Source organism: Pteropus vampyrus, unplaced genomic scaffold (assembly GCF_000151845.1).
Source record: "Pteropus vampyrus isolate Shadow unplaced genomic scaffold, Pvam_2.0 Scaffold9, whole genome shotgun sequence".
NCBI classification, from domain to species: Eukaryota; Metazoa; Chordata; class Mammalia; order Chiroptera; family Pteropodidae; genus Pteropus; species Pteropus vampyrus.
In genome coordinates, this window is record NW_011888790.1 from 17,209,703 (window position 1) to 17,281,791 (window position 72,089).

A 72,089-nucleotide genomic window follows, 5' to 3' on the forward strand; every position below is an offset into this window, starting at 1 on the left:
AATAAATGTACATAGACAAAGCTAATTATATGTCACACATATTGATTTAAAAAGAAATAACAAGCATTGTGATTTTTAGCAACAATAACAAATACTGTAGATATTTTCGTGACTGACAAATGTATCAAACCTTTTTTATTTATATGTCTCTTAAATATTGGGTAAGAATAATAACTGTAAATGTCATTTAGTTGAGATTTTGAGAAACAGTTATTTTATTAATCTTTATATAAGTTACATAAAAAACTTTTAGTGACTGAAAAATCTTGAAAACAATTTCAAAAACAAGCAAAATCACCATGTTACATTTTGGAAATTCAAATATGATATAAGCAACCTGTTTATTATTTGTTTTATTTTCATTTTCAGTGTTAGGTTTTTAAATTATCTACCTGAAAGTCACTATAAATGATCACTATAATTCAAAGTTAGATATAGCAATGGCTTAAAAAGCAACTATTATTTGAACACTGTAATACCTACCTTAACTTCAAACTTGCCAAGTGTAACTCATTCATAGCACTTTAAATTGATGTAAACGCTTTGCTGCTAAAAATTTGTTCTGGTCACTTTCATTAAAATGTTAAATTTTTTTCTCCGTGCTTTACTTATGCTGTATCTGCTGTTAAGCAATACAATATGGGAAGGGCTTTGAAATGATTTCTATATCCAGACACATAGTGTTGAGTGTATCAATGAAAATCCAGTGACGTCTTACTATACATCATGAAATTTCTATTTTGACCTGTTTAACGAAGTTGGGTTTTTTTATTCATACCAGGAGAGTCATTCAAAGCATTTTACATATTGAATTACTTATCAAAACACAGCATATATAGACCTTGACATTTGTTAAAGAACCAAGGATTTAACAACAAAAAAAAAAGAATTTATAGAACCAGAACAAATCTTTAGCAGAACACAGATTATGTGGCAAAGAAGTGACTTTTTGAAAGATACAACATATTTATCAAGACATACTTTCAGCATATATGTAAGAGACAATTGGTTGATTTGTATGATAACTTGCAAATATTCAGCAGACTGTTGTTAAAGAAACATAAAATCTATAAAAAGAATGTTGCAGGAAAAAAAAAAGTCAAATGTCCTTTAGTCATAATTTTTTTATTCCAGAAACCCATCAGTAGGTCTAGCTCTAATGTCAGTTTTGTGAGGCAAGATTCACTCACTATTGTATTTCCATGTGAGTAAGTAATTTTAGAATAATTATACATTGACTGTATTAAATTGCTTTTTTTTTCATTTCTAGAGTAATCATAGGACAAAGTAATAGCTTTGCAATGAATGCCAATATGTGGCTCCTTCATAGATGTGTTGTTTTACTCCTCAATTAATTTTTTTATATATCTGGTGGTTTAAGAATTTATATGATAACAAAAAGAATCACACTAAATGCAATGAGAGAATAAGCTATATTGATTATGGCTCAAATTGTTTATACATAGTAAAACAATAAAATACAAGCTTTTAAGGACATCTAAAATATTATTTTGTTAAAAAATATGCACATAAGTGTTTATGTAATTTTAAAGACTAATTTCCTACAGTATTTTTATTTCACTGAAAATAAACTTTAAAATTGCTATAAAGCTGTCTTGTACTATCACACAATATGTTTTTCAAATTGTAATTATTATTTGCTGAAGGAATTATACTAAACAATGAAATATTTACAAACTGCCTTTTAAATGTAGGGTTGCGTTTTGGGTAAGTTAAAAAAGATTTGAAGATTCAACAGCAGCTTCAAAATAACAAAGAAAACAGAATATTAAAAAAAAAAAAAACACTTGTACCATAACGTGAATTTGTGGTAAATGGAAAAATCTTTTAGAATGCAGAAACACTGTTAAGAATTAGGACTTAGTCTTTAAAAAAAAAAAAAAAGCTATATTTTCATGTAATTCAACTTATTTCATTTTGAAATAATTATTTTAGAAGTATATGAAATTACCTATAAATATTTCAATACTTTGTACAGAAAGCGCCACCCTTCTTACACATTATTTGTCATCTTTGATAAAATGCTAATATTAAGAATAAAGCAACTTTTAAACTATTAAGATTCTTTCATCAAAAATTAATCAATAATGAACTATGTTATTGAATTATATTTTAAAATACATACTTGTTTCTACTTATTACCTTGAATAATGCTTGCCAGAAACTCGACTTAGTTTTCTCTATTGGACCAAACATTTGTGTTAACCATTTGTGGAAATTTTCTTACTCTCTTATTAATCTCTATTTTAAAAAAATATATATGTCTGAATTCTGAATGTGTCCTGTTAGCTCTTCATTTCTCAGACCTCCCTGCTTCCCTGCCCCTCCAGCCCCAACATCCTCCCTAACTAATACATTCTCATAAATATGTACTTGCTATCCAGGATATAGTTTATTCATCAAAGAATTTTTACTACTGAGGCAAAATGAGGGTTTACTGTTACTTTTTTTTTTTAATAAACAAAAGTAGACATTCTATTCTGTTATTTGGAAAAAAATATATATTTCCAACTAGTAAACAGAAAGTAGATAAGCTTCTAGCACGCCTTTTTTATGTTTTTTTAGGCTACTACTTTATCATTAAGAAATTCTTGCTTTTATATTTCTGTTGCTTGAAAGAGTTCTTACAGTTTCACAAAGGACTACTGACTGACTTACAGGGAGTAGCTTAATGCAGGCTGAGTCTGGCCGGCACATAAAAGCCAACTCCACTTGGCATCTCCTAGTTGTTCCTCTCTCTACTGAGATTGTCTTCATGAGTGCCAGCTGTGAAGGTCTCTAAACTCCTGAGCTATGTTCTGTCTCTAACTCCGTTATGGATTAGTCCCTACAGCCATAGGCACTAGCCTCTCTCCGTCTAGCATACCTTTCCTAAAACAATAGCTTTTAATTTTTTCTCTGCCTTTCAGTACTGTTCTCTTTGTAGACTAAAAGTAAAATACGTTCCCTTTATAGAGGCTCATTAACACCTTTGGATTCGTTTCCCTAATAACACTTTTAAGATTAAAAATAAAAAAAACAATAGTCTGTTTAGAAGAGATTTAAATATAAAATGGGCTTTTGAAATCAATATTCACCACCATGTTGCACCAAATTTGAAATTACAGACCGATTTCCACACAGTTTAATGTTTCTTAATCTAGTTGAACGTATATTTTTTAAATATTTAAAAATTTACTTAGAAAAGTATTAATTTCAAAAAAAATAATTAGATATTTTTTCCTCTAAACTCATTTAAAGCACAAAAGCATCACACTAGTGAGTCACGTGACTTGAACCTTTGCCTCAAGCAAGTACGGAGGGAGCTCTGGAATGCCTCACTCTGCTGCTTTCAAACCCTTTCCCCACAGACACAGACAGCCCTGTGTGCTTGCTTAATCCTCAGGAGATTTAAAGCAGATGATCATAATTCTTTAATAGTATTTTTGATACAGCATCTTGGGGTCTTGCCGAGTAAAACATTTCTAATCCACTACCCCATTCTGTCAACTGCTATTTGTAACCTCTAACAATTTTTGTTACTTTTCTCTGGAGAAATTCCAATTTGTTGAATATAAATAATAATTTATTCCATTTTATAGCACCTGTTTACAAAGCATTCTCGCATATCTTACCACCAGTGCAGTATAATCAGAAAGGCAATCTTCACAACAACCCTGTAATGCACAGGTTATTTCCCTCATTTATAAAACTTAGATTCAGAAAGGCTGTGACTTGTCCAGAGTCACAAAGCTGTGTTTTATGGAGCCCGACTAGAACCATGAATATCTTTAGATTCTAGATCTAATATGCTTTCTATTTTACCTAGAATTTTTTTTCTGAAGTTTTTAATTCAATCAGACTATTTCTAAAACTAATTTTAACATGTTCATTTTTTATGAAAATGTAAGCAATTACAAAAATTTAAACTATGAAAATATTTTTAAAAATTAGATATCTAAATATTAAGAAGATATATCACCTCATTGTCTTGAAATACTAGAGATATTTGAATTGTAGATGGAAGGAAACTGCTGTATCTATTTATTTTTTTAGTCAGTTCCTTTTATTTAACCTAAATATAATTTATACAAAACTTTGATTATATTATTTTGGAAACAAAACGGAAACTCAATATATTTTTTTAAACTCAAAGATCATATAGTTCTAAAATGCAAGTTATTGAAAAATATATTTCTTACTTTATAAGTTTACTTGGATCAAGTTAATAAATGAAAATGTACATTTAATATCACTGTCTAGGTTTTTCAATTAAAGGAATACTTGCTCCAATGATAACAAATACAGGACCTTCTAAGAAAGAACGTATATCATTCCGTGACAATCCTGTACAACTCAGTGGTGGATGGGGAAGTGGCAAAAAGAAGGCAAACACTTCAAACTAATTCCTCAAGCTTCAGCATATGGCACACGATTTCTTTTCAAGAGGTCTGTGGATATCTGGCCATGTTACCAATTGGATACAAGGTTTTAGAATTCTGTATTTCATTTGTATTATTATCCATATTTCACAATTTTGTTTTATGGTGAAATTATCTTATATCCCATTTGTAAAACACAGCATTTTGCTGTTGCTCCTGTGTTCATGTAGAAGGGCCTCTAGAAATTAATTCTTGAAATATTTGAACAGAATTTGCATATCCAATTTCTTCTTTTGTTTAAAATTTTATGACACTTGTATTAAAAATGGTTTTTGTTCTGAATAACAAATTGTAATACTATACAATAGGAGAATATAACTATATTATATTGACACTTTATAGTTTAATAATTAATATATCAATAAATTTTATTTGACCAGAACATTATAATTAGATTTCAAAGATAAATTGATACGTAAAGTAATTCAGAATAGACAATGAAAATGGCCTTTATTTATTTTACTTTAAGTCATCTTGAATAGATTAATGTTAAGAAAATACACGTTTCATTTATATTAAAATAAAATATAAATTTGAGTATCAATTTAATGAATTGGATATTTTATGTGCAATATCTCATTCAGGTATATGTTCCTTTTATCATTTATAAAAAGTAGATTCCTAATTCTTGCTCATTAACATTGTTCTACTGACTCAAAATTATTCTCATTTAAAAATTATTCTCATTTTGTTAAGGTGCATTAAAATTATCATTTAAAAATATTTTCAAAGTTCAACCTTATAATTTTGTAATGTTAGCATAATGTCTAAAATGACAGACAAGTTTTATTAATCTCTTACTCTTGTGGAATTACTGTTCTGTATATTGTAGTAAATACAATGTGTGAAATGCTACATTTACCTTTAATATTCCTTAGGATCTTTTACTCTCCTGAGTCTGGAGGTTTTATTCACAAATCTAAATTCTCCAGTGACTTTGCAGTGTGTTGCTGTGTAATAGGATCCAGTGAGCTTTAGTGGTTTTTTTTTTTTCCCTTTGTTTTCCTACTCTTTATAGAAATATTTTATCTAAAAATGACTAAGCAGATTTAGAGATGCATTTATTTAGTTTGTGTTCTCCATCTACTTTTGGAGCTCTATTGCATTTCAAACCTGTAAATCTCTTTTAGCTTGATTGAGATAGAAATGTTAATGAGCCTTAAACTTTCAATCAATAAAGAAAACATAGATTCATATGTTGTGGCCTAGAAATTGAGCTTTGGAATGTAAGCTCCATGTGTATTTGCTTTATAAGCGTGCTGTTATGTCATCCTGTTACTAACAGCATCCACAAACCAACATAATGTAATGATGAAAAATATTTTATCTCGGCTTATTGCGAACCCTGCAGGAGAAAGCCACATTAAAGCTGATATTCATGGAGTTTTATGGTTCCTATGCTCAAATCAATGAAGCAGAAAGGCTAGTATGAGAAGTGAGATGCTTATGATTAAACTGTTTTAGTGCCTAAAAATAATTTAATCTATAGTTTCTGTATTCTGTGATGTGTATAATTGTTTCATAATATTAATTTTTAGGAAGATGATGAGTGTTGATGGTCTTTAAATTTTAGGTAATGATTGATATTTATGTCAATAAAAGTTTCCTAATTATGGTGTTATATTGGAAGTTCTTTGTAGTGTTATTTATTGTGTCCAGCCTTAAAATTATCAGTTAAAAAAATATTTTAGAGTTCAAATGTATCATTTTAATACCAGTTTATTTGTGTTTATAAAAATCAAAAAGGTAAATTTTTAAATTAAATAATTTTAAATTTTATTTAATTATTTTTAATTTTAAAAATTGAATAAAACCTAAAAGAAATCAAACCAAGAGAGAGTCTTTCTCCTGTGTCTTAGGGGAGACATTAAGACAAATACTTGTCTTTAAGATTTGAGGAGGTAAAAATATGAGCCTTAGTTGTCACTTAGTTGACTAAATTATGGATTAGCAGTGATGGACCTAACCAATGCTACTATTCAAATGAAAGGCCTGAAATGACATTAGTCCTTTCCTGCACCCTATATCCTACCTCCAACCTCTTCACCACTCAATCTTCACCTTCCTACCTGTCCTCCTCCCCCAGTGCTGTCACAAGCAATCATCATCAGTCACTTCTAATAAGAATGGTAAAGTGAATCACTAATCACAAAAAGGCTGATATAAGTGTTAGGTGTTTGGAGATTCCAGAATGTCTTAATTTGAGAGTTAACTATATTGGTTTATGGAGCTATCACCTTCCCCAGGTTTGATCTGCCAACAAGATATTTGTGCACATCGTGCATTATAAGAGATATTATTAGTGTTTTGGGAAGCTGTCCAAACCCTAATTTGTTATTGTGCTCATAAATTATTTGGAGACACAACACTCACTTTAAATAGAGGGGTGGGGGGGGGGATCAGAATAATGTAACAAAAGCCAAAGCACTATTATAGGCATTGTTCTGCCTTAAAGGCAAAAGAAAGAATACACCAAGATTCTTTGAAATTAGTTTTTGGTTTTTGTTTTTTGGAGAAAACAAGAGAGAATGCATTTAAGAATATATTAGATGAATATGTTGGAAGGCAAAGACAAGGATTAAAAGGTTTTTGAAATTAAAATTGCAAATGAACAATAAATAACAGTGTTTTAAGGGATCTTGTGTAATTTTAAATCCTCATATCATCAACATAATAAGCTTTGGTTCTTATAGTTCTTGATTATTATGTTTAGTTATGGAATCGGTCATTGACATGATTTTCTCTTATTTCATAACTTACTCTTATTTTCTCTCATTTTTCTAAAAATATGAATAGCATTGATCTAAAGTTTAGAATAGTAAAATTAAACATATAGGATATATTTTGATAATATTTCACCAGTAGTATTCTATAAACAAAGTAACTATAATAAGTTTTTTAGAAAAAAGAAACATTTTTTGCTTATTCTATTGAAAAAAAATTCATTTGTCATTCACTTAACAGAGATTAAATAAGTTGATAAGTTCTCTCCTTATTGTTATATTTTCTTTGTTATCATCTTGTCTACTGAATGCAGTCTCCATTATCTTAGAGGCGAGAAATATAGTCGCTATCTGGATTTATGGTATTCATGACTGTACTAGAGGAAAGCGAGGTATCTGGTAAATATACTTTAATTTAGGGAAGAAGACCCCTAAGCATTCTAAAGAATAATGATTGTTAAGGCTAATTTCTAGCTAATCACTAGTAGAACACCTAATTCTACTGTCTATTTCAGTATGGAATGAAATTCACTATTATCATATTTTTGCTTACCTGGGTGATATATTTTTTATCACTGATGATTGTGAGATTCAGAGAAATTCTCTTTCCAGCAGATAAATAACTACAATCTAAATCTATGCTGTCCAAAATATTAGCCACTAGCCACATGTAGCTACAAGGTACTTTTAATACAGTTAGTCTGAATTGGGATACGAAGTATAAAACAGCAGATTTCAAACATTTAGCATAAAAAAAGAAAAAATTGCCTAATTTATATTGATTGTGTTAAAACGGTAGTATTTTGGCTTAAATAAATATGAAATAATTTTATCTATTTCTTTTTTATTTTCTTAAATGTGCTAGAAAATTTTAAATTACATATATATTTAACATTGTATTTCTATTGGATAGCAGTGATCTGTAGGCTGTTCTGTGAGATAACTGAGGTGAGGTGTATTGATGCAGAAAATAATTGATAAGAAAATAGATAAAAGATAGTGACCACAGAAAACAGGACACAAAAATCCTAGTTTATAAGAAAAGGGAACTTTGATTCTGTTAAACATAGTGACTATTATCATATTAAAAGGAAAAAAGGCCCTTCATCATGGTTGAGTCTAGATTTTAAGATGGCATAATTTAATTTCACTCTGCATTAGTGAAATATATGTGTATATATATTTATTTAATTTGTTTTAAATGACCATTTTATAAAGCCAGGTTGAAATCTTTTATGTTACTAGAAGTAAGAAATAGAATTAGCACCCACCTTGTAGTCTATGTTATATCAGCCTTTACATATGAATAGCTGTTTTGAACAATGACATTGATGAGAGTCTTTTAATGGGAGCCATATTATATTTAGTATCCTATTATATTATAAATTCAATTTTAATCTAAGACATAAAACATAAAAGCCAATAACAGTTACATATACGAACATTATACAGTTGAAAATAACAAATGTGGTATGTTTATAACTTCTAAGAACATATAATTAATACATGCTTTATGAAGTGTACAGCCTGACCCCCACTCTTCCTTCACTTCCAAATATCATGTAGTTCATCTCACGTTCCTAGGAGCCAGAATTTTACCGAAATTGAGGTGAAAGTTTTCATGCGACTTTTCATTTATAACTTATATCCCTGCCTGCACTTTAGGGCAAGAGCCCTCTCTAGTGGATGTGAATTGGCCACCTGTATAAAGGGATTACGGGGGCTCTTTAGAACTCAGTAAGAAAGAATGAATGAAGCAGCATGACAGAGTTTCACAAATGGTAATAATGTCTGCTTTAGTATTGATAGGTTAGGTGAGGTTTTCTCTGGTACTTGTCATCTTTGCTTTTGGACAATAGCTAGCCAAGGTGCTACAAAAAGGCAAATCCTTTCTACGAAGCTTTTGAGAAAAGTGAACCAATTCAATTAACATTACAACAGGTAAAGTTTTCCTTTTATTTCAAGGCTTATTTTTACCATGACTGAGTATAATCTTCATAGCATCCCCACATTTTAGAAGATGTTGATATAATCACTGTTACATTGCAAGAGCAAAGGTGAGAAAACACTTCAAGCCTATGCTTTCCTTCTGGAGGCCTGACTGCATCTACCAGTGGTAACCAGGTGAGTAAAAAAATAAAACAATTTTTTAAAATAAATATTTTAAATCATTCAAATTTCTGAAAATTTTCTCCTGCAAAGACTGTAACAGAAATGTTCAAACTTCTTTTATGATCCTCAGAGAATTGGTCTAGATCAACATTGTACAATACAAATGTAATGACAGCCACATATGTAATTTAAAATTTTCTGATAGCTACATCATAAATGTAAAAAGAAATTGATAAAATTAATATATTTTATTTAACCCAATATATCCAATACTATTTTTATCAAATGGAATTATAAAGACATTATCTTATATGAGAAAACTTCACCTACACTATCCCCTAAAATTACGTCTTGAAGAAAAATAAAAAGGTATAAAAATAAGATGATTTCCGATTGATATCTATAAATGTATAACTATTAATAATAATTATGCATATTCCAAAGTGAATAAATAAATGCTAAGTTTACTGCTTTGCTCTTTGATGTAGATTTGAGGTTTTCTCTCACATTATTGAGTTCGAGATTTCTCTCCATAATTCATGTATCAACAGAAAATTACAAGAAGAGATAATAAGGGTGGTTCTGTTTCTCATCTCTCTGGCTCATTCAGATTTGTTCTAACCATGGACTTTATTTTATTTTTAGACTGCATGTGTACTTTCTATTAACTTCAAAATGAAACCAATGCTTAGAATAAGTCAATATAATGTATAGAACAAAGGGAGAAGTCAGCATAGCAATTTTGTTGTACTCAATACATATTTTGATATGAGGTATATGGAAGAAAGTGAAAAGAACATGCTTTTTGTAATCTAACTGTCCCGTGTTCTAATCTTCACTGATATATCATCTTGGACAACCAGCAGATTTTATGAACCTGTTTGCTTGCCATTAAATTAAGATCGTAACTCATAGAGTGCTATGACATCAAATGACAAAATATACGGAAAGTGCGAGGCTTAGTACCTTGGGTGTATCATAAGGACTCAATAAATGGTGACTTGACACAGAAACTCTTTTCAGACCAATCTTTCAAAATTAACCCCCAAATTGGATCAATTCTGTATACTTTATTTAAGAAATATTTCCATAAAAGGATGGAAAAATATTTGTAAAAGATCTTCAAAATAGAGTCTTTAAATTTTCCTTGAAATTACAGTGGGATTCAATGCTTCAAATGCATACATATCGAGCATCCTTCACTGAAAGTGTGCAGAATACTTTGGAAATGCAAATGGCACATTTCTAATAGCATGTTAACTTAATTTTTCACATAGAGCAGTAAAAGATATATTTCTAGAAAATAGGCTGAAATGTCAACACCAGAACTCTGTAGGCAATGCTTCATACTTTAAAATAAACCCATAAAATGTTTCCACTACCAGGTCCCAAATTAGATGCCAAGAAATTGGCTAGTCAAGCTGACATTCCCTATTTCTTTCACACTCTCCACTTCTCATCCTTTTCTCTTCAAAGAAAAATATCAGCTCATTTTCTCTCCAGGAAGACAAAAGAATATTCATCCCTTAATTTAATTTCTTAATCTTTATTCAATATTTTTTAATGATAAAAGACTGATCTTCAAATTCTTTTAAAAGATGGGAATTAACCTAGATCCATAAAGACCACTATAAGGAACTTTTATTTTAGTATCCTAAAGGAGATAAAAAAAAGTTTGGGGCATGGAAAGTATTAGTTTCAAATGAGAATGGCCAAGGAAAAGGTGTTTTCGTATCTATTTAACTGATCTTGAAGGATGAATAGATGTTGAGGAAAACATTTTAGGCAAAGAATACAGCCTAGATAAATACCTGGAGTAGATAACAGTGACATGTCCAGGGAATGGAGAATAGAACAATCAGGGAAATGGATTAATGGACAAAATGAAGACAGCTGGTGAAAGAGACCCAGAAATAGTGGGAAATGCGATTGGGAAGTAGGATTGGATAAAGTACCCTGAGACCTGTCCAGCCTGTAGATTTTTAGGTTATATGTGTGGTCTGTAAGTGTAATAATGCTATGTGATGGTTTTAAAAAATAAGAAGCAATAGTATTATCAGATAATGCTATTACAAATAATTATGGTGATAATGTGTAAATGAAAATAGACATGATCAGGGAAAATATTGATTTGATTAAAATATGAAATAACAGTAAAGTTACTTACACCAAAGTCCCTGATTAATGGGTACACTGAGTTTTCATTTGTATTTTATTTAATTATTTGTTTCATTATTATTATTATTATTATTATTATTTTAATGTTAAGTAGGAGAAAACATGAATGACTTACAGAGGCATTAGTCTTTCAGAGTCGATTGCAAGATGATTTATATATGTTGATACATCTTAAATCTGAGTGAAGCTGCTTCCATGTATAGACATTGGCAGATCTCTGTAAATGTTTTCCTCAAAAGGATAGTGATACAGTGATTTCCTAAACAAGCTGGTCCACCCCAAGAGTGGGTCCTATTAGGCTTTCAAGAAGATTATGCTAAGTCTTCTAAGTCTAGTAATGGCTGGAAAAAGCACATTTCTAATATTACTTATTTGGACTATATTAGAATAAAAAAATTGAAAGTTCTCTGTCTTTGTCTGCTTGAGATGCTCTAATAGAATACCATAGATTGGGTTACTTCAACAACAAACATCTATTTCCCACAGTTCTGGAGACTTGAATTCCAAAGTCAGGGTCCAAAATGGTCGATTTCTTGCTGAGGGCTATCTTCCTGTTTACAAATGGCCATCTTCTAGCCTTATTCTCACACGATAGGGAGAGATACCTCATTTCTCTTCATCCATTTATAAGGGCATTAATCTCATCATGAGAGCTCCACTCTCATGAGGAGCTTAATGTCACCCTAATTACCTCCCAAAGACCCCCACCTCCGAATGCCATTACATTGGGAATTAAAGTTTCAACACATGAATTTTGAGAGGACTCAAACATTCAGTCCATAGCAGCCTCCTAGAAACCACATAGTTTAATTTTAAGAATTGTATTTCTAATAACTTCAAAATAGTCTTTTTTCAATACATTGATTACAATGAGAATATTTTAACAAGAGAAATTGAGATCTTAATAGATAACTATTTATTTTAGGTTATACAGATTGATGTGTTAATAACAGAACTGGAAGTAGAACCTCAGTCTCCCAAGTCACAAAAGTCTTTAAAGAAAAAGATTAGGGGTAATATCTATGTTTACAGCCTAACAAATAGTGGTTTGGGGCAAGCACACTTTCCTTAAACTAGTACAGATACCTCAGGACATAGAATCCTTATGGAGATTTGTTCCCTGTATGTGATCCTTTCTCCTCTTTCTATCTCTTAAATAATGATAATTATCTATTTTCTTAAACAGTTGGATTTTCTATTTTTAAAGTCACTTGTCATTTTATAGCACCTTTATTTTATTTTTAGTATGTTCATACTCTTTATTAAATGCTTTCCTGTTCTGAATTTTAAAAAAATCATGATAATAGTCAATACTGTTATAGTGCTTATAATATGGCCAGGCACTGTCCTGAATGCTTTAGATATATTAATTGTTTTTATATTTACCCCCATCCTTTCAGACAGGTACTATTTCAAGCCCATTGTATAGAAGATGTTACTAAGTCATAGAATGGTTTTATACCTTTATCAGAATCATACAGCCAGTAGATGGTGGAGCTGTGAGCTTGAATCTAGTCTGTACTTTTACTACACTTTTGATGTTATGCATGAAATAGATATGTATACATAAACATTTTCATAGAATTTGTGTGTAACCGGTCAGTCAAACCTGCTATTCATGGATAATCAATAAGTTTATCTAGATAATAAAAATATAGTCAGGCCAGAATGATACTATGGTTATTTGACAGAAAGCACTTGCGTTCTAAGTGTAGCCTTTAATTTTGATTCATAAGTAAGGCAAAATATGATTTTAGAAAGTTATTTTTTCTACTTAGAGAAAATTAATCATAATTTAGAAATTAATAACACCGTAATATTTTTGTGAAGGAAATTTCAGAGATGTGATGCTGTCGGAAGCATTAAGGACATCATCTGGAAGCTTTGATTTGGAAGAGACTTGAACAACACAGATTTACCTCTGTAATATCTCTTGTCTAGGAGCATGCAGCCTCGATGATTAGCCTACTTTAGTTATAGAGAACTTTTTGTTAAAGAGATGAATTTTTACATAAACACTTGTTTTCCAACTGAAGCCAATCCACCTAGTCCCACCACTAGGGATACAATGAACAAATTTAATCACTCTTTTACGCCTTCTCTTAGCTAACAATGGCTAATTCCTTTAACCATTCTTTGTATGACATGGTTTCCAAATGCTCTTTGACTCACCCACTGCATACTAGAAAAACTAAAAGTTATTAAGTTCTGTCTGTAAAAGTAGTTTCCAAAGCACTTCTCAGTTCCCTAGACTTCTGCTACAATACACTGTATAGTGAGGATCTGATCTTTCTTGATGTGTGACTACTCCACTTTTGTTATGTAATTTAAGTTAATTTTATTTTAGCATTTTAGCAACTTAGTCATGATACACACTTAAAATATTCTCAGATTTTTAATGTGTGGAACCTTATAAGCTTTTTTCTCCTTTTCTATTTTTATTTTTTAATCTTAATTTGCAACTTTATGTTTGTCTTCATTGGTTCAACTCCATCATTCTACCTTTTCCAAAAATATTTGCCTCCCAATTTTTCTTGTATTCTAAAGCTTTAACTAGCTCTCCTAAGAATGCATACTTTGTAAAACTTTTGTAAGTTCAATATCATATTTGAATATTTGGTGAAAATGTTCAAAAGAATTAAGGTCTCCTTTAGTGACTAATACTTGAAGGACATTAAAAAAATGATTTATAGGATTCCACAGTGGTCGCATCTGGAGCTAAAAAAAATTGCATATTTTAGACAAGCTCATATCCTATAGAGTCTGCCTCGATTGTGATCAAGCAATTGGACATATTCAAAGAATCTTTTATAGCTCAAATGAGACATTGCCCATAGATCTATTTTACTTCATGAAAAATAAAAATTATGCCAATAGTTTTTTCCTTTATTTATTTTGCCAAGGTTTATATTTCTTTTAAAACTTTAAGTATTCAAACTTGCATTAACATTAGAAAAAATACAAGATCAAAGGGCATTCTTACTCAAAACAGAATAGTTTCTTAGATTTTGCTTAATTCAGTTAAATCATTGAACAATTCTTAATGTAGTAAAAGAATGACTGCAAACTCCTCCCCCCAAAGTGGCACATGTGAATCAAATACAGTGTAAAAGAAATAATTTCATTACATTAATCAAAATGATTAATGAACTTTATTGGAAATATTTTGATTCTATATAAAGAACTGAATTACAGAGATTTTCCCCCAAACAAGTTCCTTTTAAAATTAAAATCTTGCTTAACAACTGAGTTTATTATGTTTTTGATATTGCATAAGTGGTTGAAATCTCACTAAGAATCTAATATAAATAAAATACTTAAAGCCATTTTTTGTGGTAACTTACATATTTAGTAAAATAGCAGTAAATGTTCCAATTGCTTGTTATATTTGAACTTTATTAATAAATTTCGTGCGCATGAGGTTTTGTGATCTCAGAGAATGAGCCGCGAGGGAGAAAAGTGTTTAATTGTTCTGACTTTAAAAGTCCATTCGAGGCATCTGTTGGCAGCTGAAAATGACGTGATGCGCTGATACCCTGAAGATTCTTTTTAAGCAGATGTCTTAGAATGCGACGGGCCCCACCCTGCTAGTAGTAGCTTTAACAAACAAGGCATCAAAAACCGGAAAGGTTAATAAATTTTCACTGTAAAACAAGATCTTAAGAAGAGACTGGACCACTGCCTGGCATTTGTCGTATCCGCTAGGAACCTCTTGCAGTCAATCTGAAACCTAGCCTTCTTCGAAAGGTCTGGAGAATGGCTTATTAGCCCTGGAAGACAGGTCGAAGAGTGCGGTGTGAGCGGCTTCACACAGACAAACGCGCGCACGCACATACTACTGTCAGAGTTGCAAGTTTTATGGTTTATTCCCTAAATCTGCAGCAATTTGCCATATGGATCAATTCTGATTGCCAACTTGTGAAACAAAAAGGGCACTGTCCTTACCAGGTGACGGTTGGATGATCTATTTGCCAATAGCAATATTTGGATGGAAAGCTTAAAATATGTTGTTTTCCCAAGAGTTAGACTTTAAAGGAAAGCACTACTGATGAAATATTAGCAGCAAATGGGTTAACCGCTAACTTTCTGTAGTCGTCGATGCTCTTTTTAAGTTTATAGGAGAAGCGAAACTTCATTCTCTTTGCTCAGAATAGAGACTTATCCACATATGTGCCCTTAACCACAGCGTCGTCCCCAGTCGTAGGTGACTATGTCTACTGCCTTGAAGTCAAATTAGAGAGAGATTCAGCCCTCACCCCAGGGTCTCGCCAGGGCGTTCCCCTGCTGCTCCACCTAGCCAGTAGGCGGGAGGGTGGTCCTACACCTAGGTGCGCACCAGGTGGAGGCCCTCGGGTGGACGGGGGCGTTCCAACTTGCCTCCGGAAGTTTGCTCAGCTCACAGCCTTCACCCTATTTCCCGACAAGAAAGCGCTGGCGTGAGATCGAGCTGCAGACGCTTTGGGGTGATGGAGCAGGCTCTGGGGGTGTGGGACCGTGCGGCCCGTGCGCCGCTCGCGGTGCAGGGTCCAGCCTGAACCCCAAGGAGGGGCATTCCACGAGCTCGGCTTGCCTTCTGCCAACCAGAGAGCTTTTTGTTTCGAAACTCTACTTAGGATACTTTGCAAGTTAAAACTCACTTATCAAAATTCACATCAGGAATCCTTGTTGCTGGGGGCGGGCAGGACAGGTTGGAGGGGAGAAGCGAATGAGCATTAATCTTTCTCTAAAGTTCTTTATTCATTATTTTTCGAATACAGGATTTGGAGCTCTTCTTTTTTTTTTCCTTCCCCCTGAACAATCCTTAATGTAAAAAACGTGTTTACGTTTTTCCCCTTTCTGTTGAATTCATAAAGCACCGCAGCAAAGAAATTAAACTAGATTGCGAATAGTTTCCAGCTACCTCAAATGAGGTGCGTTCTAAGCGCATCGCCTCGGCCTCCAAACCCTGTCCTCTCGACTCGATGTAAAGGATACCGGTGATCGAGGGTGGAGCACAGAATGTGGAGGTCTAACCGGAGGAGAATCTGCTTCTCTCGGTTTGGACCCTCCTGGATTGTGTCTATTGGCGATACCCTGATCGGGTTTGCATAATGACCGTGGACTTTACACTTACATTGTATAATTCCAGTCCGAAGGAGAAACACCCGTCACGTTACTTTGCCTCCATCTAAACTGAGATGTTCTTTAAGGAAGTCTTTCCCGGAAATGTGAAAACTCAACGCGTGAATGTGCATGCACATCTTTTTGAAATATATGCTCTTCCCTTAAGATACATATAGTAAATCAGTAGGAAAATGTATTTTAAATATATTGAATAGAACTCTAACCAATTAATATCGCAAATAAAACAGCAGAGGACGTGTTATAGGTACAAGATTAATACTTTGCTGGTGAAATCTGGGTTTATGAATTTAATAGAGTTTAGCTTAATTATCTACTATTTAAAGGTAAATGTCAAAGAAGAGATCTAACTTTAAAGGTCTTTTACAATATTCAGAACTTCCTGGAACAATGACGACAGCCATAGCAATAAATAAAGGTGATTAGATTATTGCAGTTGAATTATGATTTTTAATATTTGTAATAAATTCATTTTTATAATAAATGAGAACGACATTAATAGTAGATGTAAATGGAGACGTATGTTAGATAAGTCAAAATATTTGCACGTGGAGAAAATAATTGTGTTAAATTTAAACATTTCAGTTGGATCCTTTAGCAGAAAATCCACTTCTCTCTTTAAAACAATGATGTGAAAAACTATGACTGAAACAAGCTGAAATTCAAAAACATTCATAGCTCTTTGAAAAATCATGAGTTTTCGAAATATCGGAGTACTTAATTTTATTATTGAAATCACAGGTAAGTTTAATCTATTATATTTGAGAGCTTTGTAACAGCACACTTGAAAAACTGACAGGATTAATTAAAATTCTGGTAATTGTTTTTAAATTAAAATTCAGAAGCTTCAAAAATGCGACAAAGATATATTTGTGGGTGCGTTTTCTGTAGTAGATGATGATGAATCGAGACATATTTAAAAGAAAAGCTTAAATATTTCTTTGTGTATGTGTATATTTTTATTTTGATGAAAACCTCTTGAACTGCTTCACTGCAAAATATATTTCTGTATGTGTTCCATCTGTAGAGCTGTGGGAAGGCTGAAGATGAAGCCAGGGAAGAAAACAGCAGCGGAGCACACACAAACATGAGGCCACCTGGCTTCTTGCCAACATACATGACATTCAATTATTTTAGTACTTTTTCATGAGAGTTTCCCCTCCACCCAGCTTCCCCTCCCTTCTCCAGACCCTTGCTTTTCTACATTTGGCATAGTTCATCTGATTCAGCATGGATTTTTCCCAGCTTTACTTACTAATATGCCTGAAACTCACCCCACAAAAAGAAAGTGCTAAGATTAAAATTCTTGCAATCCTATCTTCACATTCCTGCTATTACTTTATAAGTGTGACATTTCTTTCAATAAGTTGAGAAAGAAAGGAACTAGAGTGGTCTACACATTGCTTCAACTGCTGCTTTGATGTATGTACTCAAAATATTTTTCATTTCCCAAAATATATTCTTAAGAGAGAGGGGAACATTAAAAGCAGCTTTTACCATGAGAATTTTTTTTTTTCAATGTAAAATAGTCAAACTGACAGGCTATTTCTTATCTGAACTTGACTTATCTGAACTTACCTTTGTGTGTGTGTATGTGTGGGGGAGTCAAATAGTCATTTTAGAGGACTTTTCAACCAGTTTAACAAATTCGATTACTTTAGTTCTAGACTCTGAAGGGAACTAAATAAAGAAAACTTTATTAAACACCTCAAATCTCTGTGTTTGGAGAGTTGGCACCTAACAACAACAGCGACAATCACAAACTGTTTGCGAGAATGTTAGATGTAACTTCAAATTAGAATATCAGAGTCACTTCATGAAATAGCCTTTCTGCTATGTTAGCATTCGATGGTGCCAGAGGAATGAAGAGTATAAAAATGTTTCAAAGAGGCTGAAACTTAAACCTGCGATAGCTCTTGTTAACCCTCACCTTTTTGCTCTCTGGTCTCCGCTCATTCTTTCCTGAAGCTCTTCTCAGGTGCCGTGCTTCATCTCCATCAAGATGATGTGAGGAAGCATTCTTGGCTGCTCAGCGCCCAGAGATATGAAAGCCCTGGAATCCCAGGAAGTCCTAAATTTTGTTAGGTTGTAAAAGAAATTGATGGCTCTCTATCTCTGTCTCTCTCCTACCCCCACTCTCGCCACACTCCTACCACCTCTTACAAGTGTTGGTGCTCATCGGTAAAGTTCAGCTCTGAAGGAAGAGAAGAAGAAAAGGAGGCACAGCAGCTTTATTCCTAGATTTCTTCACAGACGTGAAAGATAGGGAGGAGAATCCTGGGTTTAGAACTCATGCTCCGGGTATGGAAAGAGAAGAACAATACTTTCAGAGTCGAAATAGAAAGGTGGAGCAAAGAAGGGAGTGGTAACCTGAGGGTGATGGGCTGAGCTCGGTGAGATCAAATCCCAGTTAGAACCTTGCTTAATAAGCTGGGTCTTACTTGCCAGCTGATGGATCCTCAGACACTGGCCCCTGGGTCCCTGGCCAAGGCAACTGTTTGGGATTGGGGAGATTTGGCATAAAGAGGATTAGGAGCAGGTTTTAAAAGCCTGTATAGGAAGAGCGAGCCATGCCAGTGTGGATAGTGTAGATAAGAGTGCTACGGTCAGGTTCCAAGAAGGTTATCCTCAAAGCATCAGGCAGAAAAAGCCCAGGTAGATCTTGGGAGAGACGAGACAGCCTCCAATCTGATTTCATCTCTCTTCTGTGACTTCTAGAAATCATTTATTATTGTTTTAATTAGTATTATTTTAAATTTATTATTAATGTCCCAGTGGCTAGAGCTGTGTCATTACTGTAAACTCCATCTCAACCTCTCAAAATCCATTTAATGCAGCTCTTGGCAACCAGCGGCCCAGCTTCTTGCCAAAAACTGCAGATTAAGCATTCGTTATGGGAGTTTGCCATTAGCTGTTATAGGCACATGTGGTTATATGTCCCCAAACACACGGGATTCCATGTAATAGATTTGTGTTTCCAGGAGGTTCCAGGGATATTAAGCGGGATTGGTGACACCTTGCACCCATCCCTCCAACCACTATCATCAAAAGTGGGTTTAAGGTATAGGGTGGAAATGGTTTACTAGGCAGCTGTCCTCCTTGGCTCCCCTCTAGTTTCCTCTAGGAGCTGAACCTTTATTGATGTACGAGTATTTTAGAGCTTGCATCATATGTCTTTCATTTAAAAGATACTGAATGCTTTTCAGGGAATTTAGGGCTCTTAAGACGCATATTTATAAACAAGCTGTTAGAGCTCTAGGACATAAGTAAGTTTATAGCTAGGAGTTGTTTGTGTATTTCCTCAAGTCTGCAAGGCGTTGTTCTCGCTGCTGTGAATTTTTAGGGGGAAAAAAAAGCTATTAAAAGGCCATTTCTTTTATCCTCCCTGTGTTTATTAGAGAAAGTCAGACTTTCAGAATATCTGAAGGTAAGAGGATAGGAGAGAATCTAAACTCTACACTCAACTTTCCGTCAGGGGCGGCCCGGGAACCCATAGAAAGTGCCCTGGACGCTCATGGCCGCTCCTCTGCCTTAAGCAAGGTCGAAATGCCCCTAGGGCACCATCTCGCCAGGGCTTTATTGGGAGACACTAGCCGAGGATTCCAGGCTTGTAGTTCCCGTGTCTTGAAGCAGTCTGTCTTTCTTCCGGGGTGCAGTCCCGGAAAACTTTTCTCTGACCGTGACTCCTTAAGATTTAACAATTCGTTGTTGGTGCCTGCTGCATGGCTCGAGATACAGTAATAATAAGAGTAAAAACTATGTAATTCCAGTAATAGTATCAACTCGCCAGAACGCGACTGCGTGCTCAAGGCCACGCTGAGCCGGCGCCACGTGAACTGAGCTTGTGCCCTGTTCAAGAGAAGCGTTTGGGGAGAAGCCAGGGTGCTGCTGCTGGCTGCCCGCTCCGCTACCACCCGCCTGATCTGAGTATTTCCGGCCGGCTCCGTTTCTGGGGTTATGCAAAGGAGCAGTTCTAAGGTTCACGGCGCTTCATGATTGTTCCTTCCCAGCTGCAGCCTGTCGTAGCCTCGAAGAGGGTCTACCAGTGAGTCTTGGGTCAGCTAAGACCCCGAAGAGGGTGGACATTCCCGAACCCATCTCGATGCCCGCCATAATTGGACTTGGCCTCGCCACCCCCAGATTTGGGGTTGCCCGACGTGCCCAAGCCCGCGGCGAGATTCCCAGGCTGAGCTGGGGAAAAACGACAGACGCTGTGCGAGAAACCCTGGAGCAGAGGCCTCCCTTGGAAGGCCAAGCCTTAGTCCTCAACTTGCGGGAGCTTTTCATCAAATTTGTCAGTTTCAGAGGTCTGTTGCAAATGGCTGTCTTTTCTTGCCCAAGACCTTGGACGCATTTCCCTCAGACGCCACGGGCTCCTGGGAAGTCAGTTAATCCCAAAGCCACACAGGAGTCTTCCAACCCCGCAGTGCCGCCCTGCCTTCAGGGAGCAGCCAGCTCCCGGCCCGCCCTACCAACCCCTCAGGTGGGAACCGAGACCCGGCCCTGCACGCGTCCAGCTCCGCGCATGCCCCTCGCTCCCCGCACGCGCCTTTTCAAAGTTAACTCCACCGCGTCACTTTAAGTGTAAAAATAATGTTTTAAAAACCAGGCTGAAGGCCGTCCTCTTTCACAAATCCCTTTGTGTAACTAGCCCCCCTCTGGCCTATTCTAAGGGCCCTTTGGAGGCACTTTTCCTATCGGGTTTTCTTAAAATAATCTGGATCTAATGATAAAATCGTGGACTAAGAGGAGGCCTGGGTAGGAGGAATGAGAAAGTATTGGTATAAGGGTTTCAGTGCCTCTTGCTCGGCTACCCTCTCCCAGCCATCGCCCCCAAGTCCACATGCCACGGCATTCGAGAAAGAAAGGAAAGGCCACGGGCTCAGAAGCGGGAGAGCGCCGGGACGCCGAGCTCCTCCGGGCTGGAAGCAGAAGCAGCCCCTCTCCTATAGCCGTCCCAGTTAATAGCTGCCAAAGTATCCCGCTTCTTGGGCTTCGGATTAATGTGGATCTTCCACATAAACGATTTACGGATGAAATAAAAGCCCTTTAGAACAATATTTCCTTTCAAGTCTTTAAGACGCCTCTAAATCTTTCGGGTAGTGACTGGCCGGCGTGGGGGCGGGGTGGGGACCGGGGGCAGGGCGCGCGGGCCGGAGGGCGCAGAGAGGGGGAGTGGAGGGTTAACTGTTTTGCGATCTCACCAAGCTCTTCCGAAACGCCAGTCCACTGTCCCGGCGACAATGTTTCTGGGTGTCGGGGCCTCGTCCTTCCTGGCATTTGTCTGAAATGGAGCTGTCTGTCTAACCTAGGCCGGAACGCGCCCTGCCCGGGGAAGTGGGGGGAAAGTGGGGGTGGGGGCGGAGGGGTACCTGGGGTGGAGTTAGTCGCCTGCTTATTTTCATATTCATTAGAACTGGGAGGTTGCCCAAGGAGCCCAGCTGAGTTTCAAGATATAAAAGCAACTTCGGGTGCCCCTTTTCCAGCAGGGACGTATTAAAGGGCTGGGAGCGGGGCTGCTCCCAGCGCCGCAGCGCACTCTTCCCCTTCCCTCCTCTGGGTCCTCCCTCCTCCCGCCCACCCGCTCCCTCCCCCAGCGCTCTCCAGTCTCCGCGCCCCGAGAGCTCCGCGACAGCCTCCAGGATTATGGAGTTTCTGAGCGAGAAGTTTGCCCTCAAGAGCCCTCCGAGTAAAAACAGTGACTTTTACATGGGCGCTGGAGGCGCGTTGGAGCACGTTATGGAGACGCTGGACAATGAGTCCTTTTACAGCAAAGCGTCAGCGGGCAAATGCGTGCAGGCCTTCGGGCCCCTGCCCCGCGCCGAGCATCACGTGCGCCTGGAGAGGACCTCGCCCTGTCAGGACAGCAGCGGTGAGTCGCAAGCCCCACTCCGTGCCGCGGCAGCCCTTCCACAGACCCGAAGTTGCAGGGGCGGGTCGGGACAGGCATGGAGGGACGAAGGAAGGAAAGCCGGAGCGAGAGAGCTGGAGGGCGGAGGAAGGCAGAGAAACGTTGAACGTTTTAGGAAGCGGTGTTTTGGCTGCTGCCGACTTTGGGTGCCAAAGGAAGGACTCGGCACCGGGTTGCCTCTGCGACTCTTTTGGCGGTCGAGTCCTGTCCCCTAAGGGTTCCGGAGTCCCTCTATCTAGGACCCAGGAGTAAACTGATAGGGCGGTAAATAAAGCGTAATTGAGTCAAGACAGCGCGCTTCCTCTGCTAGCCCGCCGCTCTGCCCCGGCAGGAGGAGCTGAAATCCATCACTGCTCGTTAGAGGACGTCACTGTCGTCACAAATAAGAAAACTTTGGGCTTCTTAGGTGAAAAATCCTTTTTTTTTTTAAATTTATTTTTATTTTTATTTTCCAAGACGTAGCGATATTTCTCTTTGTGAAATTGGAGGGTTGCTAGATTAGCTCATGTGAATTTGTGATTTCATCTTCTTCGGGTTTGCAATATACAACACAGATTTTGGTTAAACACCAATCACTTTAAATAGCTTCGGGCAAAGTATCCCCAATATAATGACTCGCTCCAGAATTCCGCGTTATCAATATTTTTCTGACTCCACGTTAAAAGTCACCTCAGAAGCCTTTCGGAATGTTTCTGAGTGAAATCTTCAACTTTGAATGGCTAAGTATCTCAAAGTCAAAATGTTATCAAAACAACCATCTATCTTTTCTATCTTGTAACCCAATACAAACCTATTTTTTTTTCAGATCGCGACAGCTAAAGCAAGTTTACAATTCCAAGAGGACTTTTCCTTATCATTGTATATATTCCACAGTGAAGCTGTAAGGAGCGGGTTGCTTTAAAATAACAAACGAATTAAGTGTGAAATATTTACAACAAGCCTCCCGCCCCCTATTTTAATTGAGGTTCAAAATCTGGCAAGGCACTGGCTCATAGAAGCTCATTTTCTAAATACTTTGTACGTAGTAAGCTTTAAAAAAAGATCTCGTAATTTTACTTGTTTTATTCAACGTTGAAAGTTACTTTTGACTTGCAATGTTAAACCAAAAATAAAGGCACACGATAGAGAAAATTAGTTAAATCGGTTCAGTCATTTATTTAGAAAGACACAAGCAATTATTTTATTTATTTATTTATTTATTTTTTTACTTTTAATGCACTAGATGTTTGACTTTCTGGCTGTATTTTATTCAGACCAAAGTACCTTTATATTTTTAGAATTCTTAGACGTATACATAAAATTATTTGAATAGACAGGATCTTTAAAAAATGATTCTGTTATGTCTTGGGTTGACTACTGGAACAGGACTCAATATTTTAAATTGTCGGGAAACCAAAGTAAGAAGAGAAATCGGTGATTTTTGATACTTTTTCAAGTTCTAAACGAACATCACACTATTAGTATGAATTTTAATAGGAAAGTATTAAGATGAATGTAGACAGCAGTCCGCTAAATTTAGGAAAGTTCCTTTCTCCTGAGATGCCCTTAGCTTCACGACTGCTTCCCCACCCCCCATTCCTAATTACCGCAGTTCCCTATTTAACTATGTCCATGGAGACAAAACCGTATTGTTAACCGGTCGTGGCTCTTTTTTTATATTTACTTTTACATCACGTCTTCTTTTGCAGAGAAGCTATTTGGCATTTAAGTTATATAGGCATTAAATTTCAATACATTTGTATAATGATTAAAGCAGTTGTAAAAATACATTATGAGATCAGTAAAAAAAACAGACAAAAGCAAAAAATAAAGTATGACAGTTCTCTGGAAATTGTTGTTCTGGTTGAGTTGACTTCACTTTTTAAAAAGATGCCTCCCATTTCATTATGTGCATCCACTGCATTTGTGTGTTGGGAGGCACCCTATGACACATTTTTGTTTTCTATCAAACCGTAAGCATGAAATCAGATCTGGAGGAAATCACTGAAATTAAAACATCTCTAAACAGAATGCCAGATAATATCCTTTGTAATCTTTTAATAGATATTTTAATTTCTGTGCTTTATTAGAGGAGAAAATTAAGTTTTATTAAAATGTGTTTCATGAGGTAAGAGTAAATGTGACATATTTAAAAAGAACTGCAAATGATTTTTTAAACTAAAAACATCCACTTAAGTCTTCTTTTTTTCTATAGGTAGCACTTTCAGAAACTGATAAGCATTTCATTTTTTAAATTTAGTAGGTTGCTTTTTGAAAAATTGAAATGTAGACAGGAATATACCATTGAAATATTTGAAAGATAGTAGAAACTACCATATTCTAACTATATGAGTTTTATGTGGAGGAGGAAGATAACTTCTGGGAAGTTTGGATTTCAGTTTACAGATATTTAAAATGGAAATATCTTCCTTGGGCCATGTAAGTAGCTTAATTTTGCCTGCTGTGAATTTGATTATGAATTATGAGGATAAACATTACATTAGTCCTGTAAAGTAAAACTGTGAATTTTGGCAAATGACAGATTTCACGTACACATTTTTAAATGATCTTAAAATTGTCCAAAGTGGATTAATAATTGTACATATGTAATATTAATGCTAATTAATACTGGCACAAGAAACCATTAGCAGACTGCTTTCCTGATGCTCTAAATTACTAAGTCTTAATTTCTTCATCGAAATGCTTCACAATCCTGAGAACTGTTGTTTTTCCTCTTTGGGTACAGTGAACTATGGGATCACTAAAGTAGAAGGACAGCCTCTTCACACCGAACTAAATAGAGCTATGGACAACTGTAACAATCTCCGGATGTCTCCTGTGAAAGGGATGCCAGAGAAGGGAGAGCTTGATGAACTTGGGGATAAATGTGACAGCAACGTATCCAGCAGTAAGAAGAGGAGACACCGAACCACCTTCACTAGTTTGCAGCTAGAGGAGCTGGAGAAGGTCTTTCAGAAAACCCATTATCCAGATGTATATGTCAGAGAACAGCTTGCTTTGAGGACAGAGCTCACGGAGGCCAGGGTCCAGGTAGGAGTCATATGAAGGCCTTGGTGGGTGGGGGTGGGGATGGGGGTGTTTGTGGGAAGATAGTGTTAAGATAATTCAATAGCTGCAATTTGCCAGAAAGGAATTATTCGAAGATGTAAAATAATGTGATGTATGTATGTAGGTCTATTAAAATTCCTTTTTACCTGTAAAGGATGTAACAACTCACAGAAAAACATAAAACAAAAGAATAAAGAACAGAATACTCTAATATATCTCTGATTTAAAAAATTAATTTTTAAAGAGTGAAAAACAGAATCATAGTTATTCATTTAATAATGCATGTATTTTATCTTTTCTATTTTATCAGCTATTGAAAGTTTTTTTAAAAAAATGTTATATACCAGGTGTTGGTAAGTTATTTGTATAATGGTCTAAAACCTATAATTTTATTGGTGTTGCAGTTATAATAAAGAAAAAATGAAACAAGCTCACAAATTCCCAATTGTTATGTGTACCAAATCTATTTTTACTATACATAATTAAAGATCATATAACTTATTTACAATTTTCTAAACCTAGTAATTGCCAGTAGTGCTATTCCATTTTAATTTTTTAAATCTAGATGACTTATATGTTTTTTGCAGAGGCAATAGGAATAATGATCTTAAAATAATTTTAAAATAGTCAATTATATTTATGTTATATTCGAATTATTGTATGATTCAATATACTAGAATTTTTAATCATTTTAAAAAGAAAAATTAGGCTAAGTAAAATCCTACCTCTTAGGCATATTTTATTTTTACTAGAGCTGATATTCTTAAGCTATATTTTATTAGGTTCCAAATAATAATAATTCGAGAGAATGACTTTTTTCCTTTGGCACGTTTTTATTACTCTAAATAGGAAAATATTGAATTTTGCAGTTTATATAAACTATGGAGAAATGAATAAAGTAGTGAAAAATTTTGTTCTGAGTGGAGTAATAGTATTTCTTCTGAAGGTTAAGCCATCGTAAGGCTTTTACATCATTAAAGACAACATCTGGTGGTGCAGGAATAATAAGCAGCAGGTTTTTTCTTTGGTTTGTGGAGGCAAATGGTTCTTTATCTTAGTTCAGGAAGTAGATATATAGGAAGTTGATGCTAATGAAGAATTTTAGAATCATCAAGTGTTAACAAGAGATCCACATGTGTTGTTTTTCTTGTCTTGTGTTCATATATTTAAATTAGTTATACTTGTAACCATAGAAAAATATGTTTGCACACAGAATGATCAGCTGTGCACAATACATGTTTTCCCCTTAACATTTCATCAAGTCCTGATTAATTTTTGTCTATGAACTTGCACAGAGAGCCAACCTGAACCTAATTTACTCAGATTGTTCTCTTTCCTCCTTTTCAAAAAACATCAGAGTGGTAATTGGCATCCATGTTAAGGAGATTATCAAGGTCTTTTTCTCAATAAAAATAAATAACTTTATTACTAAATGCCCTTAGTATGTTCTTGGTGCCTGTCTATGGAGACAGAAAGAAAATATGTTTGGTTTGGTTTGGTCATTAGTGTTGTCTTGAGCCCCGGGCATAGTGGATAATACACATTTACCAGGAGTGTTGTAAGTAACCATAATGAACAGGTAACTCTCTTCGCTTTGTTTTAATTGCTAAAAACTCTTCAAAGAGCCATCTTAAATGTGCAATACAGGCTTACATATTAATTAATATGTTTCCGTAAGTATGAGGATAAAGATATAAAAGATTAGAATTGAATATAGAAAAAGAGAAAAAAAAATTCAAGTAAATTTTAATGAAACACTTTTTATAATTTGAATTTTTATATTTGATTTCTAGCTTTTTTCCTAAATATTTTATATTTTGAACATAGTTCTACGTAGACTAAAGAACTTCCTGAAAGCTGCTCATGTGACATCTACTCAAAAATATCATTTTATACATATTGAATATCATTTTCTATATCTCCTTTTAATACATTAAACTATTAAAATGAAGATTCTGGAGAGCAATATGTATGAATTGGTGAATATTTAACCCTCTTTGGAAGATGATTGTTAATGATAAATGTTATTAGTCTGCAATTAAAGAAATTAGGACGAGAGCTTTACTGACCCTGTAGAGGCTACACTAACTCACAGGCTTTCTTCACACTTGGTTGTATCTGCTCTATTTCTTTTATTATTTATATTACCTGTAAGGCTTTTACATTAGAGAAATGATTTTCAAGATTTCTGAGTATTTTCTGTAAGAGAAGATAAAAGTTATAAGTGATATGATTTATGTAATAGGCACATTTGTATATTTTAAAACTATAATTCAACTTCAGATGGTTCCATTTTACCTTTAGTCTTTAGCATGTTCAATATAATATGTAATCTTAATATTTTCTGTTTCTAAATAATCATGATATTTCTGTCGATGCCATATGGTTTAGATGCAATCTTTATGTTTAAATCTTTCTAAGATTATCTAAGTATGGGTACAACCCAGAAGAGCCTTCACTTTATGAAACGCTTCAAAGATCATTGTTTTGACAGACTCAGATATTAATATGGTTATAAATTGGCTAGGTTAATGTTATATGCATAACCCCAAACTAAAAAGTCATGAATATCTTTCAGACTTGCAGCATTCTCTGAGAGGAGGTTTATCTATAATTATTTGGAGATATAAGAAGTCTTTAAGATCATATAATCTAATTTCTTTTTATTTTCTAAATGAGAAAATAGAGGCTCAGACATATTAAATAAATGTTTTGAAAGTGTCTTGTTTTTTTATATTAATTTATATTGCCTCATAGACATACCAATTATCATATCAGGGTAAAATAAAAAGTAAAATTCGTGGATCCTTTTCTGACAAAGAAATTCATTTATTAGTAATTTTGTTGATCTGATTTACCTTTCTGATTTGTAGTCCTTTAATAGCACATTTGCAGTATCAAATATTCCTTAACTAAAATTCTCCTTTAAAAAATTAGGTTTGGTTTCAAAATCGAAGGGCCAAGTGGAGAAAAAGAGAACGTTATGGCCAAATACAACAAGCTAAAAGCCATTTTGCTGCCACCTATGATATATCAGTTTTGCCAAGGACTGACAGCTATCCACAGGTATGGTAAACTGCACAGAATACTGATTGATAGAAATAGATGTAGTGTGTATCTTCTTAAAAGGGCTAGTATAGGCTTTATTATATCTGATATAATAAGAAGGAAAATTTTAACCTCCAAAAGACTTTTTTTTCATGTTTATTACATTTTTATTTTACTAAAATATTTATTTTGTTATTTTTTTCTTTCAGAGCCATTCATTTAAAAATATTTCAGGGTCTCTTCCTTGTTATACATTGCAACAACTGAAGTACCATCATTCAATAGTATAAGTCTTTTAATACCCTGTATTTTAATTATTCAGAATTACTTCCTTTGTTGACTTTTAAAAACAAATAAAATATTGTTTGGCATGCTATCTCTGTGGCTAATATTTTATAAATCATACCATAACCTAGTGTCAAATGTAGTATATGAATCCATTCCACTTAAAAATATCTCTTTTGCTGTGTTGATTTTTCAGCTTTGCTCATTGTTTTAAGGAAACATTTAGCCCTTTGTTACTTAAAACATATCCAGAATTAGTACTAGATATCACTTTTTAAATTTATCATGTTAAAAAACACTTTATAATGAGAGCTCTCATCTCATTTAAAGAATGTTTAGAAATTATTTTTTCTTCTATTTTTTTTTTAATTTAGAGAGTTTTCATTTTCATACTTTGCAAAGCATGTAAGTAAAATATATTTTGTTTTTCTAATTGGGTATTACTTTTTCCTAATACTGAATTATAATAGTCAGAAATGTATTTGATACATTATAAGGGACACATATTATAAGGAACAAGCCATCTCTTATTTAATTCCTTATTGTTTAATGATATGCATTGTTAACAAATATATACCATATATGCTGGTGGAATATCTTCATAGTTCAGTAACCAAATTATCGCAGCCCCAAACTTAAGGGTAATTTTCTTCAACTATAAATTCATACCCTATTAGCGTGAATTCTGTCCTTTAATTTTATACTGTCTTTGTGTTCTGACGCTCTTTTTTACCCTTAAAAACTTATTTTGAGACTTTTACTCCTCCAGATAAATTCACTGAATTTATTCATGTAATATTATATGGGAACTAGAGCCTTAGAGATTACCTCATGCAAAAAAGTTAGGCAACCAGAGCCAGATGAATTAAGTAATTAATTGGTCTTTGGTCACAGAAGTGGTTCTTTACAGGATGATCTATAAAGGGCTGCTACCACTCAGCCTTGTCACTACCAAATGCTAGAAGACCAACGTTAGGAGTACCTTTTGAATAAATGCCATATCTGCCATAAGAAGAATCTTCTTTCTCTTACTTTAAAAAATGTATCTTAAAGTAGTTCCCTTTTTCTTCTGTTTAAAAGCAAGCATATACTCCTGGTTACTTATCATCATTAGGTTAATGAAATTTTACTCACCAGATATTTATAAGTGTCCTAGTTGAGTTCTAAACAGTGCTGTGAGGGTGTTTCCCCAAGTGGCTATAAGATCCATGAGAGCAGGCACTGCAGTGTTTTCCTAAGTTGCTAATAAAACAAGAAGCCTTACTATATCAAGCACCGTTCTAAGCAGGTTACCTATACTGAATCACTTAATCTTCACAACAACCTTATGTGGTAGGCATTATTATCCCCATTTCTCATGTGAGGAAACTGAGGCACAGAGAATGAGGTATTTACTCAGTTTCATTAGTGGTGAAGCCCAAATTTGACCAGAGGCATTCTGACTTCCAAGCGCAAGATCTTAACCTCACAATAGACTGTCTCTGCTAGCGAATATGTTGGAATGATTGAATGATTAATAAATTAATACTAAAGGAACATAAAGCTTATGTTGCATCATTCAAGTCTGCAGTTTAGTTCAAGGGAGCAGAGGATGTACTCACAACCGGTGAAATAACAATAAAATATAATGGAGATATCTTATACTTTATATAACTTTGACCTACTTAACTATGATGACTGTAGTAATAATAAAGTCACAAATTATGAACTCTTTTCAAATGGACTTTTAACAGTCTGATAATTCAGTTCCATAGCACATGACTATGACATATCTTTTTAATCATTATTTTAATCTTCATTTTTTTCTCATAAACCCCATTTCTGTCTACTTTCCATTTTCCTGTTCTTTGCCTTATCTGTAACTTTCCTTTCTTCTTCAGTATAGCATAAAACATTTAGAATAGTGCCTGTCACCACTTAACATCTTTATAACAGCTTAGTATAACTTAAGATACTCTGACTAGTTGCCCTTTCTTTTTACCTAGGCTTATTTTGCCATTGTTATTGTGCTGCACAGCCTTAGATATTATCAGTTAGTGGAATGAAGTGACCTAGCAGCTCAAGCTGGAAAGGAAATGGTACAAATTGTATATCTAATAGTCTTTTTCACTCCAACAGAGGACTAATTTAAAATATCTCTTCACAACTCATGGTAATTTTGCACTAATTCTCCTTGTGGCTTCTCCATAATTTATGTACATTGGTTATACCACCTCATAATTTAAGTATGGAAAACAGAGATGATCATATGTTGAAGTTATTTTGACAGTAAAATTTGTCAACAATAATAAAAATCAATACTGTGAACCCCATAGTACTTTTCTGTATTTGTAAGTCATTTAATGTTTGGTGGCCCAAAATTCTGAAATCCCTACTGTAGGTATTGGAGAAATCCAGGGAAAAAATGTGTTTTAACTTAAAAATATGCAGTTGATTTTTTGAGTTTGTTGAAAAAAATAATTATGGTGAGATTATGTCTCCAAGCTTTAACATAAAGGAAACTTTTTAAAAACTCACACGGCTTGAAAATGGAAATTTATAACTGGGAAAATAGACACCAAAATAGAATCCAACAGCTCAATGCAATAAGCATTGCATAAGGATTTGGTTACTGTTACTAATTATGGGAAAAAAAATTATTAATTACAAAAACAATTGGAAACTAGAAAATGCAGGACAGAAATAAAGAATTAGCAATTTGGAAGAAAAGCAAAAGCATACACAGAAATACAAAAATACATGAAAAAAAGAGGTGGTTTAGAAAATGATCTCCTCAAGCCTGCTCAGTGTGGATAATAATCTTACCTCACATGAAAGTATCTATATATAACATATAACATGTTTGTTTATGAATAGCAATTAATTTATAAAATATTCTAAATATTTTTTTCCACTGATCTTCTACACTATAGTAACAACAACGGTAACAGTAAAAATAATAACTACCAGTTGAGGGCTTATTTTACAGGCTTTCTTCTTAGAGCCATTAATTCATTGAATTTGAGCTCAAGATTTCTGAGTTCAGGAATCAAGGGTTCTTTATGCAACCATATCTCTGTAATGGAATAGTTAAATTTTGACCCTAAAACATTGAATCACTTGGAAAGCAAAAATGCTTTCATTTTAAAATTTATAAAATACTGACATAAAGCATTTAAAAAATGTTGATAATTTTTAGACTATTTTCATATATTCTTTTTCTTAAGCTTGCTCATATTTGATAGCAAACAATAAGAAAGTGAGAAGTGTCATATCAGTAGTAATATACTTTAAGGTAATATATTTTTATGTTCTGAAAAATAGTATCATTTTTTTAAGAAGCCCTTTATTTTGGCTCACATATCAGTTGCCATTCAGCGACACTATGATTTATATAAACCAAACCACCAGATGTTCTCTTATAGATGACATTTAAAAAATGTCTCATCACTTGTGCTGAATCTGTTCTTTCTATCTTGAATTCCCTTCTCACCTAAACTGTATTTTCTCTATGAAATATCTTCTTAATCCTCCTTTAATTAGCACATCACTTTCTCACCAACATTGTGGTGGGCTGTATAAAATGTCTACAACCCAGTTTACAAGATAAAATATTTAAAAAAAATAATTCAAGTCACCACAGTATTAAGCCAATTACACACACACTGAATAGATGTGAAAAAAGTACTGATTCATTTCAATATTTATTCAGGAGTACATTATAAACCCAAAATTAATCCTTTTTCAGTTAAACAGCTGATATCTGAATCTCTGCTGTTAACCAACTCTGTAGTCTTAAGCAATTAAATTTTCCTCTTTGATCCTCAAATTCCTCCTCTGCTAAAAAGAATAAACTAGAAAGATTTTACAGAACTCTTTCACCTTAATTTTTTACAGAGTTATTTGCATTTTATCCAATAAATATATGCTAGGTACTGTTTTAGGCATGGGGGTTATATGAATGAAACAGACAAAATCTCCTGCTTTGTGGACAACTTACAAACTAGGTGATATTTATACCAAATTCTGCAAACACTTCTTGAAGCAAACTAGGCCCAGCAGACCAAAAAGGCCTACATAATTTTGTCCTTCAGTTGAAAAAGAAAGCAAGTAACTATCAACATTAGATTCTAATTTGTTTCTAATTTATCAAAACCAAAGCATTTTTTAAAATAATTATTTTGATGAATCAAAAATTTGTTAAGGCATAAAAGTTTCTGGACGATTATACCTAGCCTTCATTCTTACAAAGAACCCTAAAGTCATGCCCGTAGGTCTGATTTGGATTACAGGTGCATTCATTTGATCATTTACTAGCTGAATAACTTTGGATAAGTCTCTTGACTTCCTTGAGCTTCAGATTCTTTATTCGTAAAATGAAGGTATTGTTAGTGCTAGAGTTGGTGGTGTTGGAGGTATAGATGATGATGAGGAGGATTGAGTCTATTTCCAAACAGCCTACTGAGCTAAATCCTGAGATCTGAGGAGGACCAGGTGTTAATGTATGACTATGGGCTTCACAGTCAGGGAGTAGTAGTTTCAAATTATGACTATGCCACTTAATAGATTTTAAACCTTTGGCAAATGAATTAACCTCTAGGAACATTTCTCCTATTCGTAAAATGAGGATAAAGGTTTGTTGATATTTGTGAGGATTAAACAAAGTTTATGCAAAGGACTTATGGCATTGCCTAGTATACAATAAGTGCTCAATAAATAGTAACGATTCTATAATAGCCATTAGTCATTATTAATTTTTTCTGCTGAAGAGAGGAATCTCAATGGTTTCAATGTTCTCCTCTGTTGTAGCATTTAAACTAATCCAATCTGTGAGTAAATTTACTATTTAGGGATCTACAGAAAAACCAAATTCAATTAAATATGCTTTCTTCTTTAAATTAGGACAACCAAATTATGGTAACTTTAGGGAAGTTTGAGTATATTCTTCAGCCACCAAAATTACTTTCTCATAAAGAAAATATTTTCATCAAAATTTCAAAAAAAGAGTTGAAGTTCTTTCCCACCAAAATTTTCAATGAGGTTTTACTTAGTATACAGTGAGAATCATAACTAAACCTATGTTTATCAAATATACAAAGGGACCCACACAGTATCTTGCTTTCTGTTTTTTGATTGATGATTTTATAGAGATATGCCTCTTTGACTTTGAACATACCAAGAGTTGGATTTAAGTTATAGATAATTTGTAATCATTAGGGTAATTTAAAACACAAATTAAGGTTGCATAACATTTCTAGTTTAACAACTTATATTTCAGAATTTTAAAGTTTCTATAAAATAGCAATTGTTGAGATATTATTCACCTTACTATTCTTCTATCACCAGTTTCTCTACTAATCTTAAAATTTACATTTACTTAAGCTAAATAAGGAATCAGAAAACTGTCTCCTTGTACAACTGTTGTTTAACCATTTAAGGACGTCTAGAGAAATTTTTACCTCTAGAGAAAGTATGACAATTTTATCACTGTTATTTCTATTTTCCCCAAATATTTGAAGTAAACAGATAACCCAAAATCTTTTTAAAATGTTAACAATATAGCTATACTTGATGCATTGTATAATTAATATTTTTATATCTATAAAACAACCAATGAAATATCATATAGTGATACAGTGAAACTTCTCATGATAAATGGAGAGACGAAAATGTTATCATTAGGTCAACAAGTCATACTGATACTATAAAATTTCTCACTGATTGCAAGCCTAAATACTTAAAATTATAGAAGGGACTAATATAATAGTCTGTTATTACTCAAATAAATATGGCTAAAGTTATTGATTTAATTAAATGAATTAAATACATACAAGTTTTTATATAAACATCTATAAACTTTATATATATGTATATATATCTTTTAAAAGTAAGTTATGTGTAGCATGAACTAAATTTTGTCAGTGTAATTAAGTGAAGGTGCAGCTAGACACAAAATTTTTATTTTGTTGAAAATACAAACCCTTTAAAGAGATAAAGTATACCCTCCAAAAGAAGTAACATGCATTCATGCTTTAGGTGATGAAAATAGACTTATTTGTTGAAAAATGTAATATTCAAATTTACTGTGATTTAATGACTTTACACAGTAATTTTAGCTTCACTGTTTTTTTTTTTTTTTTACTTTTAATAGGTGACCACTGTTAAAGCATTGAATTTAACTAAACTGGTCATAAGTATTTTGTATTTTAAGAGGGGAGAATTAATCAATTAATTGAGTAGAAAAATAAATAATAAGAGAAAATGTAAAAATAAATTATTGAAGAGTGCCCAAACTACCTTACAGTAGAATAGAGAACAACCAGGGGGAAAATTGAGCCACTGAAGTCTGGGAAGTCTATGAGAACACATCTGTGGGTTATAACTTGCAGTTCACACTATTATTGTTAGTGAATAACAGTCAACCTAATGATACACTTTCATTTAGAATTTTATGTATGCCATATTTATTAAGCCTCATGTTTCTATGGGTTTTCTCTTTTTTTTCTAAATCATGGAGCATTAAATAGAAAATAATTTTCATAAACTCAGTTGACTTAAAAATCACAAAATAAAATTCCAACTGTAGTTAAAACAAATACAAGATAAATATAATTGATAACTTTACTCAGGATTTTAAGAATAAACTTGAAGCTCATGTTTGACATTAGGTGGGCATCTCTAAGATTAAAAATATTCAGTGCAAATGAAAATATTTACATATTTGATTTGTATTTTAAGTTATTAATTCACAAAGAAAACATTTTTAATCTTTGTTTCTTATTACTGTGATATAATGTGTCATTAAAAACAAATCAAGCACTGATAAATCAGCAATAGTTATCATCCATGTACTAAAATACATAAAAAGTAACATGACAAATAATTGGAAAATATAAGATAATTGTGGGTGAATAACAACAAATAAATTAGCAAATGCTGAGTGCTGTTATTTTATACCCTCCTTAAGTGAGTTGATTTGAAAAGTTTCATTTTAAAGAATATAGGGTGAGATTTTCTATAAATCTTTTTAATGAAAATTACTATAAAATTTATGAACACATCATGCACTAAAGGAAAAGAAAAATATCCTTAATGTTTCTTAGATCTTTAACTTAGTGCATATTTCAAATATGTAAGTAATACAAAAATGAAACACATTTATATGATGTAATTCTGAAAATTTTCAGAGATTAACATTTCTTATAAAACTTAGTGCCTTTAATTTTTGCACTAACAGGAGATATACACTTTCATTTCTCTGTAAAGCAATCTTCTCAGATTATTGGTTTCATATCACTGTGACATCTAAACAGTGATTGTTTTTAAATGGAAAAGTAACTCTTGTTCCAAATCCCTGTCACATTTGTAAGATGGAATTTTATGTTTCAAAAAGCAAAGTAGCAATCAATATTTAATACGTAATGCTTTTCTGATGAATTAATCATTTCTAATCACTTCAGCTTATTAATATTATACATTGAAAAGATACTTTTGGAATTTTTGAAATGTATATTGGTTCTAAAAAACAATATTTATACATTATCTTAATATTTTTTGGGTAAAGCAACACCTAAGTAGTAGGCATTAATGAAAGTACACTTTCATTTCTATCTCAGGTAGTACCTAAATGTGCTCAGATTGATCTTTTTACTGCATAATTATTCAAGTTAGGATTTTTTGTCTCCAGATGGATAAAGTCTCAGTGTGTGTTATTCGCTGGTAGCAAATACACTATTTAGCAAAACACTTATCTACTCTTCTCCCTGCCAGCAACATACTGATGTAGTTACTAGAAAAATTAATGTAACCTTAAAGTTAGTCAACAGCTAAAAATATCTGCAAGTTACTAAGCATGTGATTCTTATTAATATTTTTCACCCTAAATTTTAAAGGAAGGAATAGGCTAGTAAAGAATATATAAATGGCCTCTTAAAAAACTGAACTGCTTTTGTAAAAAGTAATGTTTACATTTTTTAAAGAGATCGTATAAAAAATCTGGTAAATTATAGTGATAATGTGATAATAAATCTATATAGTCAGTATTGAATAATATACAGAGTAGTCAATAAATGTAAACATTCTGTCAATGAGGAAAAATCAAAATCAGCTTTTGGATTTTAATGCAAATAAGCTAGTGCTACAATATCACAAGTATCTCTTTATGAATCTCTGATCTTTATCTTTTTAAATCAGCCATTAATAGTGATGTGTATGGACCTGTGATGTGAGGGTAATGTGAGTGTAGTAGAATGATGTGTGTATGCAGGGTGTGTGTGTGTGTGTACATACAAATGTTTGTAGCAGGTAGGAGCAGTCCATATATAGAAGAGGATTGAGGTTAAATAAAATAATTTTAGTAGAAAAATATTATTTAGTTGGTTTTAGAGATGCTTTAAAATTAAGGAATGGTTTTATTCATATATTTTCATGTTAAGTATTTCTATCATCAAGTATTCCATAGACTAGTGTCGTCTGTGTAGTGCTGACATTAAGATATAGAATATATTAGGCTGTCATGAAATTATTTGATGTTTTTTATACATCCTGCTACTTTACAACTAAAGCAAAGACTAACAAACTTACATTTCTCTTAAAAATTTTTTAAAAGTCTGAAAAACTACTCACTGCAATAAAACCAGCAAATATATTTGAAATATACACCAGGTTATATTAAGTTTCTAGGTGAAGGTAGTTTTTATCTATGATTTACCCTATTCAGTTTATGACAAATATGTTGCCACAGTGAAGAATTCTGAATGTGTATGTGTATTTTTATACATAATATGCATATATGTGTGTGTATTTATTATATATAAATAAAATTATACATATATTTTACATATATTTTACATATATATGTATAATTTTATTTATATATATACATATATATAAAATATATGTATAATTATACATATATATATAAAATCTTCTCCTTCCTAGCTTTTAATTTCTTAGAAGAAAAATGAATGTTAAATGAATTTGATTTCCATTTGGAAAGAATCAGACAAAAACCAACTTTCTCCCAAAATTCAGTCATAGAATAATTAAGTGTTAAATTTATATTTGATTAGAAAAACATTAAGGGGCAAATGTTCAGAGTAGAGTGCAGTAAGTCAGCCCAACTTCCATTCATTTTAATGGGAGGCATTTGGCTAAGTTCCCTGGACAATGCTTTGAACATACCCCTAGAACTTTTAAAAATGTTGCAAAGCACATTAAAACACAGAATGTTTTTAGATTCCCCCCTCCTTTTAAACATAACAAAGAAGAAAATGTGTAAAGGCGGGCAGTCTCTTTTATTTTTTAGCACACATGAAAGAAGGATGTAGGCATTATTTAATGTTGTTCCTGGTTGTAAAGCCCTTGATTATTATACAGTTAGGAACCTACAAAAACACCCCAAGAATTATTTGGTGCTAGGCACTACCATTTTAGGTGTCTGTGAAATAGTCCAAAGAAGAAAAGTAGTGATCCTATTTAGAAAAAAATATGCATTCTTTTATTCCAACATTTAACAGCAAGATTTTTATATGGCTTCTCTGTTGACAAATATATACATATACATACATACAGTTTTAGACAGTATGACTTGTAGATCTAGCACAAAATTTTAAAATGACCACTTATATAAGACTAGAATTGGTAGCAGGATGGAGGAGTCGTAGAATGAGCCCACCTTGACAGCAGTAGATTTAGTAACCCACAATCTCAGACAACTTTGTTGTTAAGTCAAATATTGCCTTCACTTATTAACAGAAGTAGATGATCTAGAACAAAGATGATGTTGCCAGTTTTTCCTTACAGTGATCAGATGAAATTTAGAGTATGATATCCTGTTGTTAGTGCCAGAAGCTGATAAAGGTGAAGCGTGACAACCTCCATCATTCCAAGGAATGTGACTGGAATGAGCAGTCTGGAAACCATGTATATGAGAGATGCTCAACGAGGAGAGACTTGCAATAGTGTAAAATTGCCTATGATATTTGAAAATTTTCACATGTAAGAAGGATGCTACTTATTCTATATCATTTTAAGGAACAGAAATAGAAGTGATAGAGGAAGATAACAGCTCAATTTTTTACAGAGCTCTCCAAAAGGGAATGAATGTTTTTAAACAGGTGAGCTTCTTGTCACAGAAGTAAACATAATTGAAAGTACACAAGGAGTTTTTGCATGTGGAAGGAAGTTGGACTTCAGTAATGTTTTCTAATCCCAGGTGATTTCAGAATTGAATGTGCATGTTATTATCATTGCCATTATTTTAATACAGATCCCCTGAGCCACAGCCCATGCTTAATCAATCAAAATCTCCAAGAAGATGCATTTATGATAGAGAATAAATATTTAATAGAAAAGCAACTACCTAGGGAAATATAGTCAGCAAGGTCTAGGTATGTAATTGTCATGATTTCTGTTAAAGTTATATAGTATACACCTTATATAGTATATAGTATACATTCTAGAGTTCAAATTATGAAATAAAATTTAGATATAATAACATAAGTTATCTATAAAATTTTAGTTACATGTATAACCTGGATCAGTCCAAATTTCATATTCTTAGGGATTTTCAATCACTTAATAAATTTGTATTAAGGACTTATTGTGTATTGTGTTAATGCCTGAGGATGAGGAAACAGTTTGAGAGTAATCATTAGGGATTTTGCTTTCAGAGTGCAGAGTATATGAATCCCCACAGAGTTAGGATGATGAACAAGTAAACAAGCAATTTCAACTCATAAAACTAATTTTGATCTTATTATAACATTCCTTAACATTTCCTGAGTTCAGATTTGACCTCCACCATTGGTGTATTACAATCTTGGGTGATGTTCTTAAGCAATTCATTCTAGTTTTACCTTGTACAAAATGGGGATAGTCCATTCACATACCTTTTAGTATATTAAATTGATTAGAGGTCTTCATAATGCATTTAGTGTAATGCCTGACACATGATAATTAACTATCATGAGCCTCATCTTGATTGTCATCATTGGATTTTTAAATATCCAGAGGGAATGCTTCAGAGGAAACAAAACCTTGATTCACTGGGGATATTATCTTTTATGATTTGTATCTAACTTTTGATATACTAGATCCCTAAAGTCAAATGAAGACATGCCAGAAATTTAAAAATGAAAGAAAGATATGGGAGATGTGAAGGGAGATAGATATGGAAACAAGACATATCAGTAAAAATGTGTAATTGTATCGCTACCTATGAGAATGTGTGTATCTTAAGTCCACCTAAAATATTGCTGTAGTAACTTGCTTAACCAATCTGTTCTATTCAGAAAACATTTCTACATGTTAGAAATTATTTCACCAAAAGTAACACATTTAACTTGCTTGGTCATGACCAGATAAGTTTTGATTAAAATAAAAATATTTGCCTATGACATGGAAAATTTCTTTTCAACTTATAAATAAGTTAATGTTAATTCTTTTAAGGAGAAAATACTTTCTTTATAGTCATAGATTACCTTCCTTGCCTTTACCTCTCTTCTTTTTCTTTTTTTTTTTTTTACCTAATTAGTAAATATATTTCTATGCATTTGGAATATGAATAGATGATTTTAATAAATTCTAGCAGCATTATATATAAATTGAGGAATCTTTTAACAAATATAAAATGTAAATAATCTTTTTCTACCACTATTTTGCCTTTCACTTATTTTTTCAAAAATAAGCAGATTCAGTTTTTTTCAGACTGTCAGGGGAAAATCACCCGGATCAAGTTGGAAGAGCTAGTTTGACAGAGTAAAAGCATTAGCCCCTTTTGTTGGTATGAGATACATAACTCAGCAGTCACTGGCACTAATCATTATATTTTGGCTGAAGTGAGATACATGTAGTAGAATGAGCCAAAATTGAAAAACATGGCCATGATGATTTAAGGATTAATAATACATGTAAACCATTATGTATCTATAGATATATCTCACAAATTTATCATATTTAAAGCAGCTTATAAAAATATTCATAGAACTATTTCTAAAACAATACTAAAATGAACATCTTGCCAATCATTGAAGCCCTAACTAAAAGATAAAATTAGTTGTTCACATTTTCTCTTATGTTTTGAAACTGAATAAGTGGTCCTTTCTTGAGTGATAGAGTAACATCTCTGCCAATGTGATCTAGAACATTCATTAACATATTTTCTGATTTTAATTGAAAATAAGTTGCCTTAAAAAGTACAATTTAAGCCTGGGTGTTGTAAGACTAGACCAGAGGCTATATGTAGCGGACTGGAATCTTTTTTTGTAAAAAGAAATATAAGGAAACATTATTTGTGTAAATGTGGAAATTGATGATTTCATTCTAATTATTATTTTAAAAAAGAAAGCCAACTGTGATAAGTACATATACTGCTGCTGTGTTCTAGTTCAAACCTATCGTAATATTGCAAAAGGCATATGATTTTTTAAATTTCATTTTCTAATGCTGCATCTCTGTACCATGCTATACCATGCAACATTTTCCTTTTTCTTTTTCCCCAGCTCCTGCTGTTTGTCACGATTTTCTCTGTGCTTCTCAGTAATGCATGTAATCATTGTTTTTTTTTCCTTGTTTAAATAGCTGGTCTAAGATACTTTCTATTTAAAATTGATATTATACAAATTCTACTTAGTGTTTCTTTTACATGCTAGTAACTTTAGAGAAATTTGTGTTTCCTGTAGAGCTTTAATAAAGTGAAATGTGAATTTCTTGGGCACAAATGATAACCCAGTTTTTAATCTTATCTAAGATGTTATAAAGTACTTTAATTATACTCCTATGATGTTTTTGCTAATACTTTTGCTAATAATTTTTCTCAATTATGCTTCCATTGCTTGGTAATGGTCATGTTTTAGAATTCTGTTTGTTTTACATGTCATACTTCTGTTGCAACCTCACTATGTCATATGTAAATCATAGAATAAATGTTTAAAATATGTACATTTTTCTCATATACACAGAGCTATATATTCAAGACTATAGAAAATAAAAAAGCAATGAAAAGGCAAAATTTTCCAAAATGAGTTTGATCAAAAATATCTACAGAGCAAACAGCCTAATGTCAGCAATGGTTTTCAACAAAAACTGCCACATTGAGTCCAACTACACATCTTAAAAAGAAATACAATTGTGTCATTTGTTTAGAAATATGAAAACTATATTTAAACTTAAGACCATATTTTAAACCGCTTTTCTAAGCACATGCATTGGTCATGAATCATGACTAAATCTTCTAGATTTCATTTTTAAAATTATGACTATAAAAAGAATACTCAAGAGACTGACATGTTTTGACAGTATTTTATGTGGTTAAGTATGTGGGTTTTGGTGATCTATTACAGTAAAACATACTGGAAGAATTTTTCAAATAATTATTTTTCAGTAATTGCTTTATGTACTCAGAATGTAATTACAGACCACCCAATAGCAGCAAACAATGAATAATTAACAAAATGTAGTAAGTAACAAAAGTAAGAGAACAAAAGTGAGAACACATAAATGTAATATTTGTTGTTTTATATATTCCAGATTCAGAACAATTTGTGGGCAGGAAATGCGAGTGGTGGTTCTGTGGTTACTTCATGCATGTTACCACGTGACACTTCCTCCTGTATGACACCTTATTCTCATTCGCCTCGGACAGATTCCAGTTACACAGGGTTTTCAAACCACCAGAACCAGTTCAGCCACGTGCCCCTCAACAATTTTTTCACTGACTCTCTTCTTACTGGGGCTACCAATGGACATGCGTTTGAAACAAAGCCAGAGTTTGAAAGGAGGTCTTCTAGTATCGCAGTCCTTCGAATGAAAGCCAAGGAGCACACTGCCAATATCTCGTGGGCCATGTAACATACAGTACTCCTGTTTTTCTTTGAATGGAAAAGTAAAACATTCTTATTTCTCATATTTAAAGGATACCACAATAAGCTGCTGTGTGTGGAATTGCTAACGGTCAAGATATACAGTGAGACCAGCTTAAATGAATAGTTGTTATTATTTAACATTAAAGTCTAAGAATGAACCTCTGAAGACTAAATAGGTTTACCATTCACCAGTCTCCACAAACTCTGTTTTAGTAGTAACTTTTTTCTATTGTATGAGTTGATGAAATATCACCATGCAACTTCTTAAAAGAATAAATGTATTGAACAAATTCCTCTGTTATAGATTGATTTATGTTAGTTCGGTATAACGAGAAGTCCCTTGTAAAATAAGATCTGATAAAGGAGGAAGTACACTGGGGAAAATGTCAAGATACCAAAGCTGTCAGGTAAAGATTGAAGCAGGGTGTTCCAAGGAGTTACCTGCCATTTCTCCCTCTCTGGCTCCAAGACACAATGGGCACATCCCCTGTTGCTGAGGATTTATCTTCAGGTTTCAAAGATTTTATTTTTTTTTTTACCCCTAGATGTTTTAGTGAATTTCCACTCCGTGAGAAAAGAACTATTGTAAAATGGCCCGAATTTGCATGCCATATTTGGGTATAGTTTCCTGAAACCATGTGGCTAAAGGTGATAACTGAAATATTCCTGTGTGATTTAAATTATAGCCATGAGAACAGTTTTTATAAGTGCCATCTTTTTTTAAGGAGAAAGCCAGCATGGACTCAATCATACACAAGAAAAAAATGTTACAAAACCCGCTGTTGCTTTTAAATTAAAGTTTTGTCATTAAATTCGACACACAAACCTAATAAATACACTAAAAGAAATAAGGAGCAGCAAATCGGAATTTATGTTTATTTCATGTACATGTGCTAGTGCACATGTGTGTTAGTTTTTTGACATATGATCCGTAAGCATTTTTTGCTACTGTGGTTTTGCATAGGGAATTAAAATGTCAGAAAGCTCTAAAATTTCTGGTGGAAAAGAAGAAAAATGCATTGCATCTGGAAAACTGCTAACCCCTTTGATTTACTTCTCCTCCCTTTCCCCTGTCACATTCCAAGCTTTTTCAGATGAGTGAAATGTCAGCCTCCTTGACAGACTCTTAAGTTCATAAAGGCAAAGTAAATTAATTGAAATGAAGATGGCTTCCATGGCTTAGATCAGAGCAAGATCTGTTCTTTATAGTCTCCTAGAATCCTCCTTGTGGTTCCTACAGCCCTTAGGGATGTGCTTGGAAGCCCCAACGGCCAAAGGACAAGAATAAATGAATTTTAAAAATTAAATTTCAGGAAAAGTACTTAAATTTACTAAGTATCTCTTCCTAACGGGAAAATATTTACAGCAGTTAAACTCTTTTGTAACAAAATTTTAAATCAAGCAGATGATAGAGATGAGTGATATCCTAAACAAACATTCCTTGACTTCATAGTAACTCTGTTCTTTATTACTTTTGTGTTCTCTCTTTTTAGTTTTGTTCCCAAGACAAATTTGTTCAACTTTGGCCCTGAGAATTATGCTTACGTGCAGGAGCTTTTGTTAAAGGATTGTTTAGGCAGCTGTTAAATATCCTTCATGTTTTAGAAGAGAATGACTTCTTTTAATATATTTACATATTAGGTTAATAGGAATTTGTGAACTAAAATGTAAGATTATTAAAAAATTTCCAAAATTAGTAGTACTTATGTTCATTTTCTCTTGCTTTCTTAATTGAAAGTTTAGTGTCCCTTGGATAACACTTTAGATTTTTCAAATGAGAGACAAAGCTCTTTCCTTTAGTTTCCCTATTCAAAATTTTCTTGTCATTATATTCTAATAATTAGCTGGAGATTCTGTAACTCATTTTTTTTTTCAATTTAAATAACATTTTTTTTTTAATTGAGGTTCTACAGCCACAATGCTCTGTATCAATTTTATTCAATTAGCACATTTTTTTTTTTAACACCTACTATTTGGAACAATTAGATAGTGGAACCGCTGTTCTTGTCCTTAACAAGTCCACAATCTCCTAGACAAACACATGAATAAAGTTTGTACCCTTGACCATATCTCATATTTTATGATTGTAATAAGAATTGCATTAATTTTTTGAGTTAACATTCCCATCTTTTTTATTAGGTGAGAATTGTATTACAGACTTAAGTTGCTAAAGTATAATACAATTAACTTTTGATGTAATGGAATAAGATACAGCTAAAACAAAGAGTTCATAAAATACTTTTCTTAATTTTTCTCTTGCTCTTTCTGAACTTAGGTTAAACAAAGTTCTATGTACTTGATTTCATATCACTCACAAAATCGTTGACCTTACATACTTAAGAAAGGAAAAACTAAGGAGTGTTTCATTTACTTCTGTTTGGGATCATCATTGACAGTAGTGAAAATTGGGAGTTTTGGTCCATTAAGTAGTTGATCCACTTGGACATTCGTTCCCATGAAAATCTCATCCCCTATTTGCTTCTTCCACACATTTTTCTTGTGAGGTTGGTTTAAGAGTTGATTCTTATACTCTGTTTCCTGAGCAATTTGGTTAAGGTTTGGACCTCATGGTAAGAGTAATAATGGAGAATTAAGTAAGGTTTACAGTTTCTTTTGTAAACATAAAATTTCAAAAACGTGGATTTCTGCAGATATATCGTTTATTTATTATGAATATTAAATAGACTTATGAAAGTGAAAGAAAGGAAGAAAACAAGAAAGCTACTATAATCTTCTCCCTCAGTCCTGACAACATATCTCAAAAGAATAACAGAGTTACTTAACCTATATAACCTTGAGGAAACGCATGAAATTGTGTGTATAAATTATGGGAGTGTATTAGTTTCATGTTTCAATTAGCTGTTGACTTTTTGTTTTTAATCTCCAAGGAAAGGAGAAGGGCAGACCAATGAACTTAATACAGTTCTTAAAAGATGACATGTTGTTTTCTTTTAGCATCTTTACTTTTTCCTCTCACACACTGGGAGCTTGACTTCCATAGTACAATTTGCACATTACCTCCCTGTGTTTTTTATAGTGTTGTTTTGTATATACTGCTGTAGTTTTAGTTTATCAGCAACTAAACAATGTGTTAACTAATGAAGTGAAAAGATCAACTATAGTGTTTGCATAAGCAGTTTGAAAAATTTAAAGTAGTTTTCTAAACAATGACCCTGACTTGTTTTTCAACATTTAATTCAAACAGGATTTTTAAATGGTGAGTGATTATTAGATATAATTTTTAATTTAGAATAATTACTACTTATGTTGCCAAATATTTTAAGAGATGTAGAGATGATCTTATTTTAGTTGGGTTGACGTCTCTTTTCTCTTATTAGAATATAAATATGCATGTTTATTATTTAAAATATAATTGCTAACTTTAAACTATCTCTTAGTTAAATACCTAAAATTCCAATGGACATTATTTTCTTAAAGCTATTCATATTTTGCATTGAATATGAATATGGCTTCTTGTAAGGAACCTATTAAATAAAATTATATATTAAGTAATATTTCTGTTGTTCCCCTCTAAGTCTCATTGTATATATTTTATACAAACCAAGCAGTGATGTCACTGATGATCCAAATGGAAATGTCAGAGTTGAAATGTTTAGCAGTAGAGTTAGTATTTATGGCATAAAACCTCAAAAATAGATTAAATGCAATATTGGTTTCACAGGGTATAGTTAATGCTAAAATAGAATTTGTTTGTTTCAATAACTCTCTTTTTAAAATAAACATATTGCCATCATTTATTTTGGAAATATATTGCCGTAATGATGAGCAGGTCTTCAAGACAGGGGTTTCTTCAGTTTTCCTGAATACAATAGTAGGAAATTAAAGAAGCTTTTCCTTTTCTTCTTAGCCTTAGAATTGTATACCACCATGCATTTTTTTTTTTAACTTTAAAGGGCAAATAAGTAATTTCATTTGAGTTCTTCATCATGACTCTATTTCATAATATGTCTGAGTTTAGAGTACGACACATCACGTACTGAAATTTTTCATGCATTTTCACATAATGTGTGCTTGCAATATTTCCCCCTATTTACCTTAACATACATGTTAAAGACTTAAAAGAATACTGCAGTCCTCCCTTATCTGTGGTTTTGCTTTCCAAGATTTCAGTTACCTGCAGTCAACTTTGGTCTGAAAATATTAAGTAGAAAATTCTAGAAATAAATTTTAAATAAATTTATTTATTTTAAATAAATAAATTTATTTTCTAGAAATAAAATTCTAGAAATAAAATTCTAGAAATAAAATTTAAATACCATTCTGAGTAGTGTGATGAAATCTCATGTCATCTCGCTGTGTCCTGACCAGGACATGAATTATCCCTTTGTCCAGTGTATACATTCTGTGTTGTGTACACTACTGCTTGTTAGTCACTAAGTTGCCATCTTGGTTATCAGATCAGTTATCAAAGGAAAAAAGGGAAAAAGAGAGAGAGAAGAGAGAGACCACATTCGCATAACTTTTATTGTTATAATTTTTTTATTTTACTAGTTGTGAATCTCTTACTGTGCTAAATTTATAAATTACATCATAGATATTCATGTACAGGAAACATGTAGTAAACATCTGCAGTTTCAGGAATTGACTCGGGGTCTTGGACTGTATCCCTACAAATAAGGGGGTATGACTGTAATTCAGAACAATCACCAGCATTGTTAAAACATGACAGGTTTTCAATAGAAGGCAAAAGGAGCCCTCTGCATGGTACTTACACAGTTCAGCTCATGAATATGAAAAGATTCAAATGCTCAAAACCTCCCCATATCACTAGAGCAGGGTTCATAATTTAGTGGAGAGTAGGTAGGGAAGAGTGTATCTCTGGATAGAATTCAAAAATGTTCCTAAACTGAGATGGAAAAGCAATTAGATCTTTTTTTTCATTAACCTCTAGAATGATATGTAGCATCAAAAAATATGAATATGGACAATAAATCTCAGTTGTATTAGTACCTGTGATATTGTCACTAAGAGAACATTTTTTTTTTATTTTACACTTATTATAGATATCTTGAAATAATTATAATTTTAGTTTATCATTTGATTAGGAAAATTTTCAAATTTCTTCAGTTTTCAAACTTCAGAATCAGGGAAGTTTTTAGCTCAGTCGCTGGATCTCACTATTTTATCAATAAAGATGCACAGATAATACTACACCTTAAAATTAGCTTAGTAAATATTTGAATACCTGTATTTCAGTGTAACCAGTTTCTCTTTTAGGTCTATGTATTTTTATTTATTCAAAAACATTATCTAAGAGGGGTTCACAAGATCACTAAATTGCTGAAGGGGTCTATAGCACAAAAGGGATTAAGAAATCCATTTTATGCACCAGGGTCATTTCTTCAGAAAATAATTTTTCACGCTAGAAAGTGATCATAAGTTATGGAAAGAGTAACATAGAGTACATAATAATTCATCGGATTGTCTATCACTAGCTGAATGTAGGGTTGAAAGAGGTTGGGACTTTTTTTAAATATGCAGCCTCAGCACCTTCAATAAATGAATGGAGCGTTTTAGTGAGGATCACTGGTGAGACAGGATACAGTAGATAGGGACTAGGCATTTGGGAAAATGGCAAATGGTTTGGGTAGCATCAAAGAAGAAGTATGACATCAGGAATTCTAGTCCTATCATTTTTTGAAGATTTAGGTGGGTCATTTAGTTCCTCTGAGCCTTAGTTTTCTCATCGATAATTCAAAAAGTTGAGCAAAACTTTAACAAAACACTTTCACATTTATTTTCTCCTTTGACTTTCACATTTGAAAATATTCTATCATAGTTTGTGACATACTTAAATAAAATACATTTTTAATAGACTTTAATTTTACTTAATGAGTCAATATCAGATTTTTTCTTCTTTTTTATTTTTTTTATATTTAAATTAATCTTTATTCAATTTATCAAGCATTTATTGAAAATTCCCTTTGTGCCAAGACTTTAGAGAAACAGACATGCTGGTTGGGGAGATAAAAGAGTACAATAAGTAATTAAAATATGACATGGAAGTGGCTCAAGCAAAATACTATTGGAAAACAGGTAAAAGAGCAATTAATTTAACTCTTTATAAGTCACAGAAAACCGCAGATAAGAAGTGACATTTGAGCCAGACATTGAAAGATGAATAAGACCTTAATAGATTATATAGCATTTTATCTTTTTTTTTTTTTTTTTTCCCCCTGAAAGAGAACCCAAATGTTTTGGAAAGCTATGTTTGTGCTAGTTAAATTATTTGCAATCCTGTCTTTATTTACATGACACTACAACTTTTCTCTAATTTTAGATATTTATTTTCCTTATTTTATTAACTAGACAAAGTTCTCAGGTTCAGCAGAGAAATAATTTGTTTCATTCAATGTTTTTCGTTTTCTACTTTCAAATAATTCAATGAATATGTGCTCAGCTTATATTACAATGTGCTATGCTAGCCATGAAGGTTATGAATAAATGCAAGCCATGGCCTTTGTCTTCAAAGAATATTAAGATTAGTTGGATAGATGACATTTGCTGAAACTTGCCTAATATGAAAAGATAGCATACATATTTTGTATGATCGCTATATAAATGTACAACGGAAAAAAATGGAAAAATTGTAAGGGCAGCTTCAAAATACACATCTGCAGAAAGTTGATAGAAAAGTTCAATAAGAGGAAGGTTTCACCCTGGTATACCCCTTGATCTCTGACCAAGAAAGACAAGATTCTGAAGTCATTACAGGAAAAATACTCCCTACTCCACGAAAGGGAAAAGAAAAATCAGCAGCAGCTGGGTGTTGGCTTTTGTGTCTTTAATTTAACTCCTTGTCTGCCTCAGTGTGGCCCAAGTTTGTCTCACTTTATACAAAAACTCTTGCCTAAATTTTATAAACAGAAGTTCTGTGGAGGTATTGCTCTCTTATCAGGATTGCTCTATTTCCAGTTGTGAAATTGACTGATGTTTTTTAAAGTCCCAAGAAGCCTCACCATATAGATATGTTTTCTGGTTCAAAGTGGGGGGAAAAAGGCAGGAGAAATTATTTAGGGAAATGCCTAAGAAAAAAATTTTAAGAGAGCTATGTAGCTGGATGTTATGAAGAGGGAAAACCCTGAAACTAGTCAAATAAATGGCAAGAGAGAACTTGCTAGGCTCATGTAGTTTTATGACTCAGATTAACATTTGTAGCTGTGCAAAAATTTCTTAGATTTAAACTTCTTTATGTAATATTTCAATTGGTTTGCTGAGATTACTCTTTGGCAGAACAGAATCGAAATTCTGATCCCAGATGTGTCACACTGATGATCAGTGCCACCTCGCCTCTCGGTTCTCAGAGTTCAATTCAATTGAGCAAATATTTATTGAGTGCTTATGGCTGCTGACTTCCCTACGTCAGAGAAAAATAATGAGATGTTAGTAAAATGTGACATGTCTCGGGTAAGACAGTGCCACATATAGAAAGCCATTCTCATCATTGGCATTTTAAACCAGAAGTTGAATTTAATTGTATTAATAACACGAATAATTGCACACTGTTTTGAGGTACAATGATTTCCACCCTGGGTTCTGATTTTGATCTGCAAGACTCACTGGATACAAAACACAGTCCCCAAGGCTTAACTTACAAGTAAAATAACACCATCCCCTGCCTAGCATCAGTTATGCACATCCCTAATAGCTCAGCTGAGGGACAGCATTAGCCATTATATAAACTAATTGGGTTAATTCTGCTCTGGAATTTAGGCAAATAATGTAACTGAGATAAACAGAGGGTCACTTATGCGTCTACTTGTACACATTTATCTACACTTCTTATTTATACTACTAAATGCTTAAAACAACACTAAGCTATAAATTTGCCTTTTCTTTCTGATTCTCTTGGCAGGGTTTCTTACATGCTTAACTTTTAAAGAGTGGAGTTCGGTCTCCTCTCAAATAAATAAGAGCAGTGGAAGGAAAAAACTGCAGCTACAAAGTAGTTCTAACCCATTAAACGCAGATGGCTCACAGGGGGTTTAATCATCAGGAGCGAACACACATCACGCTGAAATATAGAGCTGTTTTCTATCACTTGTTACCATTTGAATGTCTGTCTCAGGAAAGTGAATTCCATATATCTTCCTGGCCATCAGTTGCCCTTTGAATACTCCTCTCTCTGATGTAGCTAGATTTCTCTTCAGAACTTACTGAGATGAATGAGCTCTTGCCACACGTAGAAGTGAAAGAAAACATTTCTTTCTCTGCCAGAACAGATGAGATTCGTCATTAGGAGAATGGATTTGACCTTGTAAAGTAGACCAAAGCAATTAACAAACAAACCTCTTTGGAGGTAGATTGCCTTTATCCTAGTCCCCTAACAGAAGCTTTTTTTTTTTAATGTGCTCACAGCTATGTTGCAAAGATTGTTGAATCCTATCACCTCAAAAAAATCCAAAACGGTGGATAAGAAATCATCTGTAACTTAAGCCTTTCCATGCAAAGAAAATTTCATGGACACTTAAAAAAATTATATAGATTTATCCTCTGCTGCCATAAGTCAATTAACAATTATCAATAAGTCAAATTGATCAGAAATTATTAAAGAGATCCATAAAACTAGTTTGATGGCAGCATATAAAACAAAACTAGAAGTCAACCTTAGAGCCTTTTACAAAATAGTGAAATACTCAATTTGAGGACAATTATAATACCTAAGAAATAAGTTGATTGCACTTCGCATCTCCCTCAACTCACAGTATGAGTTCCTTTAATCTATTTATCTCCTAATCAATAATATCTCTTTTATAGTTTCTTTCCCTCACTTCTTATCTATGCCTTATTCCCCTTTTATCTATTCTGTTTCCCAGAGCCCATACCTAGCTAAAACCCATGTTTCAAGTCTAAGTCCTAGGTGATGTTTTTAGGGAAAGAGCCACTACCAAACCCCTGGGATAACAGCAAAAGAAAGCGGCTTCCTTGCTTTCCCTAAAGTACATGTTCACTCAATGCTATGAAAGCTTAAAGCAAATGACATAATCTTAGTAAACCCAGCTGATAAACCACATGGAGCTGCTCATCTACCATGGATCAACAATACTTGTGTCTTACTATGTCATTTGTCTTATTGACCGAGTTTGTAAATCACTCAGAAATTTGGACACTTAGGTATAGATTAAAATTTATTCTTTTACCCTGAAAATAATCTAGTAAGTTCAAGGCATTTGTAAAAAGGCATTCCCGCTTCTAAAATTCTTATGCATGTATTTAACTTATTTTTTTTTTTATTTGACAAAAACTACCATTTAAAAACAAACATATGGTGATGGAAGGACATTTGACTTTGGATGGTGAATAAACAATGCAATATACAGATGATGTATTATTGAATAGTACACTTGAAACTTACATAATTTTATTCATCATGTTACCCTAATAAATTTAATTTAAAAAAAGAAAAACAAACAAAAAATAGATAAAGGGAAGGATATCAGACTATTAAAAGATCTGAGATCTTAATGTATTTTTTAAAATTCAGAACTTTAAAAATTTTGTTATTGAAATATCAAATCCACTTATTATTATTAATCTTACCAGTAGATGGCACTGCACAGGTGTAAGAGATGTGTGCACCAATGTGACTTTGGAGAAGAGAATATCATCAACTATGCTGGCTGGTTTAAAATGTCCTCCATTAGAGTTATCTCTTAGAGTTAAAGTATTGTATCAAAGAGTCCTAACAGTTCTATGTGAGGGAAGAACATAAATTTACTAACATTTGTTTTACTTATTAAACACTTAAACAGTGCTTACTATGTGACAGATGAGTAGATCCTCTTATTTTCCTTTTCAGATCAAAATGAAGTACAGAGAGATTAAGATTCTGTAATGTCACAGAGCTAGTAAATGGTAGGACTAGGATTCTGGCCAGATATTTGATCTAGTCTGTGCTCTCTGTTTTATTCCTTCTCAATTCACTGCCATAAATCCCTCATTCATCTATTCAACAATTTTTATGGAGCTGACTTGAAAATCTAAGGTATTAAAGTAGATAGACACCAATAAAAAAACCAGAGAAGTTTTAGGACCATGGGGGTAATGTTGAAAAAGCAGATGTCCACAAGGGGGAGGGGCTGTGTGGATCTCTTAAGGGGGAAGATAGAGCAAGCTAACAGTAATAAGAAACACCAAAAAGAAGAGGAGAGAGGGCCATACATAATATTCACCAATTCATAACTTTGCTTAGAGTCAGGTTGCTGCATATATTTAAACCAAATATATTTTTAACATTGTTCAATTATATTTTACATTCTGCCTGGCATAGAAAATACTTTAAAAACTTTAATAAGCAGATTATAGAGTTCATGTCTTGAAGCATTGACTCCAGTAACTCTCCTTTCTCCCATGCTTTAGGCATCTATATCCCTGGTAACACCCCAGAACTTTAAATTAGAATTGTGCCATCTTGGAAATCTGAAATAACAGCTTCCTGTTCTCTGTCAGTACCCTACACCATTGACAAATTTTAAAAGTTTCTTCAATGTGCCTATTATCTGACCTCATCAAATCCTCCAATCCCTCGACCTCAGCACATTTTCTCTTGACACTCCCTTCCATATCTACTCCTTTACTATCCAGCTTAAACATCACAGTCTATTCTTTCAACTACCCTTTGGCCAATATCTTCAAAAGCCTGCTGTTTTCCTTTCATCACACTTGCCTCCACCTGGGCTAATGAACATTGCTTTAAAAACTTCAGAAATGTGTGCAGATTAGCTCCACCAAATGAATGTATGTTAACTTCAGTAAAAATGTGCGGTTTTGGTCTCAAAGTGACCCTCCATATGCCTGAGCACAGTTATTTTTACCTTCCTATTTTCTACCATAAACATTTTGAAGCTTGTCCACTCTTCCAATCTTTTACCTTAATGTTCTTCCACTTCACAGAATCTTTTTTTTGCTTTTTCACATACTTTTATTTTCATTTTTAATAATATTTTCATTTTTCAGTTATAGTTATAATATTATATTAGTTTCAGGTGTACAATGTAATGATTAGACATTTATATAATTCACAAAGTGATTGCCCCCGATAAATCTAGTGCTCCTCTGACACTGTACAGAGTTATTACACTATTATTGGCTATATTCCTTATGCTATACTTTATACCTCCATGACTATTTTGTAACTACCAATTCGTACTTCTTAATTCCTTCCCCTTTTTCACCGACACCCCCGCCCCCAAATAGCCTCCCATCTGGTAATCCTCAAAGTGTTCTCTGTATCTATGACTTTGTTTCTGTTTTGCTTGTTTGTTTTGTTCTTTAGATTCCGCTTATATGTGCAATCTCTGTACTTTGTTTATAAAAAAAAAAAGTCATCCTAAAGGACTTCTGTCACCTTCCTATATCTATACTGTATCTCTGCCACTGTATCTACAAATATATATCCATAAGTGTTTCCCTCCCCCCTTTCTGGTTTATTTAAGGAAAAGGATATTCTCTTTCTAATTCTAATAATTGTTCTGCACTGTATTCTTTCCCATCTTAGTAGAGTTTTTATGGCACCTCCTGTATGTTTAAATTTCTTCTTTCCTCAATTTACCCAATTTCATTTGTTAAAAAAAATAATAATAATAAAAGTGGGAAAATTTTTATACCCTGTTCATTGCTTACTGATTTGCCCTGAAATTTCCTATGAAGGTATATCTGTACTCAATAGCTCTACTTTTTCACTTCACTTGACTCCCTACTCAAACCTCTACAATTGAATTTTCAGTTCCATCAGTCCATGAAAATTACTTTTTTCAAGATCTACAACCCAAGTCCAGTGGTCACCTTTCAGTTCTTTTGCTCAGCTCTGTGTGGGTTGAATTGTGTCCTGTCAAAAGTCCTAACACTTAGTACTTGCGAATGTCATCTTATTTGGAAATTGGGTCTTCACGACTATAATCAAGGTAAGATGAGGTCACACTGGGTTAGGGTAGGTCCTAATCCAATAACTGCTAGCCTTATAAGAAGAGAGAAATTTGGACACAGACAGACAGAGATAGACAAGGAGAGAATATCGTGTGATGATGAAGGCAGAGATTGGAGTGGAGCATTTATAAGCCAAAGAATGCGAAGGATTGCCAACAACCATCAAAAGCGAGAAGAGAGATGTGGGGAGGATTTTCCCTCAGAGTCTTTAGAAGTGCCTATCAGCACCTTAATATTGGACTCAATAGATTCTAGTTCTTTTAAGCCAACCAGTTTGTGCCACTTTGTGACAGAAGCCTGAGGAAACTAATACAAATATATATATATTTTTGTGATATATATATATATATATATATTTGTATTAGTTTCCTCAGGCTTCTGAGGAATGTTCTTCCTCAGAAAGAATACATATATATATATATATATATATGTATATATGTATATATATGGGGTGTGTGTGTGTGTGTGTGTGAATTTTTTAGAGCAGATTTTGGTTCACAGTAAAATTGAAAGGAAGGTACAAAAATTGAAAGGAAGGTATTCTCCCTCCTATTTTTAACATTTTGCATTAGTGTGGTATATGTGTTATAGTTGATGAGCCAATTTAGATATATCATTATTAACTAAAGTCCATGGATGACATTAATATTCACTCTTTGTGCTGTACATTCTGAGTTTTGACAAATGTACCCACCATCACACTAGTATACAGAATAGTTTTGCTGCCTTAAAAATCCTTTATTCTCTGTCCATTCATTCCTCCTTCCACTTTAACCCCTGGGCAGTCACTGATCTATTTACTGTCTCCATAGCTTCGCCTTTTCCAGAACATCACATAGGGACTCATACAATATGTAGCTTTTTTAAACTAGCTTCTTTCACTTAGCAATGTGTATCTTAGTTTCTCCCATGTCTTTTTGTGGTTTGAAGGCTCATTTCTTTTTGTCACTGAATAATAATTTATTGTATGGATGAATGTACTATGATTTATTGACCCATTTACCTATTAAAGGGCATCTCGATTGCTTCTAAGTTTTGACGATTATGAAAAAAGCTTTTATAAGCATTTATGTGGAGATTTTTGTGTAGACATAAGTATTCAACTCATTTGGGTAAATACCAAGGAGCATGATTGCTGGATTGTAAGAGTATATTTAGTTTTGTAAGAACTGTCAAACTGTCCTTCAAAATGACTGTACCACTTTGCTTTCTGATCAGCAATGAATGAGTGTTGCTGTTGCTTCACATTTTCACGGCATTTGGTATTAGTGTTCTGAATTTTGGCCATTCTAATAGGTCTGGAGTGGTATCTCAATGTTGTTTCAATTTGCAATTCATTGTTAACACATGATCTTGAGCATCTTTTCATATGCTTATTTGCCATCTGTATATTTTCTTTGATGAGGTATCTATTCAGATTTTGCGCATTTTTAAAAATTGAGTTTGTTTTCTTATTGTTGAACTTTATAAGTTCTCCATATATTTCAGGTACAAGTCTTTTAACAGATATGTGTTCTGTGAAGATTCCCCTCCCTCAACCATTCAATGACTTGTCTTTTCATTTTCTTTCACAGAGCATAAATTTTTATTTTAATGATTCCTAAGATAATTTTTCTTTCATGAATCATGCTTTTGGTGTTGTATCTAAAATGTGGTTGCCAAACCCTAGGCCACCTGGATTTCCTCCAAATTATCTCCAAGGAGTTTCACAGTTTTATCTTTTATCTCTAGGACTTGGTCCATTTTGAGTTAATTTTTGTAAAAAGTAAGGTCTGTGCTTAGATTCCCTTTTTTTCTTGTTGTCTACTTGTTTCAGCATTGTCTGTTAAAAAAACTATGCTTTCTCTCTTGAATTATCTTTACTCCTTTGTCAAAAGTCAGTTGATTACATTTGTGTGCATCTATTTCTGGGCTAATTATGATTTTCAGCCTTTATTATTTTAAGTTCCCCAATAGAAACCTGAATGTCATTATTTACTCCTCTCTGTTCTCTCTCATTGGCAATCAGCCACTAAGTCCTATGCTAAGCACTTTATACATATTAATAAATGTAACAGTACAATAATCCTATGCTATTATTATACCCATATTAATAGTGAAAGCCTGAACTCAGAGAGGACTTTACTTATATAAATAGACTGAAACATTTTTATTCTTAACCCCTATGTATTACTACACACAGCTCATAAGTGGCAAAGCAATTGGACTTGAGGAAATAAATCTCCAACCATTACACTACTTTCTAAATATATTTTAAAGTCTTTAATACCTTTTCATCTTTATTACCACTATATTAATTCAAGCACCATCATCTTTCAGTAAATTTACTAACAGCACCTTCTGAATGAGTCTCTTGCATCCAGTCTGGCCCTATTTCAGGTTGCTATTTTTAAAGCACAAATCTAATAACACTAAACATAAAACCATCTCATGTCTCTTCATGACCTCTAAAGAATGAAGATACTCCAAAATATTTTTAAAACTTCCCCACTCCATCCAAATCTCTAATTCTGTCACACTGAGCTACTTGTACTTCTCCTCAGGCACTGGGCCCTTTTTTAAATCTGCATCTTTGTACATGTGTGTCCTTTTGCTTCTGTTGGTCTTTTTTGTTTCTCCATTGACTCTTTTCCTTCATATTGCAACTTAAGCATCATGTCCTAGTAAAGTTGCCAGATTTAGCCAAAAAAAATTCAAAACACCTACTTATAAATATTGCATGGAACATACTTATATTAAGGAATTATTCATTGTTATTGGGCACCCTCTATTTTATCTGTGTCCTAGGGAAGCCTTCTCTGAAACCCCATCCCCTAAGATTGGTCTAAGTGCCCATCTGATCTGCTCCAATAGCCTTTTGTATTCACCCTATCACAATATTTTCTTTTTATCTGTCATTCATGTAATATATCCATCTCTGCTGCTATCTCCAAGGACAGAGATCACATCTTTTCCAGCAGCATGTTTTCAACATCTAGACATCTGATGTGTGGTGCTCAACAAATGTTTATTAAATGTTTTTAAATAAATGGATTCAACACCTTTAATTCTAAGCCTTTGCCATTCGTTGGTAGCTGTACTATTACGATATATTTGATATCTAATTTTGATGTGTTCAGTAGAAATTGCTTTTTGTACTTAACTTTGAATTTCTGGAAACTATATAAATTATCTTCAGTTACTTCCTGGCCAGCCGAAGTTCCTCTAACCACAAAGATACAGTGTGCAAAATTCAAATATAGGCTCTTAAGTATAAAACTTATCTAGAGTGCAGCAAGAGGTTGGGCTTCTTTTCCTTTCTAGAGAATGAAATTGACAACTGAATGGAATTACTCACCCAATCTAAGGAGAAAAAAAAAACATTATTTTTCTATATTAGTCATCTAAATGAATATTTTTTTTCTCCACAGGATGTTTCAAGGAACACTAATGCTTCAGGTTGGTACCAGGTTTTTTTTTTTTGTTTTATTTTCGTTGCTGTTTTTTTAATGAAAACACATTCTAAGTTTGTTTACCAGCTAGGTAAGATAAGTTTGAACAGATTTTGTTCTGTAGGAATTTTCAGAACTTATAACATATTAATAATACATAGTGAATCTCTAGAATGCAAAAGTATAGGAGAGTTTTCTAGTCTAATTAATCTCAGAATTTTTTTATTAGTTAACGCGTAATTTGGGAAATACTAACATAATATAAATTTTGATACCCTCCTTAGGGTGAGTGTGTCAACCATATTTTTATTGTTAAATACAGGTTCTCTGGAATGCCTGACTCAGAAATGTGATTATATAATTTATATAATAGAACTCACTTTACAGGGTCATGTTCATCTGTTTTGAACTAGAGTGCCAAAAGTTTCCAAAATAAATGTCTTTAGGATTTAGTGTATATAAAATAAAGTTTGTATTTGATACAGACGTTGGTAAGCCCAAAAGGAGAAAGAGCTATGTAAAATCTTAGACCAGTTATATATAATTTGGATTGCTTAATATTTAGTATTATGCGATTTTAAAACAAGAACTTCAAAGGTAAAATACAATTTTCACTAATAAAAAGCACATGTGATATAACTGAAATCCCCACAGGCAACATTCAGGGCAGGCCCGGTATCTGATCAGAGTATAGGAATGGCCACCTGTGAGCTACAGAGAGAGAGCCCTGAACTGTGGATCTGCCTTCCAAATCATACTTATTTCTATCATTTGAATGAATTGAGTGTCATCAGAAGGTTAATATATATCATATTGCATCTGAAAGGTGACACATCACCTATTAACTTAGAAGAGAGTATGAGTTTGTTCCTATTTTTGTTAATGCCGTAGTTTTCATATTTAAAAATAATAATTTTTGATTATTCAGCCTTATATACCAAGTACTGTACCAGTTACTTTACGTGATAATAGTGTGCTATATTTGCAGTATTTTAATTCTTTCAACAACTTGAAGTCAATCTCACAATTTATAGCCATTTTAAAGGTGACGAAAACTCAAGCAGCTTACTCAATATGTATAGTATGTAGCCGAGATGGGCTTTGAAATGATCTCTGTCTGACCTTTAACTTGCACTATACTATTCGAATGTCCAAGTCTGGACAGATTTTAGAACAGTGATGTAGGTATTCTTATCACCTGTTACCATGAAAGAAACTGAGGAAAAATATCTACTTTGCCCAGCGTTTGAGGAAATAGGTACATAGGTCTCATTATGGAAAATAAGGTATAAATTATGTGAAACAAAGTAAGCAGAAGCATCATATGTGAAGCCCAGGACAATAACAGCATATAGATTTTGGCTTTATGGAGAAGAGGTGAGGAGGAAGAGAACTTAAAATGGAGTAGGATGAACCCCAAAGAGAAAATTGATCTTCCTAACAATTCTGTCTCAGACTTTAAGAAAAAACTCTGGCTATTTAAACTTGATGGTATTTTCTACCTAATTTATACACTGTGTAAATAACAAAATAGGTTTGAATATAATGTAATGTTTTCCGCCGCTAAAAGCATTAGGAAATAGACCACTTGAGGTCAGGGTAACACCAAGAAGAATTCCCCAGCACTAAAAAGAACCACATTGCAAACTCTTTCTAAGTGCTTAATAACGACCTGAAACGACTCCATTTATGTGAAGCTTGAGAAACGAATGGGGCCCCTTGTGAACTTTTTAACCACAGAGAGGAGTGTGCTTTAAGAAAATATATTCAGAGTGATATAACAAATGCTAGATATAAGTTGATGAGTCTCCTTACTTAAAGACAAGTGTCAATAAGAGATATCCTTCCTGTTGAAAATCAAAATAATTCAATCTTCAGAAATTAAGTTTCTGAAAGCCATAATAATTAAATATTATGTTTATTTTTTATATTCTGTAATCAATTTTAATTTCTATCATTTTTTTATATATGCAGTATCTCATTAATGATCTCACAATTCTTTATGCAACATCTTATTGAATGACTGGGTAATATAGATTGATATTAATAAAAATGAACATTTAGTGATGTCAGAAACTCTACTAAGACGCTTTCGAATGTTGAAACTAAGAATTTTTCATGGTTGTTGTTTGATGTCAAACAACCTTTTTTTTCGAGAAAACTACTTTTAGAGAAAATGTTGGTTCCAGATATCACAGCCTAAATGGGAGAGAGATTATGAATAAGAGTCGATGTATTACAGAGACTAATATAGTAAAGTATTATTCCGCTAAGCATTTCATCAACAACTTTTAAAATCACTCTGTGAGGCAGCTACTATTCTTATTCACAGTTCATAGATGAGGAAACTAAAATTTAGTTTCCAAAGTAACAGAGCTAGTCAGTGGTAGAGCTAGAATTCAAACTCTGCCAACCTGACTCCACAACCAATGCTTGTAACTATTACGGTGTATATGTCTCCCATGGAAAAAGCACTGTTGGGGAACCAGTTCTGACACAACTCTAATCTTAATTTCTGTGTCTTGGATTTCTCATCTGTAAAAGGAAGGGCCAATTTAGCTGATCCTTGAGATCCATCGAAAGCCTAATGTTCTATGATTCTTTCTAAGTGTCATAGCAAAACTTTAGAGAAATGACTACTTGTGCAATGTCCGAAATGGATTATATTATAAATGGAAAAACTAGAGAGAATGAATGATGATTTATGAATGGGGAAGTTAAAATTATACATATTAAAAAGTTATGAAGTATAGTGAACTCATTTAGTGTTCCTTGTGCATAGGAAAAAATTGCTTTTACAGATGCCTTTGGCAATTGCATACCTAGTCTGTGGAACTTAAACCTGGAAAACATTCTCCCTTTTTGGGTGGGTGGGGGTGGGGGGGGGTGTTTTATGTATTTGAATTCAGACAGCTAATGTGGAGTGCCCTTTTACTGAGTTCATAATTAATGATAGATTAGAAAAATTTTGCCAGGGAGCCTTTAACCCCCTATCTCTAAAATATGCTTGTCTGACTTTCTTGGGTGTGACCAAAGGACGTTAGTTTTTGCTTGGTTTTCAAGTGAACTTTTCCTCTTTGTAACTCCATCTTCCATTTTTATTAACCAGTCAAGCATGTTTTACTTTATACTGTGATAAGAGGATCAGAAACAGCTTTCCCACATCTAAGACTATCTTAATCAATTGCAAGGAAAACATGAGTGGCATAGTGTGGAAGCTTCCTGCCTTGAGGAAGAAGAGATCTCCTCTGGATTATTACTTTTGATTCCATTGATAGAAGGAGAAAATTAGGTAACCTTGAAAGCAGGGTACTTTTGACTATGAAGCATTTTGAAAGGACATAAGGTAAATTGTCACTCCCCCCTTGACCTTCAACTAACCTTTCACTTTTAACATATGTTTTGAAGTGCCATGTTGATTTCCATGGCTGTTTGGGTACAAGTTTCAGAGAAACCTAGTCTTTAATCACTTTTTCGAACTTTGAATATAAGCATTTAAGATACTCTTAGGGCTCATAGAAGATGGGCTAACTGGCATTGACTACAGAAACTTCTCTCAAGGTGTGTTAAGTAGCCCCTCATCCAGCAGCCTAACTATGAGATCTAATTACCTCGGAAGCAAAGTGAGTAGTGTAAGCTCACTGCGCACACGGAATTGAAGTGGTGATTGAATCATGGAATCTGCTCTGTACCCTGAATTCTTCTTTGTGGCACAGACACAGGAAGTCCCATTTGTTTTGGGGGACTTTTCCCAGGTTATGCCAATCTGAATCAAACTATTGTGTGCTGGTATTTCTGTCTTTCAATGCCATGAGACGTGAGAGATGGAAGAATAAATGTATAATTCATGTGATAGGAGACTGACATAGCAAAAATGAAAGCAAACAATCAAGGGTTCACTTTTGGCAAAGGCTCTTTCCTATGCAGTAATCTAAAAGTGTAAATGTGCAATTTATCATTCACAAACATAACATAGCCCTCCAAAGAAGAAAAGAACAAGTGTTAAACACATTGAATTCTCTTACTCTCTCCGTTGGCTCCTGTTAAATAACTTTAATTTTTTTTTTTTTTTTCTATCGGCTTTGCTACCAACGCTCCCACCTCTAAGAAACCTACCACATTTTTTTTTTTTTTTTTTATGAAGTAAAGTCACACAAATGGAATGAACATCAAGTCTCACTAATGTCCAGGGCAGGGCTGGCAGTCTTCCAGAAGTGCTTTTCCAAAATACTGATCTCAAGTTTTCATTGTCGAGGGGGAAGGGAAAGAGGGGATTTTGGAGCATTGAGGACCTCTGGGGATTATCGCTGGCTCAGCACCTCATTACAGAGCGTTAGAGGCAGAGTGACAGGAGAGCTATGGAAGCCAGAGAGAGCACGGAGAAGAAAGTCATGAAAGTTGGAGTATAGAAAGAAAAAAGGAAAAAAAAAATTTTATTTGTGATGTTAATAGTGTTTGCTTTTAATCTATGCACCACCAAAAATCACTTCTTGAGCATTGGCATCTAGATACTAATTTCTAATAAAATAATCAATATAATCATGTTAACCAAGTAAGGTAATAGGATTTACAAACTCAGTGCTATAAAAGAAATGTGTATTTCTTTGCTCTTCTGTGAGTTTCTACTGGACAGCAAAACATTACACAATGAATGGCACATAGTAAGTGCTCAATAAAATTCTGTCAAATTAATTTAGATTAAATGCCATGTATGGCTAATATAACTATTTATCAAATCTGGACATATATTTTATGTCAAGTAGTGTAATGAATATCATGAGGGATTCAGAAATATATTCTTAGACATAGATTCTGCCCTCAGTGGGTTTATAGTTTATGATAATAATACAAATTTAACAGTTTTGTCTTATGTGATGTCAGTTACATTAAATTGATCTTGAGTGAATGAAAAAATGTGCTGTATTTTATATTGGACTTTCAATTGGCAGGGATAGATAAACTTCAGCTTAAAAAATGCATGTAGCTATGAAGAAACTAAAGTTTTATTATTAAGTAAATATATGTATATCAGTACCTTGCAGAAGAATTCTGTCCAGACCCTAATCACTTTATTATAATAGCAGCTATTTAAAAGTAGATCTCAATTTGACATGTGTATGCATATGTATATGTGAATGTGTGTGTGTGTATGATTGTATGTGTGCAGGTCAAGAATGTATGAGAGAAGGAGAGTAAGAAGAGAAAGAGATGCTCTAGAGCCATGCTGAACATATCTTTCATGAGTTGATGACTAATATTAGTTTGAAAAAAAGCTGTTATAAAATATTCCTTATAAAACAAGATAAAAAGCTAAATTCTTTCATGTTGGAATAAAAATTTGATTTGTTCATTATTTCTACCTGGATTACGGTATCTCTGCCTCTAGTTGTACATATTATAATTCATAGCCCATGTCCACACTTCAAGAGCATAAAACACATCTGATCAAATCACTTCTCTGCTTCAGCTCTTCGATGTCTTCAGGTACCTTAGGGTAAAGTCAAAATCCTGTAAAATAGTTGACAAGGGCTTCTGTATGCAGGCATCTGTTGATATTTCTAGCCTTTCTCGCTTGATGCTCCAGCCCAAGGCCTATTGTTGTTCAGTTCCTGGACGCACTATATGCACTTTTTTTGCTCTCTTTTTGCTCTCTTTAGATTTTCCTATGTATTACCTTTGCCTGGGGAAAAAAAAAAGTTTTCTTTCTTTCCTCTTTGTCTAATTATCTTCCCATACTTTGAGTTCTAACTTAAAAGTCACTTCTATCAGGAGAACTTTGCTGACTCTTCGCTGACATTGACTTTGGTTGCTCTGATCAATGTCTCCCTATTTCTCAGGTTATGACAATTATCATACTTTATTATAGCTGTTCTTGTGTCTGTTTCTTCATTGCACAGTAACTTTCCACAAACACAGGGATAATAGCCTCTTAAGTTCACAGAAGAAATGCAATATTTATACAGTTCATTCATTAATTCAGCAAATATTTATTCATCGATGCTATGTATTAGTCTAGATTAGAGCAGTGAAAAAAATGGATAGACTGGGTTTTTGGAAGGATTTCCCAAGAAGGTGAAATGTCATTCTCTTTATGTCATACCAGGGGTACGTGGTGTCAACACAGCTCATCACTAGTGATGTTAGCCTTGCTCACTTGGTTACAGTAGCATTTGAAAATACCTATTTTCATCCACTATAAAATTACTATCTTTTTTTCCCATTCTATACTCTATTTGTGAGGAGAATTAAGCTTTACTTCTTGGAAGGAAGAAGATCAAAGGATTACAGAACATATATTAAAACTACCACAGAAATTAATAAATATTTAGGGGATATACTTTGAAGCCTTGTAAATATCATGTTTTTCCTTAGAGTTTCACCTGATAATTATAGTATTCTATACTATAGAATTAGTAGATCTTGCCTGTAGTAATTATTACTGTGGTGTTCTAATGACGATTTTTCTATTTTCCTCATTTCTTCTATATTTATTAATTGGAATTCTATAAAGAGGTTTAACTATATATATTTAAACTGTATTTATTTTTTCATAGTAATTCCATTTATACTTAGTTTTGCATATTCGAAAGAATAAAAGTAAGAATGCAGTTAGTATTCCATATCAAAACTGCTCAGTTGGGAGTTCTGTGTCCTGACATGGAAACTGCAAGATCTGAAGAAAGATAGAACTGTACTACATTTGAATTAGTATGTGTCTATTGAATCCACCTAAAGTGACATAGATATTTTCCTTTGGAGAGTGTCTCAAAAATTGTGGAGCTTGATATAAAGTAGAAAATTGTCCTTGAAAATAATGACATGTACTATAATTTAATGACTATTATATCAAATACATTTTTACATCACAATAATAAGGAGCACTATATAAAATTTTCTGAAGCTCAGTTATGGACAAAGGTAAAATACTTTGTATTGTGCAGAACAAAGGAAGGAACAAAGAAGTTCGACGGGACTGAAAAAGGCTTGGCAAATGCTATCCACTATCTTGTTAAAATGACAGTTATCTGTCATTGTTTATCATCATAAGTCAAAAGAAAACAAACTTAAAATAAAATAGCTTTCTTCAAATTCTTTTAATAAATAGTTTTGCCTGGTTCATTTTTATTCAAGATACACATGTGTGTTTTCAGTGGATAATTGCAACAGAAATTTTAAGATGCTGAAAACAGAACCTATGTCATCAAAGGCTCACTGAACAAGCATAAATAAACTGAAAATTTTCCTGGATACACACAATCAAAGAAAGCATTTTAGTGTGAGTCATGTTGTCTGTGGGCCTAGGTTTGACTGCCTTTTCCCTTCCTCACACACAGGACTTACATGTTTCCTCAATGGTTCCTATTTTATTCAGTCGATTGATACATATGTTTTATCCCTCCTTCCCTCTCTCCTTCTTTTCTTCCTTCCTTCCATTTTGTCAAATCTTGCCTTTTTTTTTTTTTTTTAACTTTCGACTCTCCAGCTCTCTATCACTAACTCCATATAATTTCTGTTTGTATTTCCTAACCAGTTGTAATTCTAATTCTCCTTTTACCTTCCTTTTCTCTTCTTCAGTCTCATTGCAGGGTAAAGAGAACTATCTGATCACTGAATGCGTTAACAGGGTCACTTCTACCACCTATATGTCTTTCTTGTGTAATGTATACACATATGCACACTGGTTCATTGCACACAAACAAATGTGATTGTTTTGTCTGTACCCAGTCACGTCAATCATAAAGTACACCCTTCTTTTTTCCTCCTGACCTGACTGATTAAGTCAGTCAAAATATCAAACTGGTTTATATGACTAGACAATATCACTCTGTGTCTTGTTTGTTATGATATGCCATGGTTCCTTGACTTTTTTTTGTAAATTTTAAGTTGTGACATTTGCTTTGAAATCTGCTGCTACTGTTTCTTAATAAAGATATCTGTAAAGTCTCCAGCTCTTCAACCCCCCAGTTGGGACTCATCGCTCTCTTCTGAGTGCTTGCACTACTCTTTGATCATACCTCCATTGCTTCACGCGTTACAGTTAGCTGAACATGCAAACGTTTCCTCTGCTAGATTATCCATTCCTCAGAGAATGTTTTTTTAATACCTGTAGTATTTTGTAGAGTTCCTTTTATTTAGTAGGTGCCTATGTACACATTCTATAAATAAGTGAAGGCTTGCATTCTAATTTCCAAAATTAAAAATTTGACTTAACACTAACCAAGAAAAAAAAGTAATTATAAACAAATGGCAGCAAGAAATATGATACCTGATTTCAAAGGAAAATAGTCGCTATACTAAATGTTAGTTCTTATATTGTACTTAGCAAAAATTTGGAATAGTTTATCTTTGCCTATTCCCCTCCCTGACATTATAGAGCAACAGGAAAAAATAATTAAATATAGAAAGATTTTTGTGCTTATTTATGGAAAGTATTTGTTGTGTGTTTTTCATTGAATTAAAGACAATGTACGTTTTTCATAGGCCAAAATGCTTTGAAGCTTTTACTTAAAGTTTATGTAACTTTTAATTGGTAACATGTGCTCTGTGGACGTCTATGGACATGAATGTGTACACAGTCTACCTACAGATATAGATAGAAAAAATGATACAAATCCTCCTTATCTGTTTATGCTGCCACTTTACAGCTTCTAAAATTTGGTAAATCTAAGTACTGTAGTATTTTGACAAATAAAAACCATCTTAAAATGTAGTTTTGTCTCTGTATTTCTGTATCACATATACACATTTGCAGGCAGAGGAAAGAATAGAAGGAAGAAGAGAAAAATAGGAAAAAATATGTATGTAAGTGAATATATTTGTGGGATAGCACGTTTATGTTTATGCCTCTGTCAGGTGATCCATGAATGTTGGAATATATGAATAATTACATCTATATCTTTATACTTCATTCTCTATGATTCCATATCTGTATCATCTAGTGATTAAAAAATTCTCTTTGCTTATGTATATGTTCTAATTTTATCAATGGACATATTTTCTGTTACCAAAGATAACAATTATTAAAAGTTATAATGTTAATAATCATGGTACTAATTACATGAATAATGCAAAGTTTGTTTTAGTATTACAAATGTGTGTACTTAACCAAAATGTAAATACAAGGAACTTTTTCCATTGCTAGTGAATTTCAAAAAAAAAAATTATAATGTTCTTGACTCTCTAAAACACAGAGTAAGGTATCAAATCGAAATAATTATTTGATTCATTTGACCAACCTCGGTTTTTATTCTTAGAACAGATTATGCAATATGCCTCTGTAACTTAAGGTGAATAACTAGACCAAAAAAAGTATAACTTTTATTATATAAAACATATATTTACTGTTTCTGATTTTATATTACATGTGAAAACAACAACCTTGTATGTGATTTGTAAAGCACAAAACCCAAGATTTTCCGCTACATAATATACCTAAAAGTTAAAAATCACATAGGTTATTTAGTAAAATAGGTTATTCAAGAAGTGATCCTCACCTTTCATTTTTATTCTGAATTCTAAATAAGTCTTTTCCTCTTGTCAGTAGTTCCATGTTGTATTTGCTTGTACAAAAGATCACTTAACTCTCTAGTGTAATTTGGCTGAGCTAAAAGTTGTGATTTCTAAATATATATAATCAAACAGCAACATATTTGTTTCCATGCCTATGGAAGCATAAATGATTTATTGATAATATAAATATAGACATTTAAGTTTCAGTAAATTAACTAGTTGTCAGTCTTGAATATAGCATAAGGAAAGCTTTTGTTGAAGAGCACATAGAAGAAAGAATGTCTATTTAAACTGGAATATTTAGCCTTTAGCCTGAAGTAGAGACATTGCTATAATTTTTATTCTGATAGCATTTAAAGGATGTGAAATACTAAATGTCATAAAAATAAACAGTCATATTTTTTCTGGGATTTTATTTTAAGACCAGAGAAAGAAATATTAGTCTTAGATTCATACTGATGAATGTATTTCATTTAGCCTTTTTCAAAGCAAAAACTAATTTTAAAAAATGTTTGGGCAAGTAAGTAAGTCTTTGATAATACAGACATTAAAGATGTCTTTCTTTCTTTCTTTCTTTCTTTCTTTCTTTCTTTCTTTCTTTCTTTCTTTCTTTCTTTCTTTCTTTCTTTCTTTCTTTTTCTGAATTCAATGTCTTCAAAAATTGTTCTGTCGAAATAAGACTGGATTTAATTACAAGGAAAAAAATTGTCCACAAGCTATGTCCTGTCATATTTATGGATTAACCATATATCAGCTTTTTTGAGTGTACTTTCTCAGTGTAATTGTTCACTACAGACTTACTGTTTCTTCACAGTCTACATGCACACATACACACGTTTTACTGTAGAAAGAAAAGAGGGAAAACTCAAATTTTTATTTTAACTCAGTATTTCCAGTAATGAAAGGATACTGAAGAATGAAACTGTGCATTGTCTAAAAATAAGACTTAGAAATTTTTTAAAAAATTATCTTCTAAAACATTGATCAGACAACTTCCCCTCTCAGTTTATGATTAAGGCCATAATAAACACACAGATATAGTCAGTTTTTACCTGCATGAATGACACCTGTGTGTCATTCTAATTCTTAATCACTGAATCTGAGAACTGCCTTCTCTCACAGCCTTGTCGTCTACGTTGTTTCTCTCTTCTATGCTCTCTACATATTTACCTGCATCCTCTTCTTTCAGGATAATGATGATCCAGATAAAATGGGTGAGGTACATAATATTAAAAGAAAAAAAAGTGAGAAGAAGAGGAGATAGTAGGAGAGTTACCTTAGGATACTAAATGAAAAGGCAGATGTGCAGGGCAAGATATGCTACACATTTTTTTTTTCATTTTCTCTTTCATCTTTTCCTCTCTTTAAAATAGTTTGTATAAAGATAGGTATGAAGCATAGGAAGAAACACAGATTGTTTCAAAGCACACATCTAGTACAGAAATTTGTCCATGCCAAGAGAATTCAATGTTTGGAAGATTAGTTTTTAAAAGTCTACACTGAAAAAGAAATATTAGTCTTAGATTCATGACACTACTTTTATATAATCATCTAAACAATTATAATTTTCAGGTGATTTATCTATTTTTTTTTTTTATGTCTCAATTGTGACTATAGTGTAGTCTGTTTCAAGTGTTGTGATTGGTACGTTGATAGTGTTTAATTCAAAGCTTTCTGCTATATAAAAGTATACTACATCTTCCAAAGGCATTGTGTTCTAAAAGTATCTTCATAATTTGGTGTATTGGAACTTTAGACCTTTATTTTCTAACAGTAAACAATATTAAAAATAGTGCTTAAGATCTCAGGATACTTCACAGACTTGTTTATTTTTTTTTAATTTTTTCATTTTCAAAGGATATTCTTAATTTTTTAATTAAATTTATTAGAGTGACATTGGTTAATAAAATCATATAAGTTTCAAGTGTACAATTCAATAATACATCATACGTATATTGCACTGTGTGTTCACTATCCAAAATTAAATTTCTTCCTGTCACCATGTATTTGACCCCCTTTACCCTTCTTTACCTTCCCCCCTTCCCCCTTTTCCTCTGGTAACCACTAAACTGTTGTCCGTGTCCATGAGTCTCTGTTTGTTATCTTTGTTTGTTGCTTTCAGTTTTATATTTCACATGTAAGTGAAATCATATGGTTCTCAACTTTTTCTATCTGACTTACTTCGCTTAGCATGACAATCTCAAGATCCATCCATGTTGCCATAAATGTCAGTATTTCATCTTTTCTTATGAATAAGTAATATTCCATTATACATATGTACTACAACTTTTTTATCCAGTCATCCATCAAAGGTCACTTCCATGAGGTTACTGTGAATAATGCTGCTATGAACATTGAGGTGCATATATCTTTACAAATAAGTGTTTTCAAATTTTTCGTGTAAATAAATTCCCGGAAGAAGGATTGCTGGGTCATATGAGAATTCTGCTCTTTTTGGAGGAAACTCTATACTGCTTTCCATAGTGGCTGTACCAATTTACATTCCCACCAGCAATGTATAAGGGTTTGATTTGTATTTCTCTAATAGCTAGAGAAATTAAGCATCTTTGCATATGTCTGTTGGCCATTTGTATGTCTTCTTAGGAGAAGTGTTTGCCAGGCTCTCTGCCCATTTTTTAATTGGATTGTTCTATTTTTTTTTTTAAGTCAAACAGGTATTTAATCTATATATAACATTTTTTAATTTTCACAATTAATTATATATACATATTATTTTCCCCAAGGAACAAAATAAGTTTTATTTGTAATTTAACCTTTTTTTTTTATAACAACTTCAGATATAATTCACATCCTATACAATTCACACATTCAAAGTATTCAATTCAGTGACTTTTTAGTATATTCACAGAGTTGTGCCATCATTATCACAATCAACTCTACGTTATTATTGCCCCCAAAAGAAACCCTAAACTCATTAGTTATCACTCTCACTCACTTCTAAACCCACTAGCTTTAAGCAATAATTAACCTAGTTTCTCTATATGTAGATTTGACTATTCTGGACATTTCATAAAAGTAAAATCATATAATATGTGGCCTTTTCTGTCTGGCTTCTTTTGCTTGGCATAATATTTTCAAGGTTCGTCTGTGTTGTAGCATGTATCAGTACTTCATTTCTTTTTTATTGCTAAATAATATTCTATTGTATGGAAATGCCACATTTCGTTTATGCAATTCATTAGTTGATGGGCATTTGGCTTGTTTTCACTTTTGGCTATGATTTTTTTTTTTTTTATTATTGTTGAGTTGTATAAGTTCTTAGTATATTCTGGATTTTAGCTCCTTAGGCATTGTTCGCAAACATCTTCTCCCATTCAGATGGTTGCCTCTTTATCTTGTTGATGGTTTCTTTTGCTGTGCAGAAGCTTTTTAGTTTAATAGAGTTCTATTCCACAGACACGGTTAGCGTAACTCTGCAGCTAGTGTTGTTCCCTAATACTTGTAAGAAACATTCTCCAAGAAAGAAAGATATGCCTAACTTCACAATCCCCATGCAGAGATGAGACAGTCAGATGCTACTGGTTCCTGAAAGCTATCTTCCTTTCCTTTCTCCCTTCCTCTCTCTCCTTCTCATTTCATCTTGCTTCTCCCTTTCCCAACATCACATTTGTGGGACATCGAGTGGCTCATGAAGACATGAAGATCTTCTCATCTATACAGAGTAAAATCAACTTATATGTGCCCAATTTCATTAGGCAGAGAGAGCTTGTCTAAAGTACCAGGATGGAAAAGAATCAAGAGATTGTTTTGTTGTACAAATGACAGACTTTATTTCATATTGGGACTTTTCGTTTTTTTCTTGGATTATCTTAAGCAACTACTTGTCATTGTGCGTGTTATGTCAAATAGGAAAGTATTTTGATTGAATCTTGTTACCCGCACTAGGACATTTTATTGAACATTCATAATGACATTCAGCATGCCGCTAAGCTTCTGATTAATATACATACTGCATCTACTAATGACTTTGCACATTGATGGAGGACTGGACTATATACAAGCATTTTTAGGTGTTTTTTTTTTTTTTTAAGGCAACATTCTAGAACAGTAAACATTTTCATCCTCTCCTGATGTATTTTGTAATTCTTATATGGGAATGATGCTCTGTTTCATGTCTCTAAATTTTATTCAATTGCATCCTCAATTCAGGTTTGGATACAGTTTATATGCATTTAACATCGCACCCCTAGATCTGGTCAAGGTTTCCTCTTAAACCTAAAGGAAATAGTTGAAAGAAAAGACCCAGAATATAATATCTTAGAAAGACTCAGGCTTGGTCTGGCTATGTTTAGATTTCTTCCAAATTTTGGCTCGGTTTTAAGCTTTATTGGCAGACTCATTCAGAACTGTGGCTTTATCCCCTTTTTTTTTTTTTCATTTGGCTAATATGATTTGTTAAAACATTCTCTGTTTATTTCTTCTTGCTTAACATTTTTCCACACGACAGGCATAATGAATTTTTGTTTATG

General features: G+C 33.2%; 1 protein-coding gene across 1 annotated transcript; it reads left to right on the forward strand.

Annotated features, from left to right (window-relative positions):
• The first annotated feature begins 22,075 nt into the window (after positions 1-22,075).
• Positions 22,076-43,002, forward strand: ALX1 (ALX homeobox 1). Its single transcript, XM_011374970.1, has 4 exons — positions 22,076-22,448; positions 25,213-25,517; positions 28,473-28,601; positions 42,378-43,002. The coding sequence occupies exons 1-4, from the start codon at positions 22,223-22,225 to the stop codon at positions 42,696-42,698; spliced, it is 981 nt and encodes a 326-aa protein (XP_011373272.1). The 5' UTR covers positions 22,076-22,222; the 3' UTR covers positions 42,699-43,002.
• Positions 43,003-72,089: the final 29,087 nt, after the last annotated feature.

Coding starts and splice junctions, on each gene's coding strand:
- ALX1 (XM_011374970.1), top strand. CDS start 22,223: ATGGAGTTTCTGAGCGAGAAGTTTGCCCTCAAGAGCCCTCCGAGTAAA. Junction 25,518..28,472: donor TCACGGAGGCCAGGGTCCAG/GTAGGAGTCATA, acceptor TTAAAAAATTAG/GTTTGGTTTCAAAATCGAAG. Junction 28,602..42,377: donor GGACTGACAGCTATCCACAG/GTATGGTAAACT, acceptor TATATATTCCAG/ATTCAGAACAATTTGTGGGC.